General features: G+C 41.7%; 3 protein-coding genes across 3 annotated transcripts; all 3 read left to right on the top strand.

Moving 5' to 3' along the window:
• Positions 1–2,480: 2,480 nt before the first annotated feature.
• Positions 2,481–21,804, top strand: LOC116964545 (BPI fold-containing family C protein-like). Its single transcript, XM_033004444.2, is given in 15 exon segments — positions 2,481–2,640; positions 4,928–5,039; positions 7,157–7,285; positions 10,136–10,291; positions 11,017–11,080; positions 11,164–11,224; positions 12,755–12,846; positions 14,421–14,594; positions 15,574–15,627; positions 16,565–16,735; positions 17,371–17,438; positions 18,883–18,925; positions 19,986–20,052; positions 21,097–21,173; positions 21,727–21,804. Coding segments are annotated over 15 exon segments (1,506 nt in total).
• An 8,174-nt stretch (positions 21,805–29,978) lies between these two features.
• On the top strand, positions 29,979–44,959 carry BPIFC (BPI fold containing family C). The gene is made up of 15 exons (XM_042792878.1): positions 29,979–30,099; positions 30,500–30,611; positions 30,738–30,866; positions 32,320–32,475; positions 33,262–33,325; positions 34,120–34,180; positions 35,102–35,193; positions 37,081–37,254; positions 37,948–38,001; positions 39,314–39,484; positions 40,027–40,094; positions 41,397–41,439; positions 42,289–42,352; positions 43,114–43,190; positions 44,789–44,959. The coding sequence occupies exons 1-15, from the start codon at positions 29,994–29,996 to the stop codon at positions 44,828–44,830; spliced, it is 1,413 nt and encodes a 470-aa protein (XP_042648812.1). The 5' UTR covers positions 29,979–29,993; the 3' UTR covers positions 44,831–44,959.
• Positions 44,960–46,363: 1,404 nt separating this feature from the next.
• RTCB (RNA 2',3'-cyclic phosphate and 5'-OH ligase) lies at positions 46,364–58,252 on the top strand. Its single transcript, XM_042792933.1, has 12 exons — positions 46,364–46,510; positions 46,671–46,749; positions 47,411–47,478; positions 49,247–49,346; positions 50,587–50,743; positions 51,350–51,506; positions 52,625–52,784; positions 53,788–53,963; positions 54,556–54,744; positions 55,172–55,282; positions 55,974–56,093; positions 57,146–58,252. Exons 1-12 carry the CDS (start codon positions 46,418–46,420, stop codon positions 57,251–57,253), a joined length of 1,518 nt encoding a protein of 505 aa, XP_042648867.1. The 5' UTR covers positions 46,364–46,417; the 3' UTR covers positions 57,254–58,252.
• Positions 58,253–58,470: the final 218 nt, after the last annotated feature.

Raw genomic sequence — 58,470 nt, 5'->3', positions numbered from 1 at the left:
TAATCTTTATTGCAAGTTTTATTTAATGTTTTTGCAAACTGTTCACAAAGGAGAAACCAAATGTGGTATCTACAGACTGGTAAGCAGAGTACTTCATTAGGCTGAGACAGGTACACAGACTGAAACAAAGGAGTTTTTCATCTTTTTCTTCTACTTAACTTATTTGAATACACTATCTCTGAGAAGACAAAAGAACTGGGAGAATGATTTACATCAAGGAATTGTTTGGTGCATGGTCAGTTACTGAAGATAAAAATCAGAGCAATTTGTCTGCCATCTATTGTCACCGACAATGCAATTGGCAACTCTGATTTAGACTATCAGGCAGCTGACAGTTTCCATCTCTTTAGCTCTCTCTGTCTCAGTCATCTGACTAATGTTGTACAATCAATCCTAGCATCTGCCAGAGCCTTGGGTCTTTGACGAAACCAGGAATATGAGCCTTGGAGTGCAAAAGAAACCCAGAATATCAGCCTTGTTGGTTTGAGAAAGCAGTATGAAATGATACCGTCTTTTACTGACATGGCAGTTCAGTTGTTTGTTCTTTCAGCTTCTCACCTGGCATACGTTTAATATCCAAACAAAAACTTATTAGCTACAAAGCACAGTGCTGTCGAAGATTGCTGTTTTCTGTTCCTCAGTGGGAAGGAAATTCAATGAGAATGAGGTACCTCAGCTGCATCAATGCTTCTAGCAATCCTGCTAGATAAATATCTAGTACATATCAATGTACATTAATGATAGAAAAATCTGTCTTTCTGGTTTTATATTTTTTTTTTATTGACCCTTAATAATTAGGATAGAAAGGGGCATGTTTGCAGGAAAAGCTAGGACACTTTTTGGAAAAAGTTTAAGATTCATGACTCCAACTGGCTGTTCCGCATAACGTAACATTGCTACCTTAAACTAATTATTTAGAGTTGCTTAAAATAGAGAAAACCAAAAAGGCGTAAGAACTAGAGATGGAATGACCAATTAAAAGGGGGATTTTCAAAATTTATCACAATGTGGATTATGTTTTCAGAATGTTTTTTCCCTGAAACCACTTTTTCTTCCATAGTATCTTGGGGTAACTTTGCAAGGATTCCTCAGAGAACTCAGGGCAATATTGATAGTGCATTTTGTCTGTCTTAAAGTTCAAAAATCCACCAAAGAGCAGTATGTTAAGAGGTACTGGGTAGATCTTGGATTTGCAACTGTTTAGAGTCTGACTGGATGATATTTATTCCAACACAGAAGTAAAACTACTAAAAGGTGGCAAGGTTGTGTTTTTTTGCAGGAGGAAAGGGTTTGTGTTTTTTTTTAAATATGTTTTTATGTTTTCTGGATGATCATGGAGTAAATTGTCCAAGACAATATGGTACTTATAAGAAATCTAGGGATGACCTTATAGGCTGGAATACCTGGGAAACTAGCAAGACCTTTTTGCTACTTATTAATTAGCATGATTTTGTACATAGGCAAGTACCATGATCACAGTCAGATATGTTAGAAATGGATGTCCCACTCCCCTCAGTGGTAAATCGAGAGTAAAGTTACCATAGGACCCTAATAAACAATTTCCTAATGTAGCACTGAGAAGAGTTGAAGTTGTTTTGAGAAACAGTATTGTTATTTCTAGGAAATTGAGCAGTGGCTGTAACTGGTAGCGAAAATCAGCATGGGTGCAAGAATTTTGAACAAAGAAACCTTACTTTTGTTCTACGAAAGTGTAACAGAAATAAATAATCTGTCACAGCTTTTGTGAATCTGTGTTTTGTGGTTGTGTCCCACCGCACAGTGGCTCACAGTCTCGCTTTGTGCTCAAAGGCACTGTGTGGCAGGCTCTTGCCAGGACACCCTTCTCTATTCCTGTGTGATCACCGTGTAATTCTCATGTCCACTTTGAATTTAGCCTTGCATTCCCTTCTCATGTGGCCTGATTAAATCAGTCTCATGTATTAGTGTTTGGATTAAGTCAGAGGTTTGTGTGTAACAGGGAGGCAAGGACAGTAGGGACACCTACTGTATTTTATTAGCTAATCTAGTTGAAATACCTACTGTATTTTATTAAAATACCTAGTTGAAATACCTACTGTATTTTATTAGCTAATCTAGTTGAAAAACTTGTGTACTCGTATATCCTAGGGGGTATGTATATAAAAAGGGTGTTGTTCTACAGGACAGACCTGCTCCTCCTTGGCTGGGATCGCTCTATCATGTTCACTGTGCAGGAGGTAGGGCAGATGGTAAAATAAACCATCCAAGACATGAGTGTGGGGAAAGCATAGAGTAGTGGAGCAGAACCACTCAGTCTCACCAACAGCTAATGCCTGCCAAAGTGCTATCCAAGCAATCAGAAATCGATGTCTGCTCCCACAGTGACTGCTTTGAGGAGTAAAGCCATTGGCTAAAACTCTCTTGAGTATCCACTCTTGTCCCAGTTTCAATCAGGGAGGTAATGGAAACATATTTTTTGCAACTCATGGTATGCATCATTTATGATCATATTTGCATCATAAATGTTGTTAACAGGTCCCTGTGACAAAGGTGAGAAGATGCTAAAGACATGGTATTCTTTCGTGTTGTGTTGGCTGTCCTTGCGGCTTGAGGCTAACCCTGGTCTTAAAGTGAGGATTACTCAGAAGGGGCTGGACTACGGTATGTCTAACATTGCCAGAAGTTAATTTATGATAGATACTCTATGCACAGAATATAGTTCCTTAATAAAGGTGCAACGTAGAAGCAATCTCCTTAAAAATTGAAATAAACATATATTTATGTATATTATTCCTTCTGTCACCTCACACCAGGAACACCCTTTCTCTCTTCTCTCATTTATTTCCTTCCTTGTTGTGCACCCCAGGTGTGAAATTATCCTTGCATTGGTGATTGCATTCTCCAACGCTCCAACATTATTTCTACTACAGTCCTCATATCATCTACTTTCTTAGAACCAGAATGAGATGGTCATCTAATTGTTCCTTTTTTAAAAGTGTCAAAAACCTGACATAAAGTGCAATATTCAATTTAAGATAATAAGATATAATTGGAAAAAAACCTTACCATTTTGGAACAGCCCCATAGCTGCACGCCTTTACTCTCATCCATCCATTTGGCGTGGGGTAGCATCTGCATGTGCCATTCTTTCAAAAAAATCTAGTAACTATCTGTCATAATTCTGCCCCTTAACAGAGTATCAGCAATTTCCACAATATATTTTCCTCGCCCTTTCTATTCATGCTAACTTTCATTGTCTCTTACCTAAGATTTACTCCATGGGTGTGGAGGGCACGCAGTAAAATTTCAATTGTTTACAGAATTCATATTAATAATAAAGGTTGACTAGGCACAAATTCAACAAAGGCTGGGTCATACTAAGGATTAATCGTCATTTATGTACTGAACGTGCTGACAGGTAAACAATGGATTTGTGAGATGAAAAGTAGAAGCTTGGGGGTTTTGCCTTAGAGATGAAAGCAAGGATCAGGTCCACTTATTTCTCTGTATAAGCATTGTTTTAAAGTCGTTGAGGAGTTGTGAAGTGCAGGGCAAACATCAGTCACCCAAAGGAGAGCTGATCTCCGTATCTTTTTATGACATGGGAGAAATTGCTCCCTAGGGTTCTCTCATGCCTTTAGAAATAAGAATTCAGCCTGGTGTTTCTTAGCATGAGCCCAGCAGTTTTTGTGACATTCAGCATGGCCTTTAGGTGCCGAATGAACAGACTTAAGTTTGTACACCCCTGCATTAGTAGTAAGAACAGATATTAACAGTGCACGTCCCAAAGGCTTTTCTCATATTTGAAGAGCATGGTGCCTGGCGTGTCTTTTCCTTTAATATGAAATTTGAAGGCTGAGGCAATAGATCCTGCCTGCATGTTCCTTGTCTGCTGCAAGAACCTTGAGAGAAATTCCGCCTGGGATCACTGGCTGCCTTCAATGACAGTTACAGGGGAGCTTGAAGTTATTTCAGTCAGAGACCATGTTTTGCTTTGGAGGCAGGAATTCCCAGGGAATCATAACTTGTCTCTCCTTCATAAAAGATGCATTTTATAAAAAGGTGTTCCTGTGCTGAGTTATTAATTTTACTTATTTGCTTCTTTAATACACTCAAGTCCAGGGGAGAAAAAAATAGATCCTTTGTATTCAGCAACTGTGAGGCCAAAAGCCAAAGAAACTCGTCCTAAAAATATCTGAAAGCAGGACATCATTCACTATTAAAATTTTAGCAGTATCGTCATCAAAGGTGAGCAGAAAGAAGGAAGACACAAGGAATTTTGGATTTAAAGATGTTCTGTTTGTTGATGATAGGGTCTGAGTGTATTATCAATGCACAAGTAGCATTGAAGAATTCAAGAAAGTAAGGATTCTTGAAGCAAGGAGAGAAAGTAAGGACATAAGTCCGAGATCTGCAGCATGCTGTAATGGATAAGGTCCTGTGGCAAAATGTATGTGCTCTGAAAGAAACGGGAAGAAAATGTTTAAAAGGATTGTCTTTAAACCTCAAACAATGTCCTGTAAGTAAATACTACATACAGAAATCATCTTGCTACTTTTTAATTGGCTTTTTCATTCAACAGGTATGAGACAATCTGAGGTAAAGGTGGTACCAAGTGTTTCCCAAGGTTATCCACATTGTGAGTGAAGTGAAGGAAGTATAACAATTCCAGAAACCTGGCAGGAGTTCTAGAATATAAAATACAACTCAGGGACAACATGATCCTAACAGATGATCTTGATCTTGGGTTAAATGGTTTCTGTGAGACTAGTAGAAGTTATAAATGGGTATATAGGTAGTTGGAAGGAGATCTAGGTAAGGATCATAGAATCAAGGTGTTTCAAGAACCATGTTAAAAATGATGATTAAATTATTTGGCATTGTATCTGGACCTTTGAGTGCCGGAATCCAATCTGCAGGGCATATGCTTTCCTCTGTCCCCTTGTAGGCAGGAGGATTGGGATGGAGCTCCTGAAACAAGCAGTATCGAAAGAGACCTTCCCAAGCTGGAGTGGTCAGGAGAGTTTCTCGGTTGTTAAGGTCAACTATGTCATTTCAAGGTAAGTAAAGGAAACACATTTCAAAGTTTTAGGATGAAACGGCTTATTTTTAGCACATAGTAATAATTATGCAGCCACTTCTTTTGTTCAGTGTAAAATTTTAATGATTCACCTAACTCTGCTCCCACTGCCCAAACCCTGATTTGTTTTATAAATGCTTCTTTCTACCACATTCAGAGAGGAGATTTAGAAAGCTTCTGAAGGAGCATCTTGGCTGTTTTTTTAGTTGCCTTGTATTAGAGTTTGGGGCAAGGCAGGTGTAATCATGACTATGATACAGCAGGGGAAATGGGTGGAAAAGAGGGCAGAATTGGTGTTACTAAGGTACTGTGAAGAAATGTACTATGTGAAAACAATGTGCTTGTGTTTGATGAGAAAAAGCCAGCAAAGGGGTAAGATGAAAATGTGTGCAGGGGGATGGTATATCTGGACTGATGTGGCAGGAAGATGACTTTTACAGAATCTTTTTGGATTATTATCCAATAAACATTTTTATTGGATAGGGCTCAACACCTATTTCCTGCTGAGGAAAATCATTGTACCAGGAGCAGCCAGTAGAAAAACAATTTTATAGAGTTTTCTACAATTTCTCCAAATAAGGAGACTAGTACAAAAGCAGGTTTTTCTACAACCTTAAATCTCATCTTCCAGTAGGCTATAAACAGAAAAACAGAAACTTCTGGACTTTAAATATTACTATTAAGCCAAGCTCTGCTGCTCAGTAGCATTTTACTTCCTTCTCTTTACAAATTACCCAGAGCAAAAAATACCAGTTTGGGAGACTTCATGTACTTTCTGCTGGATAGGGCCTGCATCCTTATCTATACATAATATTTTCCTAATAGCCTGCTTTCTGGCAGGCTTCATTGTATTATACCATCCTTGCAACCTTAATCCCTGCACATCTGAGAGAGCTGTGTTTGGACAGGCTGGAGAAGAAGTGACTATGGGGGTGGAGGTGTGTGTGTCTTATTGCATGTCTTCAGCTGTCTGCCATGTGGTGATTATGAAGAATATGGAGTCAGATTCTTCCTGGAGGTACACAGTGAAAGGATCATGGGCAACAGATATTAAGTTACATCAAGAAAAGTTCCATTTAGAAGTTAGGAAAAAATGCTAGGGAGCACCAGAACAAGAGCCTGGAGAGGTTGGGGAATGTCCATCGTTGGAGGTGTTCAAGACTCAAGTGGGCACGGCCCCTGAGTTGGCCCATCGTTGAGTAGGGAGTTGAGCCAGAAAATCTCCACAGGTCCCATTCCAACTTAAATTGTTATATGATCTTCAAAACCCCAATTCATTCTCCCAACTATAGTTTTTGAAATCAACCATCTTCCCCGTGGATAATCAGGATTTAGCTCACTGCAAACAAAGTTACTAAAGGCAGCCTTACTGCTGCCCAAGATGATCCTGGAAAATTATGGTCATTTTAACTAAAAGTAGCTGGTGCCTTCTGCCCCAGGGAAAGTAGATTAAAAGCAGTTGTTTCAGAGATCTCTGCCAGATATCGGGAAACAATCAGGAATGTATACTACATGATAAGATTACAGCTTATATCTTTACAATGTTCAGCTCAGTTCAACACACCCGTTTACAAGACAATATCCTGGAGTATCAGAAATATTTGTTTTGGCAGGGAGATTTTCAAGTAAGATTTTGTTTAGAAAAATTGATCCTCTCCAGAGCCCTTTGCTGAGGCAAGGGAAAGGATGCAGAATAGGGAAAGAGAAACTTTGATGTTCTTCAGCAAATGCTAGCATTCAGACAATCTGGATTTATTTATAAATGTAGCATCTGGGTTTAACACACAGACTTATTTTTCCCCAGCAAGCACATTTCACTCTAAGGAGTTTGGGTTTCTCCCAAGGGGAGGTTTTTGTTTTGACCAAGCATCCTTTATTCCCTGGGCAGATAGCAAGGATTCTTTCTCCAAGGATGCTACTAAGTGTAATGATACAGGTATCTTTCTTTCCTAAAATATACAAGGGTCAGTCATTTCTAAGAAATTCTTTTACCAAAGCATAGTCTTTGCCTTTTATAGTAGAAGTGTTTTCAGTAATCAGAAGTTCTTTTTACTCTTTTGATATGCAGTCTATTATCCCCCTTTCTGTATTCTGTAGGCTCAGAATTAACGCTGTAGATTTCCCAGAAACTTCTGCTTCCTTTATTCCTGGCACTGGCATTAGTCTGTCAGTGGCACATGCTTCTGCTACGATCAGTGCAGACTGGAGAATGGATGCATGGCTGCTGTAAGTATTGTACAGAGAAATGCAGGTGGGAGGGGACGGTTCTGGGAAAAGGACTGCAAACAAAATTTAGAAATCTAGTTGGTAATTCTTATTTTTCAAGTCAGATATGCTTTATCATTTACCAACAATCTATTTGAATAAACTTCTTAAGAAGGAAACAGCCCCTGCCAACTAATGCTTTTTATTTTTTTTTAATTATTCTACCCCACAGGTTGTCTCTTTGGGAAAGATCACACCAGACATCTGTTAGCATGCTCAATTTGTCCAGATTGTATATTACATGATATTACATGAATATTCAGGGTCACAGAGTTTGCAGTGGACACATTTGTTACTTTCTTTGTACAGTATAACTGGAAGGTTGATTCTGTAGCTAAATATCTATTTGCTGGTACAGTGTCTGTTGTCTTCCAGAGTATTCCTATTAAAGAAAGGGCACTGTCACAATGCCAAACATTCAGAACTTTGGAAACTCAGGAAGTAGGGTTGCTATGGAAAACTGACTTAGCTTCCTGATCCTGTACAGTATGAGATTGTCTTTAATGACATAACTGCATAGTGATTTTTCCACTTTTTTATCACAGCATTTTTGCTGTAGAATCTTAATGCAATATTCTAAATTTTCTTGGGGTTAGGGAGAGGGCTAAAACATCTGGAATACCAGAAAAGTTTGCAAGGTGCTAATCTCTACAATTTGTGTTAATGGAGTAGGTGGTAGCAGCAGTAGGCATTGCTCTATTTGCAAGCCAGATAGTACAGCAAGATGGATCACCAGCCTACAAGTTTCACAGCATGTCCAGATTTCAACGTAGCACAGACACGCAGCTCTGCATTCAGTCACATTACTGCTGCCTGGAAACTGCTGTAACCTGTCCGTTGCTCCTTCTGTCATACCAGTATTGTGAGGGAAGGGATACTGTGCTCAGCAGGGCAAATCAGCTGTTCCCAAACACAAATCCACCTCTCCCTCTTGCTGAAGGATAAGGACCTGGGTATAATCTGGGAAGACCCCAGATGTGTAAAACAGCAAAGACTTCACAGACAGCAAGGGGGGCAGGGAACTGGTATGCAGGATTTGGCAGAGTAGATCATAATGGAAGTGATCAAGGCCAGCTTTGATGGAGTTTAGGGAGTGAAGGATTGTTCTTGCTTTTGTGAGGGGCAGAAGGAACAATCTGTGCTGCTCTGCTCAGTGTGATGTTTTGTGAACAGCTGTAGGTTTCGACAGATCTAGAATATGCCTTACTCTTCATCCCCTCCATTCCCTAGTCCTACATGTTGCTTTCAGCACAGCAGACTAAGAGGGGCCAGCTGAAAACGAGCTTTCCATGGACAACCCACTCCTCCCAGGCTGTCAGTAAAAGGGGTCTTACCACAGCTTTTTAGTTGTGATAGTGTTATGCCTGCATTCCCAGCTCTCACTGTAGCCCTCCTCCCTACTGTGTCCCAGAACACTCTGCCAGTCACAAAATCTCCTGTCAGGCCCTTTGCTCCTGGAGGCTGATAGCTGAAACCATGCCTCAGTGAATCATGATTCCTCCCGAAGAGCAGATAGAAGGATATAGGAACAGAGGACCTACGTAGCTGGGCTTTTCCCCATCTCCCAAGCAGCCCAAAAAGGGAGGAGGAGGGCTGAGATTCTTTTGCAGAGGTCCTTGTCACTGAAGGATGAGTAAACCTAATGATCTCTGGAAGTCATTTTGTCCAGCCTCCTGCTCAAAACAGAGCAGTCACCAGACTAGATCATGTCAACTGTCTAGTGGTGGTATTTAGCTGAGGATGGTGATGCCACAACCTCTCCAAGTAAACTGTCCCTATGCTGCACAACCCTCCTTGGGAAAATGTTTTTCCTAATGGCTTATGGGATGGGGGGTTTGGTTAGGGACTGGAAAATTAGGGTCTGAAGGGTGGTGCTTCCTCCAAGAGCCACTTAATGCACATGCACGGGCAGGGTTGAAAATGGTAGTGGTGGTAGAAGGGACTATGTGACTGGCAACACTACTCGCTGGTTTGGGGCTGGGTTAAGATTAATTTTTTGGGATTACAACCTCTTTCCCCAGGTTTTTTGCATAGCCTGAAAAATAGAGAGGAAAGCTGAGAGACTCATGGTTTGAGCTTCATATTTGGCTGGGGTCTTTCTCCATGGTATGGTGCAGCCACTGTAGTAATCCCTGGAAAAAGAAAACCTGAGTAATCAGGATGAAGGGGTGAAAAGTGATGCTGTTATGGTAAATAAGGTTTTTATAAGGCTATTCTAACATCCATTCAGTTCTCTGTGTCCTGCTTGGTTGGTCTACAAGCTTTTACAACTCCTAACCATAGTCCTAATACCTAAATTTTCTGGAATTCAGGTATAAGGATATTAGAAGGGATTTTTACAGAAAGGAGACGGAATGAATGAGTTTGTGCAGGCAAAGAATGGAGGAATGTATAAATCTTAAAGAGTTATTGAAAACAGTTACAGGAAAGAGAAAAGTGGAACACTTACAAAGTTGAAAACCACTGGGTTATATATTTATTAGCTAACTGGCTTCTGCTGCTTCAGTCACTTCAAGGTGATATGTCATGAAGGACTGGACTGTTTTGTGTTGCTGTGAAATTGCAAACGCATTTTTACAAACTTGTCAAATCCTGCACAACACTGGTAAATTCATATCCTGGAAACTCATGCATATAATCTAGTTTTGAATGCCATACATGTCCCTAATCTACTTTAATCCCTAGAAAAACCATTCTTCACTCTAGAAGCAAAAAGACCCTTCAAACTTGATTTATGCGTAGTTCCTTAAATAGTTTCTTTAGAGCAGATGTTTCCTTGACTGAGTTATTTTTTTTTTTTTCTCCAAGCAGCAAAGACCAAGGAGAAATTACTGTGTCCATCTCAGGACTGTTTATTGCAATTATCTTCAAAGTATCAAGAGATAGCAAAGGCCGCTTGTCTATGTTGCTACACAATTGCCAGCTGAGTATTAATAGTGTAAAAGTCAAGTTAAATGGAGGATCTAGGTATGTACAGCAGATTTTCTGATTACTCTGTGGGAAGTATCAGGGTTTGTAGCATAAGGGCCTCTTTTCAAATTTTGACTTTAAGGGATCCAATTACAGGATACAACTAACTATTGAAGGGTATGAAAATAGATTCTTAAAGGTCTGTTTTCAAAACATGGCTCCTTTGCTGCCTGTGTGAAGTGCAGTTAATCTACACTTCTTTGTGCACATGCCAACAAATGAGCTGACTATAAACATACTGCATATGAAAAAAATGCCATTTGGGCATATTAAAGAATACAAAATTGCAAATAGAGTTTTGCAGGTATGAAGGTAGTCTAGACTGATTATGCCTTTTGACAAGCTGACCTGCAATTTCAGAATAAAACTTTAAAGAGAATATGAAACAATGCTTGTAGTTCTCATTTTGATTTTCTATTCTTTTTTTTTGTCTTACTCAAAGGCAAAATGTGGCTAATTGAGTATTGTTTGACAACACATTAACATGAGCATTCACTACTTTGCAGATTGCCTTCTAAATAGCTCTTATGAGACTGAGAACCCCTATCATTTGTTTAAGACTCACAAACTAATAAAAACAGTCAACTGCACAGTCTAATAATATCACTGTAATAACGTCTCAGTAAGATAAATGACATTGACATCCCAGTCTGACAGATTCTATATTTCAAAGATTTCAGTCCATGGTAAAAAGCATATTGTGTTCATTTCCTTTCCTCCAGCTGGATCTACAGCTTTCTATCTGGTTACCTTGAGAAGCCCATTCACACCAAATTGGATAAAAATGTAAGTTTGTAAAGATGGTTTCAGCTAGTGAAGGGAGGAATTGAAATACAGCCTTTACATTACTGACTTGCCTTTTCATATAGCTATGCCCAAATATCAAGTACAAAATCCAAATGATGGATGCACAGCTAAGAAAGCATAATGGTGAGTTGCTCATAACAGCTTTTTGTTAAGTAATTTTCGTAGTCCTGAAATTGTAGCCTTTTTTATTAGATGCCAAACCATTCGTGTGTTCACAGTACAAAAACACAGTGAAGGAAGAAAAATACAGCCATTGTTCTGTACCTTAACCTATTCCAGAGTCCACTCTGGAATCTCATGTATGCATTTTATACACAATATTCAGATTTCTTCTGTGTCCATAGGTCACCTGGAATCTCTCAGTCTGTTGTAGCTGACCTGTGTTATTTCCTTAGATTTTTGAGATTAATATTTTCATGTTCTTGGTACTGTGGACATAAAAAAGCCTGAGTTAGCAGTAATCCACTAAAGAGCTAGAAAACATCCCTGTAAGATCTCATATACTTAGCACATCTTGTTTTGAACTTGAGTTCAGTGAGATAACAAGATGCTGCAGGAAGACAGTGCCACACTAAACATGTTTCTCTTCACACCAGTAACAATATGTCACTCTTGCAGAGACATGAAGACAATATATATGTGTCCAAAAAGCATATATATATAAGATTTTCACTTCTATAATGAATCCCCCAGCTTTGCTTTTCTTTTTTTTGTCTTCTTTTTGTTGTTGTGTTTTTTTCCCAAGACTAAGGGTATTTGTAATTTTTGCCGATTCAAGTTAATTTAATTCACCTAAATCATGTAATTCAGACCAGAGAGTTTGCTCCCACTCTTCACTTTGCACTGTGAATATTCCTATTATCTGCTTATTCAGAAGCAGAGTAAGTAGACACTTATTTTTCATAAAATGGCCTATACCTGACATGTGCCAAATATTACTGAAAATGTGTCAAATATTACTGAAAATCATGGTCATCCAGAATATTTTCTCATGCAGCACATACCTAAACACTTCAGGCTCAAGGCCACTCCAAACTGTGCTGTTATATTGACGAATTCATAATCTCTGTGTGAGTTCACCATTCCTCTGTAAACCCATCTGATTTTCATACAGTATGAACAGACCTTACAGTCCAAACAAAAATAACAATCAGACTGACATTGCATTGTGAGTGCATTTCAGAAAAAGTCTTCCATCATTTTGTCTGATAAAGTGCCCTCTATTGTTGTAAATAAACATCCCTTGCCTTTAACACTGATATGTATAAAAATGTGCTAATGTCATCTTCCAAAGTATTTAGTAGTATTTCACCAAGCATATAGGAGACTTTAGTTCTCTTGTGCAAAAACATAACAAAAAAGGGGACTCTGCCCCATATAGTCCTCTTCACTGCATGGGAGAGATTTCTGAGGAGTGTATTCAGTTGTAAACAGCAGGAGAACAAGGCCTAAACCAGGAGGAATGGGTGACTTTTCCAGAGAGAATACTCCCACTTTTTCCCTTATAACAAGTTTTTTTATTTTCTTCTTCCTTCTCTCACCCTTCTTCTGATTCGTAATTTCTGTAATGCCTTTGCCTTTAACTAAACAATAATGGTTTGTCATGTGTTTTTGTAATAACAGCTGTTTTGTTTTTGTCCATCATTCTTCTAGTATTAAACCAGATTGACGCCTTTGCACAAATAGACTATTCCCTAGTTAGTTCTCCAGTAGTCTTCAAATCACACATTAACTTGGATTTGAAGGTAATTTGTCTTTAATATCACTGTGCTTTCTAAGACTTTCCTAATTTGTGTTGATTCATTTTCTTTCTCTACAGTCTTACTCAACCTCTCCAATATTTAATCAGAAAAGCAGCAAGACATTTGGACATTTTGGTCAAGAGCTATTTTGGAAAACAGATACAATTGTTTATTTAATCAATTAACTGCATTTGTTAATTATCCAAAGCTATTATTTAGAATTAAATTATTTCAGAGTTTAAAACCTTCAGAGGTGCTTTATAAACAGCATAAAAATGTTATTTAGATACACAGCTTTTCCACTGCTGCTTGGTCTTCACCTGTTACCAGTGATTTGTGATTGCAATCCAAAGCATTTGTTTTGAGATGACTCAGCATCTTGTATATGTACAGGTCACACCCCAAAAAAAAGACTTCTCTCAGATAGTCCTTGAGCAGCACACAGCAGTTCCATTTTTATCTTTCACCTTTGTTGGCAAGAGATATCTCAGCAATTCCCAGCTTTTCCAGCAGCCTCAACAGTCCTTGTAATTCAGAGCATCCCCATGGCTCTCAGAACTGACTTCAGTTAAGAAAGATGTCCTAGAGCTGTGGCTGAATGTCTCCCTCTTGGTTATTTTGTTTAAGAAGCTCTTACCACCTACAAAAAACACTCTGCAAGCAGGATATACGTAGCTTCAAAGTACTAAAAAATTATTTACCAGCTAGTATATCTAATTAGAACTTACAGGCTAAGCTTTAACGTGCTGACACCCCAATGGGATACTGATACTGGATGAGTCTTTGTAAGTCAGATGCTAATCAGTTAAGGAAGTTACTGGTCTTCAGTGCTCCTTGGAACAGGCTGATTCTTGATGGCTATGAGTTGCCACCTTCCAACTCTCAACTTTTTTCTTAGGGTTTTGTATCTTTCCCTGTCAGTATTTTTCCTGTTGAATCTTTCAGCTACTAACCATTACAGTGTCAGTAATCACACTACTTACTGTCTGTTCTTACTTTTCTTGGTTTACATGGCTCACGTACTTTCTCACATTTTAAGAATTATTTTCTTAGTGTAACTGAACCAAGGTCCCACACCTGTGCAGCACCCAAACTAGGTCCTGCAGGACTGGCAGCTGGACCAGGGCTAAGAGTTACACGGTATAAAAGGCTCCTTGTGTCCCCATCCTAAGCAACTTCCAGTGCTTTTGGGGTGTGCCTGAAGATGTTCTTGAAATGTCACCCTTATAATTAAATTAACAAATGTGTCTTTGCCACAAGAGAAAAAAAAAACTGTGGTCCAGATGACTTGTATGTGTGTGTCTCATAGCTGCAGTTCAGAATACTCACTTGAATGCTCAAATTCAAACTTTGAAAGGATGGAGACCAGATTTTCTCTGTGATTCCTGTAATTTTCCAAAAGAGCCTGAATGTGCTGATCTTTAGGTCATATCACAAATTTATTTGCTTACTGCAGGGTTTTTAACATCAAGCTTTTCTTCAGATTAGGAAGAATTATTTCTGTTCAACCACTGCTAATGCATTCTGATGGATACAAATGTTTACAACTAGAAATACTTGATAATGACTCTTTGCAGGGTACAGTCTATCCAGTAGGAAATCACATAGACCCTCCCTTTGTGCCAGCTCCGTTTGATCTCCCAAATCAGGGTGATTCCATGCTATACCTGGGAGTCTCCAGTTATTTTCTTAAATCTGCTTCATTGGCTTACTACAGAGCAGGGGCCTTTAACATCACCATCTCGGAAGAGGTGAGTATAATTTCCATGTAAGAGAATTACAAATATCAGGGGTTTGGGTAGTCAGCAAAGGAGGCTAGCACATTGTATTTGCCATTCCACACAGATTTGGGTCCCATTTCTACCACTTGTAGGAGGGATTTTCATTCTGTATGTCATAATTTAAAATAGTCAACGTCTCCCTCAGACATAAGTCCGAACTTCTTGGCAGCTCTAGGCAAGGAATGACAAATATGAACATCACAGAGTTGGTATGCAAGGACTGGCGGGGAAAAAAAAAAAAAAAAAGTTTTTCTCTACGTGGATTCCACATAGGAAAGAAAAGGGCAAGACAAGAAAAAGTGTACTGAAGCCACAGTCTGCTGCATAGAGGCCCACAACAAATGTATTGGCTATGTCAAGAGCTAGAATAAACCCTCAGATTTAACAGAGCAGCAGAATGAGGCAAGAAGCAGATACAAAGAAACTAAGCTTTCAGCTGAGTATGAAAACCATACAAAACTTCTCTCAGAAATGCTGTTTCCACACTGGCATTAGTAGTCAAGAGTTTCCAAGAAGTTTTACTAACTGAAACGGTGTGAAGAGGGTCTTTATAAAAGCTGGTGACACAAATAGTGCTGACAAACACCATCACAGTGTTCAGCAGCAAAAGACCAAATGAGATTTCTGAGTCCTGCCTCTGACAGATTCAGTATATTTGATCTTACAAAGTCCCAAAGGCAGGAAGTAATCAGGATGCCACCTCTATTCTTTCAAATAATAACGCTTGTTCACTGGTATGTGCTTCTTAAACATGTCCATGAGAAATCTGTCTCTCTTCTGTCCCACAGAGCACTGTGGGTTCCTTAGGAATCATTCTGGGGCAAGGAAATACTGAATCAAAACATGGATTACCTTAAACTAAAGTGAACAGGATATATTTTTTTTTTTCCCAAGGAAAACCTCATTTTCAAGCTGATATAATGATCTAATTTATTTTATTTGTTTACAGCTTGCTACTACTTATAAGCTAAATACCACCTTATTTGAAGATTTTGTTCCTAAGGTGGGTACTTTTACTTGCACAGACCTTTTAAAAAAGAGCAGTAGCTAATGTTTCTTATGGATATCACCTGTGTACTAGCTCATTTGGAAAAGTTTGGAGACGAGAAAACTGAGCTGGTTTATGATTAGTGCAAGGTTCAAACATACATGTCTACCCCATCATAACTCTATGTTCTTCCTAACTATATCACACCATTCTTTAGTCGTTCTCTCTCCTTCTAAGTGATGGATTTGCTCGCAGTCTCTGAAACAGTTATACAAAGTGATCTGTAAGATCAGTCTCCTTTTATTCCTGTTCAGGATAATGGTATCTCTGCTATTGGTAGCCTGACCTCTCTCTGCAAAGATACCTGATTAATGACTACTGGAGATTATATACAATGGGAAGTTATAGTCATGAGTAGCTAAGTTTATAAATGTGATACAAGAAATCAAGATACTATGAGATGCTTTAAAAATCCCTAATATGGCAACATTTACTATAAAATTATGAAATTTGAAATCTGTGGCATTGCAAACTGAAGTTTTGTCCTCTAGGAGTTTCTCTACTTTTCAAAAGATTGGCTCTTTTGGAAGGCTGCCTCTTTTCCAAATTCAGGGTCATTAATTTTTTTTTTACTGAAATCACTCATTTCCCTAATTTCTTCAACATGTAGTGCTAATCCCCTCCTCCTGAAATACATTTTTCAGGAATAACCTTTAAATTATTTCTCTATGTATGTTCAATTTCCATGGGCCTAAAGCTTCATAATTTTATGGTCTCTAAAACTCAGAGTATATGCAATGCTAATTTTGTCATTTCAGTTGGTGTAATTAAAAAGAAGTATTTTTAATATAGGTTAATTAAGATTGGTCTATAGCACCTGATTATGATGCAGCCACAGAAACTGTAGCTTAACTCTGCATTCAACAGTTTTTTCCTCTTTGAAATTCCACAGATTGCTTTGAGCTACCTAACAGCATACCCAGTGCTGCTGAAGCTGCTGGCTACATCACCACCTGCAGTCAGTTTAAATGCAGGCAGATGCATCCTACAGATCACTGGCTGGGTAGAAGTCTTTGCTGTTCTGCCAGATTCAACCACTCAGTACATCTTTGCAGGGAATCTAGTAAGTAACACGAGCTAGAAGATAACGTTCAGTGCTGGGGCTGAACAAATCACACAGTAATCTTAGAGATCCTTTGAAAATCATAGAGATAAGCATAAAATAGTCTATACTGGTCTGCCACAAATATGCATACTGTTTTGTTGCATTTCATAGGGAGGAAACATGCACCACATATTGTAGAATTTAGTAGGGAGGTGCAGAGAGCTACTCATGAAAGCCCTTTTTTCCATGTGGGAGGTTGAGTGACTATTCAAGAATAAATTGTAATATATAAAAATGTGATTAGCTGACGCTCAGTTTTCCTAACTTGTTTGTTATAAAATAGTTCAGTGTGTCCCCAGACATCTTTTCATTAGGTTGAAAGTAAACCAATTATGTCAGCCATGCAAGGACTTAAATGATCCTAATGATAAGGAGGCAATCAGGGCAGTATTATCACTTCGCTCATGCAATCTCAGTTGCTGGCAGAAAGCTGCAAATTCACAAATGATTTCACTATCTACATGTATTGACCAAATAAAAAGTTTAGACATTGTGTTTCGAATCACAAAAGCAATTGCATTTATGCCTGTATCTAAGACAGTATCTATCTGTGTAAACAGTCACAGAAGACTGTTTTGTTTTTTTCCCTGCAGACAGCCAGTACCAGAGCCAATTTGACAATAACCAAACAGAAGTTGATTATCTCATTACTTCTGAAGAGGTAAGCAAGGAAAATTTAGAAAGCAACATTAATGATTCCAACATTAGGACACAACAGAACTTCATTATGTCAGCCTGACAGCGCTTGTTTCACCATGAGAGAAAGAAAATCAGTTACCTTCTTTCTCACAGGGGCTCTAAGATACTTTTGATTGGTTGGTCTAGATCTTGCAGATGAAATATAATAATATTATGGAACAACCATGTCTTGTGCGACATGATACTAGCCCTTTCTGTAGGTTAAATATCTTTCCAGATGATAATGTTCAATTTATTGGTTATCTTAAAGGCATCTGTTTCAGTCTGTGCTGATGTTGGAGAATTAAGCTGAGTAATTTATTCGAAACCCTCTAAACGTTGCGGCCATGCCATGTCTGAGCATCATAAACAGAACTGCCAGAGTGCAGACACTGCCCCGGACCACTGTAACCACCTTTCTGTATGCCTTCACATGAGGGGAGGGGAAAAGTGAAACTGCACAGCACATACTGCAACAGCAGACACCATGCCATCAAAGAAATGAGAGCAGAAAGGTGTCTGTAGTTTGAAGCAAAGCTCAGAGCTCTTTAGATTTTTTTTGAGATCTTGCTGGTTTTGTGGTTACCTACAATTATCAGTGTTTTCAGCTGTCTTACAACAAATTCTATTCACACTTCACGCTGGGCTGGTATAGCCCCTTTCTCCCTAAATGCACCAGGTGGGTAGAAGCACAGACTTTCAGACAAGTAGCCCACATCGGTGTTTCTTCTTGTTAGCTCTATACTCAAAGTTGGGACAGAATTCCAGAATATATTATATATTTTTACCTATGCATTTTCATTAAAGAAAAATGTGAGCAGCCTTTTCTTAGTTTTGATGACTGGACGTTTTTAACAGGAAATGATGACTTAGTGTGATCAGAGCCTGTCGGTATAAGTTTAAGAAGTAATGGTGGCACTCACTGAGAGCTTTTGACACAATAATGTGTTCTTTTGTTCTTCAAAATGTTGTTTTTGTTTGTTTGGGGTTTTTTTTTCCCCAGGATTATATTTACAGTGATCTGAGGATGTATTACAGGCATCAGTGGAAAAAGTTAGGAAATCGTAATGGTTAGCAATGGATATGAGTTTATTCAAATCGTAATGAAGATTTGAGGAATGTATAGTTCTGCCATTGCATGAAATGGCAATTCCAGAAAAATTTTATTTCCCAAGTCTTACAGTCACAGCCCATGTGACTGTAGGAGGAGATTAGTATCAGAAAGATCCCAGTGATTCTAGAACTCATTTGTAGTCACGGCAGTTGTGATTAAAAGCTGTTGGGAATCAAAGAGTCTTTGGCAAAGTTAAATGCATGAATCAGCATGAAATCAGCATGAAATTCTACAAATTAATCTTCAAGCAATGTGCATAACTTGTACCTTCATCCTTTCTAGTGAATCCTCTTCTTTTACTTATTTTCCTTAGACTCCAGTTCTCCCTGGTGCACTCCGCTCTTGGCTTCTCTGAGGTAAGCTGATGGTTTCAGTGCCTAGGAAAGGTAGCTGAACCCTTCAGAGATAAAAGAAATTCATCTGAACTTGTTGCTGGACAATTCTTGGTCTGTTTGGCTTGGAGATATCATCTGCCACTGCTCTTTCTGCTTTGAAATGGTATATTCTCTGCTTTTCTCTTCTTTCCAGTAAGAGGAAATACCTCTTGGACTGTAGTGTTGTTTTGTTTTGTTTTTTTTTTTCTCATCAGAGGCTCCAAATGTTATGGAGTTATTAGTGTATAACATTAATTGAAACAAAGAGAAATGATTGCCTGGGTCTGCATGACCTAGCAACCTGTCATAGTTGATTCTGCTCACTTCTGTATCTAGCAGCACAAAAGCAGGCATGGGGCTACTCTTCTAGCTATTTCTGGCAGCCAGACTGAATTCACAGCTGGATGGAGTAGCCGTAGCAGTTGAATACAAAATCAGGCTTAAGCTCAGTTTCAGGAATTATCTTGAATCACTTCAACCAAATATCATAAAAAGGGGAGTCAAAAATATGGAATAAAAGAAACACCATGCCACTGCTTAGGTCATTCACTGTAGACTGAGAAATGGTCAGTGGGACTCTTCAGCAGCTCAGCCCAGCCTACATCTTTAAGTGGAGGGAGGAGGACACTAACCACAGTGGCATAAGGCAGAGCCCCAGGACAGGGCAATTCTTGCCACCCAGAGATCAGTTCATTTCTGAGAACTGAGTCCTGGCAGCTGAAATGGGGTTGAACAGATTTCACTCCTAAAGTTAAGGTTCAACTCAGATACTTAACACACAGGTTAAAAAAAAAAAAAAAAAAAAAAAAAAAAAGACTTAACTTATTGTGAGAAAAATGGACACCGCTTTGTCATGTATATTTTACATTGTTCAGCTGCAACTTAAAACAAAACAAGATCTTTTTTGCCTGAGATTTTCTCTGCCAAACTCTGTTTTGATCTTCTTGCATGTCATTTCAGTTCTAACCCTCCGTCTCTCCTGTCAAGCTGCAGTCCCATAGACATGAGGCAATAATCACCAAATGTGTTTTCCCCCTCGCAGCAGATGTCACCAGTGGAGAATTTTATGTCTTATGCTTTACGGAGTGTGGTGATCCCAGTAATCAATGGTAAGGATTGTGGCCAGTTCCTGAGCACAGTTGGTGGGAAAGCAAGACTGAAACCATAAGAGGGAGTGTCCAGCTTTAAAGACTGTGTTATGGGAGGTTTTCTGTCTATTTGGCTACACCTGGACAGGTCTACTCTGTGCTGGACTTCAGTCCTGGTCCCTCAGTCACCTGAATCAGGGGCTGGGACAGACCAAGTTTTGGATCCCTTCCAAACACTGGGCTTGGGTTTCCTTTTCACTGGATGCAGCGTGGCAGCAGAGCTGAGACACACTTGAGTCTTGTCCTGATACAGAGTCAAGCCATGACCAGAGAATGGCCCAGACTGGAGAAGTGCAGAAGCACGCTTGCATCTTGGGGCTTTTGCACAGCATCTCTTAACTTTATCACCTCCCTCTGCTTTTGTGCTTCACCTGCTGCCACAGGCAGGACAAAGTAGAAAATCAGCTCAGTGGGATGCAGAGAGTGGGGGATGATGAAGAAGGAGGTGATGGTGGAAAGAAGCAGGTGGAAGAGTTCAGAAGGTGCCTATGAGGTAAACAAAGGTGAGGAGACTGCTGAGGAAGCAAGCGAGCTACTGATGAGGAGAAAGGAAAGAGAATGAAAGGGAGGGATGCAAAAGTCAGATCTTTGGAAAAGCAAATATGAATAGAACTGGGGCTTGATCCAGGAAAGTAGGCATAGATGAGAATAAGAGGGATCAACAGGATCAGAAGATCAGGTAGAGAAGAAAATGAAAGGAAGATGAAGAATATGTCAGAGTGGGAAACAGCAGAAACCAGATCTTGTGGGGCAGATATATGGAGAGGAACAAAGGCAATCAGATCCCAGTGTCAAGACAGCTGAGATTGTTAGAGGTTTGTATGGAACTTCTTCACAGGATTTTTTGCTTTTTAGCACATACGAATAATAGCTCCCTTGAGAGGTGCAAGGATGGCTGATGAAAGGGAAATTGCAAATTAAGTTGAGTTCCTTGAGAAAGATGAATTCACTTCTGAAGTGGATTTTATTATTATTCAAATATATTTATATTTCTTCTTTCCAAAGATAAATTAGGAAAAGGATTTCCTCTTCCTAACTTGGCCCACACTACCCTGACTGGACCTGTAATAAAAATTAATCAGGTGAGAAGCCCAATTTCTTCTTAAAAAATACTGCTTCTTGTTCAGGCTTGCACACTTGTGTGTTCCTAAGTTGCGTAGATCTAAATGTTGCTAATAGTAAAGCTTTAACTATACACTTGATATAAAATCCAAACTCTGGATCAAAAATGAGTCCTTCGCCCTCCCCCACCACCACACCAGCAGTTTTAGGTTATAAAGGGCCCACTAGCCCTTTGGGGTATGCCAGCATGGGGATGCCACAAGGACAGCTCTGCTATCCCCAGCAGGGCTTAGGAGTACTGAGTGCGCGAGTCCTCACTACTATGACTGTTCTCTAGGAAAGCTCACAGGCAACCTGAGTGTCTCTGTGGTGTTACTCAGCCTTTGAGAGGGTTGTATTAACTTAGATTAGAGCCCATTCCCACCCTAAAGGTAACTAAAGTTCAGGGGTCATAAAGCCGCTCCAGTCTCTTGCCCTACTGAGTGTCTTATCATGGGATTTTGTCCCAGGATACTGACCTCGAATATGTCTGTCTGGAATTTAAAGCAATTTTACATGTTTTTCTTTCCTCAGGGTCATCTGGTGATTTCCACTGATGTTTACTACAAACATGAGGAAGGGGGAGATGAGGACCTTCACAGTCACTCCTAATGTCCCTTTACTTTTAAAGAATAATAAAAGAAAAATACAGTTTTCCTTCTGTTGACTTGTAGGGAGTACATGCTATAACATTAGAAGCATAGCTTTTCATCACTTTTTAATGTTTTACTAAAACTTCTTAATTACTTTTCAGACTGAATCTGTTGGGTTTTAGTACAGTGAGTGTAGCTGACATTGTTATTGATGTATTAGAAAACATGTTGCAGCCTGATGAGAAGGAATGACTGGTTCTTCTCACTGGAGTTACAGACACCACATTTTATTAATTTTAGGAAGTAGTTCTTGCATTATTCTCTTTATCCCTATTAGTGTTAGCAAAACTTTGTGTATGGAGTGAGACTTCATTCTTCGTAAGAATTTCACAATTTGTCACTTTGTAACTGGATACCAAGAGTGGGAACAGATTTATAAAATCCAATAAATTATCATAGAATTATAGAATCATATAATCTAGTCCAGACCCTGACTCAAACCAGGATTAGTTAGATCAGGTTGCCAAGGGCTACATCCAGTCAAGTCTTGAACCCCTCCAAGGATGGAGGTTCCACAACCTCTCCAGGCAACCTGTTCCACCATGTAACTACCTCCAGAGTAAAATTTTTTTCCTAAAATCTGATCAGTATTTTCCATGTTCCAACTTGTTCTGTTGCATTTTATCCTATGACCACACACTTTCAAGAAGAGTTCAGCTCCTTTTTCTCTGTATTCTCTGATCAAAAAGTTGTAGACAACAAAAAGGTATTTCAGGCCGTCTATTCTCCAAGCTGAACAGGCCTGATCTCTCACACTCTCCTTGTAGGTCATGTTCTCCAGCCCCCTTGGTGGACTTGCTGGACTTGATCCAGGATGTCAATATCCTTCTTGTACTGGGCAACCCAAACTGGACATAGTACTCCAAATATAACAGTGAAATAGAGGGGAGGATCACTTACCTGGACCTACAGACATGTTCAACTTGTCCACTACGACTCCCAGATCCTTTTCTGCAAAGCTGCTTTCTAAACTGCCAACATCCTGCACTGCTGCAGGGAGTTCCTACCCTTCCAGATGCAAGACTTCACACTTGCTCTTGTTAACTTTATGTGGTTCCTGTCAGCTCACTTCTCTGGCTTTTTCACATTTCTCTGAATAGAATCCCTGCCCTCCAGTATGTTGACTGCTCTCTCCAGTTTGGTGTCATTCACAAATTTGCTGAGGGTGCACCCTGTCCCATCATCCAGGTGGCATTAAACAGTATTGGTCACAGTACTGATTCCTGTGGGACCTCCACTAGTTACTGGTCAACAGCTGGACTTTGCTGATCGCAGCTCTTTGATTCTGGCAGTCCAGCCAATTTTCTGCCTACCTTCTCCAGACTATATGTCACCAACTTGGTGATGAGGCTAAGGGAGACTGTGCCAAAGGCCTTGCTGAAACCAAGGTACAGAACACCCACTGCCCTCCCCTTGTCCACAGTACCAGTCAGCTCATCACAGAAATCAGTGAGGTTGGTCAGGAATGGTCTGCCCTTGGAAAACCCACGCTGGTTGCTCCCAGTCACCTTCTTATCCTTCATGGGCTTTAGAAATGGCTTCTAAGACATTTTGCTCCATAACCTTCCCAGAGACTGAGGTGAGAATGACCACTCTGGACCATCCTCCTTGACTTTCTTGAAGACAAGTGTGATGTCTGCCTTTTTCCAGTCATAAGGAACCTCTCTCAAGTGCCATAACTTTTTGAATGTGATAGACAGCAGTTTCACAATGAGATCAGCCAGGCAGAACCTTCAGCACCTCCAGACGCATCCTGTCTGGTCCCATGGATTTGAGTATGTCCAAGTGGATGAAGTGATTCAGAACTCTGTTTTTCTCTGCCATGGGTGCTGCCTCACTCCCACAGACTCTGCTAGGAGCATAGCAACCTGGGAGGCCAGAGGACAAGTCCTGCTAGTAAAAATGGCCTTTTCTATGCCTCTTGTCACTAGTCCCCTGGTCCACTGAGCAATAAGCCCACATTCATCTTAGCCTTCCTTTTGCTATCGATGTACTTACAGAAACCTTTCCTGTTGTTCTTTACCTCCCAAACTAATTTCAGCCCCAACTGAACTTTGGCTTTCCTTTATTCCTACATGTGCAAGCAATATCTCTGTGTTCCTTCCAAGTAGCTGGTCTCGGTTCCCATTGTCTGTGTGCTCCCCTTTCATGTCTGAGTTCACTCAGGAAATCCATGTCCACTCATGCTGGCCTTCTGCTAATTGCTCAATTGTCTGAACATTGTAATTGATCATTCTTATGCTCTGTTGCAACTGCCCTTGAAGATTAAGCAGCTTTTCTAGACCTCTGCTCTCCAGGACGATTTCCCACAGATCCTGCCAAGCAGGTCCCTGAAATTAGCTCATCTGAAGTCTATGGATGTACTTCTGTTCTTTGTCTTGTTTGTACCTCTCAGGATATGAAACTCCACAGTCTCACTCTCGCTGCAGCCAGGGCTGCCCTTGGCCTTTACATCACCCAGCAGTTCTTCCTTGTTTGTAGCTGCAGCTCTTCAAGGGTATCGATCTCCAAATAATCCTGTACCTCTCATACTTGAAAAATGGAGTTGGAAGATTTCTTTTGTCTCATGCCAGTGTCACCAGAGACATTCAATTAGGAGATATTAAAATTGTATGGAAAGGAAAACTAGACTAGAAATGTCACACTACATAAAGTTCAAACTTGGGACAGAACTGTGGCTTCCGTTTGATTTTAAACGGAATCAGTTTATTTATCTAGTTGGCTGCTACAGTTTTTTACTGAAAAAAAAAATCCTGAATCCAAACAGCAATAATTCAGTAAACCACAGCAGGGCTTCCAATTCATTGTATTCTGTGGTAGGTGAAGAGTGGCCAGAAAAACAATGGAAGCAGAAGAACACAGAAGACAGGGAAATTTTTAAATAGTTCGGTATGCCTCACTGATGCCTTCAGGCACATTCTTCTGCCTATTTGGGGGAGAATTCATGAGGTGGGGAAAAGCAGAACTAAAGCCTTGGTGCCCGCCGCTTCTCTCTTCCAATGGGACACACGCTCCAGGACTGACTCACTGAGTACCATGGCTAGATGGGCCTTTTCAAACCAGAACCATGGCTTAGCACGACTCTGCCCCTTCAGCTCTAGTCCTCTGGCTGTTGCTCACAAACAAATAAATTGTTTTTCCTAGGACTAAAGAGGATGCTGTAGACACAAACAGGTCCCCTGTATCATCCTATACTTACCTACCGATCAGTATACCGTTCATTTTTTATCTGGTATTGTTTCCCAATTGACAGAACAATGGAAATGATACATGTCCCTCGAAATGATGCATGTCCCTCAGTGTGCAGCAGACTAGAGCATATGGAGAAGGGGTAGAATTGGGGAGGCAGAAAATTGGGAAGGTGAGGAAAGGGGAGTTCTAGAGCACCAAGCCAGAGGCAACAACTGGAATCATGCAAAGCCAAAATGATCTGCAGAGATGCAGCAACAAGTCTCCACTGATTGCCATACTGATAAGCTTATAGGGTTTCTTGTATATTGGGTAAAAAAGATCACAATCTATATCCCCCCTTTAGCATATAAATTGAAGCACTGCTTGCTGGCTCAACAGATAAATTGAAATTTAAAAATTCCTTTTAGAGGCTCTTTGTAACACCTTGAAAGGTGAAAAGTTTGGGTGTAGAAAGTATTTATAGCATATTTGAATGTGCTATCTGAATGTGTCTGCAGGCAGATATTTGGCTTTTACTGCTATATTTGTAGAAAGAAATACTGAAACTGTTCTGGAAGCCTTAGTGTGTCTTTGTAAACTTTTGCTGAAAGTTTTATCTAAAGTGGGTAGTACTCCATTAGAAGAACCATAAAATGTTAAAAGAATATGATAAGGATAAGTTCAGATAGTTTTCAGACAATTCAGTTGTTTGTATATCTTGGATATCTACATGGGTGGAAATTGTGGAGCTTTTCCCTTGCCTTGAAGAAACTACAGAACTTGCGCAAAAAATTTGAAGGAGAGGTTTATGTAACTGAGGGTGTGATTTTTATTCATCCTCAATTGCCAGAGATACAAATAATGAAATTATTATGCATGTGACTCCCTGTGGTGAATGTTAGATCTGTAAAGTATGAGTATTTGTTGACTGACTGACAAATGTCTCTACCCTTTTCTATTCATGGATTGCACAATGAAGTGACTCAGATTGTCCATCAAAGCTCCATGCCTGAGGGAATCTCCTTGGTTTACATGCAGGCTAATTGATTGAATTACCTCTTTGACAAACCAAGTAGTACTGGTTAGCTAAAGTACTGGTTAACTGGATAAGCAAGCAGAAGAAATAGGAAATATTGATGACAAGGACTTCATACTATATATTTGCACCATATATACAGTGTAGTGTATATATACTATAAATAATATATAATTTATGGGGGTTTGTATCCTGAAAAATTTCAAAACAGAAAGGCCTAAACAGTTGGTTTCCATCTGTTCTTCCTAGCAATGGCACATCCATTTCTTTCTTTCACAATACAGACAGGGCTATGAGTATCAGTCCTGTGGAGCTACTGGAATAGAGTCTCCACTGGGGTTTCCTCTCAGGTCCATCTGAAAAGTCACAAAGGCAGCATGTCACCCCAAGCTCGGCATCCCAGCGCAGGAGCACCCCCACCCAACAGTTTACATTGCCCTCTGTTTAGTCCCTAGATGAAATTAGAGTGGTAGCTATAACCCAAGACACCCAAAATAGTTTGGGACGTGATTACTGGAGAGGCCACTCCCTGCGTGATACTGCTGAAGATGGCAGCAATTGGCTCTCTTCAAACTCACAGCTCTTCCCTTTAAAAGACAGGGTCGTGGCTGCAGAGGATTTTCCCTGCAGCATCCTCAGCCCTGTGGTTTGGTACAGCGAGGATCTTCTCTTTGGCCTTCGGAGGAGAGGTACAGTAACAAACATGTGATTACTCTTTGTTGTGGAGTGGCTTTGCTGGGGATAGATATAGCTAAATCTGACGAAATTTTGAGATTTTAAGTTATGAAAACTATGCCTGTGTCAATGGCACTTTTCCTTCCAGTACTTTGTTTTCGTTCTACACATGAAGTGTTTCTTTCACTGCTTGATTTCTGTCAGTTAAAATAAAAAAAAAAGCTATTAGTCTTACTAAAAGGCAAAAGTGTTCTGTGGGATTACTTGAAACTGTTACACAAAAACTAAGTCAATGTTATCTCATAATTTTGAAGTTTGCTTAAGTTGTGATCATGACTGAAAATACTTCAGAGATTTGAGGTATATTATTGTCTCTGATAATGAAACAGCTAATGAAAGATGCAGCAACATCAAAACAATTTTTCAGGTGTTAGAAAAGAGGCAATTGTCTGTTTCTAGATGGTTTCATCTCAGCTGTCCAACAGCCCTGTGGTAACTAAAGACATTTTTTACATAAACATAATGGTAGGAAAGACACTTTCATGTATTTTCAGGTGTCCATAATGCAGTGTAGTAGCTGGCACTAAGGAAAACCATAATATTGTGACCTGTTTGCCATTCATACTCTCAACCTCAGATGACAGATGACTCCACAGAGGGCTGCTTCCAGCTCGGGGTGGGGGGGAAACCAAAACCGTTTCTATGATTTTGTTCAGTTTGGTTTTAAATTTTTCCATCAAGATGGCTTCTCCCACTCTCCCTGGGAGGCCTTGCTGGCAGCAACAGCTTCTGACTTTCACACTACATGCAGCCCCTGATTTATACAGCATAGCTCCACCTCAATTCAAATCATCACGGAAGCCCCTGGGATGGAAATTTGCTTCACTCTTTCACTGCCGCTATGGTGAATCCTGAAGAGCCCCTAAGGACCGCTGTGTGACATTGAAACAAAAAGCGGCCCAAACAATAGGCCTCAAACCCAAGTTGACTTCTGAGTGAATTCCCTGACCAGCAATCAGCATCTTATCAGCAGATTGAAGCAACCAGTATCTTAGCAGCATGAAAATGTAACCCTGGGGACAATCCCTGGGAACTATAAGTAAACAATAGGAAGTAAGTATAAATCCCAAATGGAAAGAAAAAAGAAACTCCTCAGACATGCCCGGATGCTGGCCACATCCGGACACGCCCAAGCGAGGCACGTCAATTTACCAGCTATCTCCTGTGCATTTTGGTTAGACTTGTTTGTTAAACTGTATAAGAGCCGGGCCCTCTCCCAGCACAGACGCAGACCTCCCCTACGAGCGGGCGCCCTGCGTGGGACTTCCCAGCTGCCGGGACAGGCTCTGCGACCCTTCGCTGGGACGGGGCTCCCCGGCTGGTGCACGGGGCGGGGGGACGGTAAAGTAGGAGGGCAACTCGTGATGGATCTTTCTTAATCACTATAGCTAGCTTTAAATAGTAATGTCTAGGTGCATTACCTTGCTTATTCTTTCTGCTATTTCTACTATAGTAAAATTTCTATTTCTACTAAAGTAAGATAAGCCTATTTCTTTAGCTTGGTGCCTGTGTCCTTTGTGTTAACCCCGTCAATTGGCAAAACAGACATGCATGAGAAGGCAGGGAGAGCCGGGTGATCATCCACTGCATAGCTGGTCGGTGGTGCCACCCATACCTTTTCTTTATTGTGAGTTTCTGCTTGTTTGGTTGGTTTTGGTGTTTGTTTTCCTTTGGGGGGGGGGGGATGCTGGTGGGTTTTTTTTTCATGCCATCAAAGGGAGTGACAGGTCTTGCTTACAGTATTATAGAAAAGCTGCCATTAGCCGAACTTACTGTCAGAAAGCAAATTGTCTCTGGCTATTGACAAGTTGCTTGTCGGCATGGTCCAGAAGATGGGTGTTTTTCAGAAGGCATCTGTGTCATTAAGAGCAAGTTTTCTATATGAAGAATGACCAGGCAGTGTGTGTGGGGGCTGACCCATTAGTCGAAGGATCACCCCACAAACACACAGTGATTGATCACCACTGGCACATAATATATATATAACTGGTACAGGTTCAGCTTCCCTGCCTCGACCCACCTCAGAGGTAGATATTGAATCCTGTAGTTACAGAAGGAAGATGAGCACTCCCTACAGGGCAATTTGTTTTAAGATAGGTGGGATGTATCCCTCTGCGCGATAAAGGTGACTGTCTTAGATGAGAGACCTAACTTTTGGATGGCTCAAATGAAATAAAAACAGTCCCACCCAAGTATATTGGGGAAAGGCAACCTTCTGTGAATGATAAATGATTTTATTTTTTTTCTGTCCTGGACATTAAGTCACTGTTCCAGGCTATGAGTACCCCCTTAAAATTTTCTGAGAGTAGATGATAAAAAAGCAGAGTTCGTTGCTGATGAGTCCAAACAAGTTAAGAGAAAAAAGAGACTAGCAATAATACGTAAATTATTAGTAAATGCATTTATGTTGCGTTAATTTGTTCTTATAAAATAGTTTGAACACTGAAGTCCCTATCTGTGAATGGAGAACCAGGCTATGATTCTCCATGGGCAAAAAAGTGGTTTAATGGGAATGAAAAAAGCCAAAATAAACATCCATTTGACCATGAAGTTTGCAAGGAGTTTTTGGATAAAATTTAATGTATTTATTAACATGCAGACTAGGGGATAAGAAAACATTGTCTGCTGGCACAAAATTATTTTCTTTTGTTCACTGCTGGAAGGGAACATAAAGGGCTTCTCAGTGTTGTGGCTAAGATAAGTGGTTTCTAAAGTGGGAGTATCTATGTCTATAAATAAATTAGCTGATCAAGTTTCCCGAAGTGCTACAACCCAGTGACAACTTGAATCACTAGGAGGCACTAAGAGCTCGATACATTTTGGGGAAACTAAGCTACTTATTTCACTAACTAGAGGGAAAAAAAAAAAAAAAAAAAAAAAAAAAAATCACAGCCTAAAAATTCAGTGCCACTTCCCTTCCAAAGGGGCTCGTGCACGAGGATGTATCCCACGTGCTTTCTCCACTCCCTATGACAGTAAATAGGCTCACTTTTCTCCTCTACCCTAAGGAGCTCTATTTCTCAGCAGAACAAGTCCTCTCTTCCACGGTTGCTGGGCTTTCCACTTTATCCATTCTGGAGGGAAAGCTGGTTTCAGAACAGCTCACTCCAGGGAGGAAAAAGGGAGTACAACCACCATGCGACATAGCATGAACTTCTACTATCATTGTAAATATTTATTAACAGGTCCTGTAAATAACAAGGAAGATGGTGAAGATTTGCTATTCTCTCCTCCTCTTAAGTTTGCTCAGCTGGCAACTCAACGCCAACCCTGGACTCAAAGTGAGGATCACCCAGAAGGGGTTGGAATATGGTATGTGTGATGTTTTCAGGATCTGGTGGTGGTATTGCATTGAATCCTGGTATGACAGACATCTTGGGAAGCAACAGCAGTGGAAGGAAATTACCCCATCACAAGCTATTAAAGAAAGGGAAAGTTTAAGAGCACAATATAGAAGAGACAGTAAGCTTCTTGACAACATTGTATATCGTATCGAGGTCCACTTGATTTCCTATATTGAATCAGTAAGTTCAACTCTCGCCATGACTAGGAGTGAGATCTGAAATAGCACTGCCGGGTCTCAGATGAGACACCCTCTTCCTTCTGACTCTGTGTCCATCCTATCTCCTAAACCAGAAGCACATAACTCTAAACTCCCAGGCAGTATCAAAGGCAACTGAATTGATCTGTTTTGAACACTGTTTTCCTGTAGCCAAGGAGGTTGGGCTGGAAATCCTGAAGCAGAATATGGAGAAGCAGCATCTCCCTAATTTGAGTGGCTATGAGAAATTTGGTCTTGGTAATGTGAAATACAATATCTCAAGGTAGGTATTATCTCCAGGGGCAATTTGTGTTTGACTGAAATTTGAATCTTGTTTTGTGTTCACTCGGACTTGTGAAATGCAAACTTTTCGTTTTCTTTTCTCCCCCTTATCTCCTTCATGCTCTAGAATACATGTCACTGCTGTTGAATTCCCCAGTGCTTCCATCTCCCTCATACCTGGGACTGGGATAAAACTGGTGATTGGAAATGCTTCTCTAACCATCGATGTGAACTGGAACATACGGACCTGGATGTTGTACGTACAGCCTTATGTGTCCTGGGATTTTTCTTGATGGAGAATATAAGGATAAAAACGCAAACTTTAGTTTTTCTTGTGACCTCTTCATGGCAAAGGTGCTCTTCAACAGCTAGTAGCTGTAACCCAAGAGTACAGACTGGTCTTTCTCAGCAGGTCTGCTGGTGGGTGACAGCCCCTGCCGCCTCAGCCATGAGCACTGATAAAGAGCCCATGGCTGAGAAGCCCATCTGTGAATAATAAAAGACTGGTGCTCTAGCTGAATGCTGTCCTTGTCCAGCCTGCCAGCTAATGACACCTTAGAAAAAATGTAGTATGGTGTATCACAGTCCAGTATAATAAACCCACCCAGTGCAGCTGCACTTTTAGAAACCTTGTGCTATGCCTCCAAGAGATACAGTTCAAAAGCTGATGGAAAATGGACAAGCAAATGGAAATATCCTTAGAGCAGGCTCCAAACCTTCATAGTCCCAGGCTGCTTCAGAGGAAAGAAATCCCTCCTCCTCTTCCCCACAACTCACATTACCTATATTGCTAAACTGATTGAATTACAGCAGTCTCTGATGTGCGCTTCTGGGCTTCTGCTGTCAGGGACAGCAGGGCTGGCTGCTTGCAAGGGGAGGGGACGCAGGAGCCGAGGGTGATGGCACGACATGGGGGGCAGTGCCCTCACCAGCAAGTACCCAGGACAGGCAAGCAGGGCAGGTCAGCGGCAGCGACAAGGAGCAGCCACCAGTCCAGACTGCCAGGCAAGTCCGTCCATAGCGAAGGGGCAGGTCTGAGGCAAAGCCAGGGAGTCAAGCCAGCAGAGCACCATCAGGATCAACAGAGTAAAAGGTCACACACAGGTGTACCTACAACATGGCTCCAGCAAAGACCTGAGCCCCGATGCAGCTCATAAGCTAAGGGTAGAGACCCCAGTGAGGCTTTTCACAGCTTGTGCTGACAACCAAGTTATGAACAACTTGATCCAAAATAACACAGCTTCACCATACTGGAGCTGGTCTTGAGCACAGGCTGCCAAGCCCCTGGGAGGGGTGGGGAACAGGGCACTCTGTCCGTTGGGGCACGCCAAGTCCTGACATGGGTTTGTATGGACCCTCCTCAGACACCAGTAGATTAGATCCCAGTACAGGTGGGATCTAATATCAGGTGTAGCCCAGTTCCCTCTGCTGTGGGTGCAGGTCTGGTACCTGGAACAAACCACTTTGCAATAGTGAATTATCTGCTTTCCCAAATCTATAATTTTGCAAAACTCCTAGATGGAAATCTGTGTAGAATACTTGATTCTTTGCAGAATCTATTTTCATTATAAGCAATGCAATAAAAAGTATTCAGATAAACAGCTTCATCTTCAGGGATCAGAAAAGAGTCCATTTATGAATGAATTGAGCCTTGAACATTCATGAAAAATAGTTTTTTTCTGCTATTCCTTTATTTTTACTTTATGCAGCAAAGACGGCGGAAGAAGCACAGTGTATATTTCAAAAGTGTTTGTTACTGCAATCTTTTCAACACCCCTGGATAATGCAGGTCATACATCAATCTCACTTACCAGCTGCCGGACCACTTCTGGTGACATAGACATTAAGTTGAATGGAAAAAGTGGGTAAGTGGAAAAGATCTGTACATACTCTGGGAGAAAATAACTGTCAACGAATGCTACAAAGACAACTTCAGAAAACAGGGCACCTATTTTGGTATCTACAGGCACCACAAGTGAGAATCAGAGCCCTAATCCAGTGTTATAATGGCCATATTTGATCATTGTCCTTGTATTTGTGCATGCTCTCCCTTGAGTAGAGGATAAATACAGCAGTTCTGATCTGATTGAACAATCCCTTGTGCTTCTTTAGCACTCATTTCTTTCCAAATACTGCTCTATTCTTCAACTCTAGGTAGAAGTTACATGCTTGTACTGTGCTTTAAGTACTTCTAGTCACAGTGCTATCAAAGCTGAACAGAACCAGACTGCTATCTGTTGTGTCTCTGGCTACAACCTGGTGCAACATTATTTCCTTGTTTTCTTGTACTTCTCTCACTGTCTGAATACAACTCCTGTGACTTGGTTTTAGGTTTGTTTTGTTTGCTTACTTGTTTTTACTTGTATTGGAAGTTCCATGGGCAGAGACTACATATTTATTCTCCGTTTGTACACACATAACATGGTAATATGAAGAATTCCTTATAAAGATTAATCTACCCAGGCTAATTGCTGAGATGCCTAGTGGTGAAATTGCCTCCTTTTAGATGGTGGCTCACATGTCAGAAAGCTCCCTTCTGTACTAGAATATCACACTCAGAGGCCATTAAATTAATGTTCTGCAGACATATCTGATTTCCTGCTAATGATTGTAGTACTTGACTCTTGAATTGCTTCCTTCCTTTCCTCTAGCTTCCTGCGTAACTTCTTTATCAAGTATCTGAAGAAACCCATTCACAGGACCTTGATCACTAATGTAAGCCTTTCAAATTGTGTAGGGGAGAGGTTTAAGGAATATGACTTTCACAAGTTGGTACTGTGGACTTGGCAAAGGGAGAAGTAGAAAAATAATATAGTCCTCTTCTGGTCTGATCAGCATAGTCAACCTTCGTCAGCCAGAAATGTTTCCGGATAAAGTGCCAAGTTCACGGCCAATATATTGACTAGTCCACAGCTAAATTCAACCAAGCTGGAAAATGTAACTTCCCCATTCCAGTGCAGAATAAGTCTCTGCTTGTGTACCTACAGGCATTCTGAGTTCTGGGTCATTTTTATACTCAGCAGCCAGAGCATATATTGGGTGATGCATAGAGATGTTGTGGTACATCACCTGATAGTGTGACATATTTAAACTTCATCATATCAAAGAGGTTCGTAGTTCTGATGGCAACCTGCCTAGGGCCTCTGAGAGGAGACAGAGCTTGAGACGGCTGTGATTCTGCCCCAGGACAGGGATCTCTCCTGTCAGGCCCACGGGAGACCTGTCTCCTCCTTGCGCTATTAAGGCTGTGGTTTTGTCACCCCCATCAGGCTGCCTTTGACAACTTCTCACTTTGCTGCCTAAAGGCAGCTCTGACATAGGACACGCTTCTATTGCACCAAGTAGAAAACCTGAGGAACCAGTTGGCTGAAGAAAAGTTACTTTAGGCATTTTGATGAACAAATGCTGCAATGTGTGCCACGTAAGCAGAAAGATGTGCTAGCACACAGGTGAGAGGTGCTTACAGGTCCGTGCTAATCAGGTCATAACTTGAGTGTGCTTTTATACAGTCATGTCCCAATATCAGATCAGGGATCCAGCTGATAGATGAAGACCTCCAATTATTGAATGGTGAGTCACTAGTCATACCTTTTCCTTCCGCCTTCTCTCTCTTTTTCAGTGAAATTCTGCAACTTCCTTAATAGCAGGTGGTCAGTGACGCCTCCACGAGCAGTATCAGACTCTCTGATCTATCTGCTTCCTTGCTACAGGACCACAGTTAAATAAAGGGAGTGGTACCTGGACGGAAAATTATATTTCTGAGAAGCCAAGGACTTGGGAGCGATTCACAACTTGCAAATGTGCCAGTGTGCACTTCAGAAATGCCACTTAGAGGCCAGGCAGCACTGATGCTAAGGCAGTTTTCCCTTCCCTCCCATGCTCTGGGTCCTCCTGCACACACAGCACTTCACAAGCTGAAGCCTGCTCTCCTAGCCTGCCTGGAAATTTAAGTTTTACTTGCCTATTTATCAGACTTGCCAAAAACAAAATGAAAAAGCTCCTTTGTAAAACACTTCTCACTTTAGCCATTTTGGGTTAGATTTGCAGGTATTTAAGACACCCGAGGTGTTGGGCAGATACCATATGCAAAACACAAGCACCTAAGCAGATCAGGCACCCACCTTTCTGGGAAAGTATTTGCAAGTTAGAGGCACTCTGGATGCTTTCAGAACTGCTTGACAAGAAATCCCAACACCTCCCTAAGCCCCGAAGCACTGGTATGACCATTTCCTTTTTTTTTGTTAGACCAAATTTACTTTTCCACAATGAGAAAACATTAGACAAACTAAAGAAGGTGCTTTAAAGAAGGTGCCAGTAGAAACATCGGGCCTTAGGTCAGAATGATGCTAAGAGGTCCCTGGTTGTGTTTTCCCCTAGTCTTTAGAACAACTTGGGTCATTCTCCTTCAGGAACTGACTCAGTTTTAAGTATACATACCTCTCAGTGCTTTTTGTAATATTGGGTATTTTGCCTTATCTACCACACTTACAGTCCTAATGCCGATTGATGATTTGGCCGAAGTAGACTACTCCTTAAATGGCTTGCCAGCAGTATTCCGACCATTTATTGACCTGGACTTAAAGGTAATTGCCTGTAGTGCTATTTGCCAAGATTGCGGTGGGTTTTATTATTGTATGATCTACTTTCTAAGATGAACATGATTGCTGTTCTGAACATTGAGACTCAGTATCTGAGAAGACAGACATTTCAAAGCACTATTGCATTTGTTATTGTAATGATTTTTAACAATCCTGTTGTAACATGAATTATTTAAAAGCCACATCCTGTTTTTTAATTGCCATTGAGTTGGCTATAGCAAATAGAGAGCGGTAAAAGTTGACTCAGCAAGTTAGAAAAAAAAAGAGAAGTGGAAAGGAGACAAGAATAATATTCAACTTCATCCTTCTCTCACTGTTGGTTAATATTCATTGTTCAGTCAGTCAGGGGAAGATTTCCACACATTGCACTAACTAGATGCATCTGCTGTCATATGAGAGAGGAAAAGAAAGAGCAAGACTGTAGGAACAAAAATTAAGCCTCTGGCACTCTGAATAGGAAGAAAAGCGTGGGAGCCCAAGGAGTGCTGCTGAATTTGAAGGCCTGAAAGTTTCTTTCAAATAAAGGAAAAAATATCCTTATGTATTGAAACTAAAATCAGACTAGTTCCTAATTCTAGAACGACTTCATTGTCGTTCTGTGTAAGGTTATTTGGTTGAGGGTAGTTATCATCATCATAGTATCTAATATCCTTAATTAAGTTTAAGATGCCTTGTGCTAGGTGCTCTACAAAGGGAGAATGAAAAGACAGTCTTGTCAAAAGATCTTATAAATTAACTATTAACAAGAAACAACAGGGAAATAAGAGAGGTGGAAACAAAAAGGAACAAAAAGTTAGTATCTGTCAGTATGGCAGACATTGGTCTTATCACACCAGCTCTGCAGCTGCTGTCAAGCTCTTCTGGGTATTGTAGCAACTAGATTTTAAGCAGGGATTACAGATAGACTAAAGAGGTAATGTCATAGCTGTTTACAAGAGCTACTTTGCCACATAAGATGCAACATGGGGGAAAAATACAAACCAAGTGACTGTTAAATCCATCAAATGAGGATTGAATGGGGAGGTCACGGGCAAAGTCACTCAGCACTTTGTAAGCATTTTGATAGTCCTTAAAATGCAACACAAAAGTTAGAGATAGATGGAGGGGATCTGAGAAAATAAAGACACACAGGATACATTTCAGATGAAACAGAAAAGGGGGAACTAATAAGAGGGATATAAAAAATCTTAGCCTCTGAGTACCTTCAGCACTTTAAATCAGTTTTACCTTTTTGTTTAATCTGGAGGCATTTGGGAGTATTAGATCTGCAAGTCTTGGCTAATATCATGGGTAGTGCAAAAGCCAACATAGGTATTTTTAGGATTGTTTGACACAACTTTCCTTTCTCTCATAGACATTCTTTTGTCTGCACAAGTTATCAGCTTGCTTCTGGGTAGAATAAGGTGCTGATCTTGACCTAGAAAGACCTCTGGGTTGAGAGATCAATTTTATGAGACCATTGGATAGCTCTAGGCAGAAGTTCTCAGATTCAAATTCCTGGAGATGGGGAAAGAAGAAAGTAAGGCTTTTCAGTAAGGAGACTTCTAAATTAAGGGTCTACATTTTGCATGAAGAGCATAACTTAATTTAGAAGCGTTGTTTTCTGGGGTGGTAGACTGACTTCACTAGGTGATCAGCACCTCAAAAGACAGATCTCAAGTGTCAGCTGTGAAGGTGTCCAATCTCTGGAACTTGTCTTCACCACCTGCTTGAAAGCACCAACTCTTCAGTCTACACATCCACAAAGCCTATTTATTTATACACCAAATGTATACACCTGAGCAAGGGAAGGGAAAGTAGCCTTAATTGTCTGCAGTCACTTTAAAGTCGTATTTTGACTCTGTTTTTTTTATCTCTGACAAAACCTTTCAGGGGACAGTGTATCCAGCTGGAAAGCATACTGGCCTTCCCTACGTGGCAGCTCCCTTCACTATCCCAGACCAAAGCAACTCCATGCTCTACCTCGCCTTCTCTGAGTATTTCTTTCAGACTTCCTCACTGGCTTACTACACTGCAGGGGCCTTCAACATCACCATTGCAGAGGAGGTGAGTAGGACACAGAGGAATAGGGTCAGAATGGTTCAGGTCATTCACGATGGGGCTTTGACCTGCGAATTGTATGTGGCCATATAAAGCTGCTAATTGGCCTGCAAAGTCTTGAGACAGTGGGTCATAAGTCCTAGGGTACTGTTACGCTCTTTTATTTATGCTATACATAGGTGCTTCAGGCCACAGCCTGGGGTACCAAATACTGGCAACTCTGCTACAAAAAAGGTTTTAGTAGACCTGAGACACAGACTTTTCTGACATGGACAAAGGATCTACTCTGGGGAACTTAGCAGCCCCGGTGGCTGTTTTCTGAGGGATCTTCACAGACTGAAAGTACTACAGGGGCCACGGAAGCAAAGCATATGTCTAAGTGCAGTAGTTGTGGCTTGGGCGCTGGTAGACTTGGCTAGCCTGTCACCAGGAGGTTCGGTATGTCCCAAAACCTATAAATTTCAGCCCAAACTATAACGATATGAAGCATTTGCTTCCCCAGGAAGTATTTTGGCATATATTATTAGAAGCCAGCTTTAAGTATACTTAGTCCCTTCAGAATATTTCTGAGAACAAAAGGTGCAGAATCAAAAATTAATTGAAATTACAGTAATAATGCATTTAAACAAAAGCCAACCATGAGGTCCAAATCAGGTAAACTCTTTTATCTTTTTTTTTTTTTTCTTCTTTTTTCTCCAGACTTGCAGCTATTTTAATATAAGCACAGAGATGTTTGGCAGTATCATCCCTGAGGTGAGTATCATTACTTCCACAAACTCTTAGGAAACCACCCAGTGTGGGTGTCAGAATCCTCACTACTGGTGTATCCCAAAGGCTCGCAGGGCCAACAGGGCTCCTGCACTGGAGAAGCGGGCACAGTTATGCCTCGTAGCAGCAGAGCAGATGGGCCCTGGCACCTCCCACCCCCACAATGAGTCGAATGACTTTCACTGTTACCAAACTTGGCCCATAATCTTGCACATCAATCTTTACTCCGGGCACTGTGCCCAAGCAACAGCTGCTCCCACCTAAAAGCAGCTCTAGGCAGGAAAAAGCTTCCAGTCATGAGTCCTGCTTTGAGAGGCTTCTGAGGGGGCCTCAGCTCAGCATCTTCCTTTTGCCCAAACCTGTATAATTGTCTTTCCTTCACTGCTAGCCTGTGACTGACTAGCAGGAAGGAATCCAGTAAAGACCCGGGAAGGTACTATAGTGGCCACATGCAGGAAACTGAGCTAACAGATGGACAGGAAACATTACATCTATGGAACAGACAAGGCAGACGCATAGAATTTCCATTTATTTTAGTGGTGGAGGCGAATATAACAGGACAGAGAATATGAGCATGCATGGCTTCCACCAGCCTTCTCAGACAGAACGAGAAACCAAAAATGAGCGTAAGAGACCCTAGGCCATGAATGCCAAGGTTGGATGAAATCGAACTCATGGTTCAAAGAACTTCACATCCTTGTTTGCTTCCCAGATTATATTAAGTTCCTCCCTCAGAAATCTAAGAATGCTCCAAGGGCAGTAATCATATGATCTTCTCTGCAAAATGCCATGAGCATTATGCTAATATTGCAGCCCCTCTGCTCTAAGTAATGACCTTGGTGAGCCTGCTCGCTCTTCAGGCAACGGACAGGATGAGGGTCCTCCAAGGACAGTCCAGAGCAGGAACCTGTCCCATGAGATGGATGAATCTCAAAGTGAATTACTCCTGAGCTCTTTTATTGTGTGACTTAAATGTCACATTCACACTCTATTCATTTCCTATGTTCACAAACGACTATTTAATTTCTCTCAAAGTGATACGGAATAAATCGTATTCCTAGAGTGGAAGGAACTTTCCACCACATTCCTGATGTTGCCAAGACTGTTAATTTATCACCACAGAAAAATTCTACTTCCTGCTTGCCTGAAAGAATCTTATGTTAGCAGCTATCCTTAACCTCATCTTAAGGAATTACTTCAAAATGGTTGCTTCAAGAATGAGAAAATGCAGTATTCTGATCTGTTCTGCAAGAAAAACATTTTTCTGTCTTTTTATTTTTGTCTTGGAACCTTACAGGTAGCCAAATATTCAGTCACACCCCATCCAGTGATGTTGAAGGTAATGGCTACTGAAATACCTATCATCAGCTTAGAGCAGGATTCCTTCACAGCAGAGATTCAGGGCTCCATGGAGGTGTTGGCTGTTCTTCCAGACTCAACCACCCAGTCATTGTTCACAATGAACATAGTAAGTACAACGAACAAAGTGACGTTTAACTTAGGGTTAAAAATGTTTGTTCATTCCTTCTGTTAAAACTCTGTACAAACAAAGTGCCAGATTTCTAGTAGTTACCCATGCAATTTCCCTTAGTTGCAGGTGGTGCCTGTGGGCCCTCCCTTAACCTACAGGTCATAACTATGGCAAAGAGCATTCTCCTATAGATGGACAAAACCCCATATAGCAGCTCTGATTAACCAGAGTTTTGTTCTCTGGAATGACAGTTCTGCAGGCATGAGTCGTGCCTCTTGGCAACTTGTTCATTTAACTGAAGATGTCCTTGATCAGTGAAATCTCATTACCCACATTTCAGCTCTTGTCAGTGTCATTCAGATAAGCAGGAATTTACTGTGTGCGGCCTTGCACCAGCCATGGGCTAGGTAGAAAGCTGTATCTACATGAAACAGCTTCCATACATAACTGGGAAGAAGGTATTTCTGTATCTGTGCCTAATTCACATCAAGGATGCTATTTTCTTGTGCCTGATAACCCATGGTTTCTTTCTTCTGCAGACAGCCAACACCAGCATTGCTCTGAATGTATTTGACCAGAAACTGATGGGCTCACTATGTTTGAACAGGTAATTCAACCTGGGACGGAAAGGATTTCCAGCCATTTGGAAGTGTTGGCAATCCAAACATTAGCAGTTCAGGCACATGATCAGATAAACATAATTTAATGAATGTGTTTCCCTGGTGAGTCCATGTGCATTAGATTCTCTAATTCTCTGTGTGGCTGTACTTGTATAGCTTAGAGGAGTCAGGAAGGTTCTCTGTGACAACAGACCCCGGGGGAGTGCCCACCAGCTGTGGATTGCTGCAGGGCAGTCGTCTAATTGGACTTCTCTGCTCCCCTCTGAGCTAAATGAAGTAAGTGTGCGGGGCAGTTATGGTGACCATGATTCATCTGAGAGCTTTCCTCATCCCCTTCCAGATAACAACACACAACCTGTTTCTAGCCCTCCTGTGACACTAGGAAAGTGCAGAGGGGTCCAGGACACGGTAAAGAATCTGGACCTCTGAAGTTCCCCTACGCTAATATTCTTATAGCAGTGATTCTCCAGCTGAGGCACTGCAACTCTCAAGGGTCAGAAAGCTGGAGACCAGAGGCCTGGGCATTTAGACATCTAACATGTCACATTTTATAGAGAGAAGCTCTGTATACCAGGACCTCACACTTGAGAACTGGGACCCTGATTTCACAAAAGTCCCTTGGGAAGACAGTCATAGGGTTCAGAATATGCAGAGTTCGTCAGGGCACAGAGGTGTTAGGAATTTAAGGAGGATACTGCTGTCAGCATTTTGTGCAGCAGCATTCAGAGACAAAAATCTAGAGTGTGCTGGAATGCTGGTTCTGTAGAAACTCAGAAGTCATGTTTTGAATACATGCTTGGGTACTTGAATATGTACGGAATAAGTATTTGAATTTGGAAACAGAGATATGAGCAACACAGCCATCGGCAGCCGTATCACACAACGAACAGAATTTTTCTTCCCACCCTGGTAAGGCTCACATCAAAGCACTATGTAGGTGTACCAAAACCCTTGCAAAATATCTGAGAGCCTGCAAATCATTGATGCTAGCTCTGGTAGAGTCAGTTGTCAGTAGGATTTTCAAAATACAGCGCAGGGGGAGAAGTGCACTCACATTGCTGGCTACAGCCCTTCTAGAATACTCTTTTGCATGTATGCACAGCAAAGCCCTAAGAAAACCGCCTCTTTCTCTATGAGGCAGTATGCATTGTGTAAAATATATCAGTTCCAAAGTCTCTTTACAGATGTTTCTTAAGGCCTGAAGCTCTACAGCAGTGCCCGCACATGACTAGAATAAGGTGTGTTTATCCTTTCTAGTGACTCATCTTGTTTCACTTCTTTCCCTTCAGGCTGCAGTTCTCCTTAGCCCACTCCAATGTTGGCTTTTTCGAGGTAAGTGGACAGTTCAAGTACATAGAAAATGCAAACCAGGAATATCGGTGATATCAAGGCTAAAGAGTAAGCAGCTAAATTTTATTTGTGTTTCTAAATCATTTGGCTTCATGCCTGGGTGGCTTTTTCTGCCTTTTGGCAGCCACCTCTCTGCTGTGGACTTAGAAGTATATTCTTTGGGGAAAGTTAGCATGCTGAAAATGAGATATTCTGTAGCTTCCCTGACAGGTGCATCATATTTCATGAGTAAGCAGAGAGACCTCTTGAATCAGAACAGTGAAACTCAGAGCAGTAATCTGAACTTTAGCAGCAGACAGAGCAGCATGCTGTCTAAGCGATCGCATGCATGACTGCGGCAGAGGCACTCTATGTTGTGCACTGGTGCTCATCACAGATGCGCGGAATTACAGCAGGGAATGGGCGCCAAAATACTGGTCTCTGGTGCCTGAAATAGTGCAGTTGTAGGCTTACAGGGGAAAGCCCTGCCTCCGTAGAGAGTCATTTAATTCTGAATGCAATCAATCAGTTCTGAGTAGCTGAGGAGAAAGAATTAAAACTGTTCTGGACCTGCTTTGGTATTGGTGATAAATTATCTCACAAATAAAAGAAATAGACTGTTTTAAATTAAAATGTTCAAGCATGATCAGAACCATTTACATTTTGCATCTCACTTCCTTTGCATCATTCCAAAGATTTAAGATCCAAAGGTCACTTCAGCCTATGTCTCTTTTGGGTCAAATGAGACCTGAAAGTTGAACATGAGCCTACTAACTCCATCCAGGCTTAGGGCATGACAGTTCTACCGCTATCAGGAAGTGATGGCTAACTCAGTTTTCTTGTCTGTGACAGATATCACTTCTGGAGAACGTCCTGTCTTACATTTTACAGACTGAAGTCATTCCATCAGCTAATGGTAAGGCTGTTATTTCTGAGCTAAAAACTAAAAGCATCCAGCAGAGTGGCTGATTCTAGGAACTTCTGCTGCTTAAGTTTCCAGTTCCTATTAACTTGAGTGAAAAATTACCATCAGCCAGTAAGCAGTGGAAGGGGCAGATTGATTTGCAGTACGCCCTCTCACCGGCACTGTTCTGCAAAAATAGCAAAAAGGGCTTGGAAACTCACAACTGATCTGCCTTCTCCTCACTCAAGGTGGCCCTGATGCATCAGTGAGAAGCATGTCTCTCTAGTCTGCACACCTGCCTGAGGCCACTGTGTGTGAAATGTATTCCTTTTTATTACACAGCACAGGGCTTTTGCCTCTCATAAATCTTATTTAAGGCCCTGGAGGGAGACAAGGCTTTGTGCCAGCCCTCTGGACCAGGATGAACTTCACCTTCCTTAATTAATGGAGACAAATGGAACCGGTTCTAATGATGTCAGAGCTGTATTAACAATCCCCCAGGTCACTAGGGAGAAATCACTGAGTATGTAATGTGTTGAACATGAAATGCCTTGGTTTGGCTGCAACACTCTGCTAGGAGAAAAGCATCTGTAATTCTTTTTCCCCATTGGTAAATAAGCATTGTATCTACCTCTCAGGGTTGCCTCTGAAGACTAAGAAGTTAATTGTTGTAAATGACCTAAAAATCTCTGGATAAACAGGATTGTTGAAGGGCAGGTATTTATTATCTTTCCAGCACATATCTAAACCATTGTGTTTGTCTTTTTTTTAAGCTAAACTGTCAAAAGGAATCCCTCTTCCCAATCTGGCCAATGTTACCTTGATGAGACCTCACATTACAATTGTACAGGTGAGATGTTGACACTCTCATGAAAAGGTTATTCCCTTTTTTTTTTTTTTTTGGCATTTATTCACCTTCTGTCTGTACAAGAAACTTACTGAATTGGAGCTAGTTAAGCAGGAAAAAAGCTCTGTGTTTAAAATGAGATCTGTAATAATGGAAAAATCCTTTTAGAAACAAATTTATATTTCTTTGAGAAGAAAAGCTATAAGCGCATGAGATACATAACCACAGAGTAATCAAATGCACAGCTTGCTCAGCTTTTCAAGTTGCAATTGAGTGTGAAAACAGGTTCACCTTTAACAGTTAATTCAAGTTTGGCCAATCAAATCAAACTAGAGTTATTGCTATCCATGCAGTCCTGCTGAATTTAACAGGAACGGTTGAAATGTGAGAGGGAGGTCAATTCAATTTTGTGCACCTAGGATGACTGGATTTTGTTGATAACTGGTAATAATGGCTGAGGTTATTAGTCAAATGTGGTTAGTGAGCTGTCAGAAAATATTCTTTGCCTTCCGGTTATTCTTCTCCAAATCACGCCCATGTTCGGTGCCTCTCACAGCATGCTCTAGCCCTTAGTTTGAACATACAGAATTTTGCCAGATAATCAGTCAGTACAAGGGCACTGCTGACAAATTAACTCCCAGAAAATGGGTAAGCCAGTTACATTGCTCTACTCGTTTACCAACTTCTCAGTGATTTTCAGCTTTGCAGGGACAGTCTCAAACCCCTGTTTGTGGCTAAGCGCAAAGCACAACCCAGGAAAGAAACACAAAGGGGTTTTTTTAATCTTTCTTCGCATTCCACATACCTGTCAGCAGCCAGCTATGCAGTCCCTACAAAATATAATTGCTTGGAGACTGCTTTCAGTGGCACTAGTTGCCAACCACCTTATAGGCTAATCATGAATGAAGGACTTTAGTGGTTCTGTGGGCCCCATTCCCCGCCTCACTTTCTCTAATCAGTCTCCTCATCAGTAAATAGGAATGAGAACACAGGAGAACTTCTACACCTTACCAACATGAATGGGATTCCTATTTAAAGGAGAGTTTTATAGTCTCTACTTTCAGTCCCAGCCTATTGGCTGCGGTCAATAGGAGGAAAGACAATTCTTCCCACTTTTCATAGATAACCATATTAGACTGTGATGGGCTGTTCTCTGCAGGTTCCTTGCTCTCTATGCACTCACAGTGGGGGAAGCCTTAAGGATAAATTTAGATTAGAAGGCTAATTCTTAAGTGGTTCAAGTTAGGTAAAAAATAATCCCGCCTCATGATGATTGCCTAGTTGCTTCAAGGCTCAGATGAACTTTCCTGTGTGGGCTGTATGATCTTTAGGTGTCCTTTCTGTTGCTAGCATGGTGCACATGGTGCAAAGGGATAGTACCTGGGAAAAGATGGGGCTCTTTTGCAAAGTACAAAGGACAGAGTTTAATAAAACTTGTTACTTACAAGGCTTAGCTGTTTTCAGTAGATTTTCTGACTTTTAACACCAAGATCAAGATGAAATAAAATAAAAAAAAAAAAAAAACAACAAAATCAACCAAACAAAATAACACCTTCATTTTGTAAGTCATAGTACTTCAGTGACTGTTCTTCTCCTCACAGGGGTACATGTTGATTTCTACTGATGTCCACTACAAACACTAAAGGAGAAGAGAGACCATTTGTAAAGCATGACCTTCAAACCAATAACATGACTCTGAAGGCTAAACACTGTCCAGTTCTGCAGAAATGTGTAACCTGAGCTCTGACAAGGGCGATGTCATCATGGTTGGGGACGAGGGGTGATGTGGGGAAGCAAAGAAAGCTGATGGAATAATAGGCTGTACAGTGGTGGTAACAAGCAGACCCAGAGAAGAACATATGACACATGCGTGGGATTATTTATTCTGGAGTTCAACTGATGCAAAAATGTTTTTAAGATTAATGCCTCTCTTGAAATACAGTCTCATCTATACACTTCCAGAAAGGTGTTGCAGTCTATCAAAAGAAGGAAAAGTACACTGTCAAAATGCTGTTAGGGCAGACATGCCTGCTAATCTGTTTCATCTGATCATTAAACTGTAATGATTCTAAATAACTTCCCTCTGAACACTAAGTATGAAATAAATCCCATTCAGAACCACTTCAAACAGGGAACCGTCCCAAATACAGTAGGAACTCAAATCTTCGTGTAGGAACTCAAATCTTAGTGTCTTAACTAAACTCTTAATGTAAACCTTAACAGAGATGCAGAGGTAGTTCAGGAAGAGAGACAAAGTGGCACTAGTACTGCCTTGGACAGTCCTGTTTCCTTGACTCTTCAAATCCTTTTGTCTGTCAGGTCTCCTGATTAGTATTGCTTAACCAGGTTAGTTTCCTTTAACTCCTTGAATGTTTTTGTGTAAGTCTTGTAAGACTAATCCTCCAACATATTTGTTAATGTTTCTCTGAACTGAAATAGTTACAGATACTTTACTTTTTACTTTATTTTCGTATGTTGTCTTACCCTCTTTCTTTCTCTCCCTTCTTTTTCAATACTTTATTAGCGTGCAAATCTGAACACAGTTCTGCAGAGGGATATGCCCGCCCTGCAATACTTAGACACTTGTTCTTTGGCCAAGCCTGAACAGGAGGCTGGCTCAGGCCTCCTGAACTAGCACCAACAGAGCAGAAACAAAGGCAGGGACACCACATCCCACTGTGTTCTGCTGCTTTTGTGAGCCCCAAACCCCCCACCCCTGCGCAAAGCCCCATCCACCTCGCGTGGCGCCCAGACCCTAGCCAACCCCACACCGCTCACTCCTCAACAGGAGCCCCTTCCAAGCCAAGACTACACTGCAAAAAGCCTTTCTCCTCATGCTGAGGAAACACAGTTGATGGTGGGGTGCAGGCAGCTTTTGCCTGACTGTAGCTGGGCAAACTCCACCCAAATCGGAGCGGTACCGAAATACCCCCCAGGGCGAAAACCGCCCTACCCCGGGGGGACAGCACACAGAGACACTGAGCTTTCAGTAGCCACAGGCACACGAAGAAACACCTGTCCCTTCCGCAAAGCCACGCCAAAAGCTGCACGCAGCGCGGTGGCGGAGGCGGCCAGGCCCAAACCCGAGCTCCCTCAGCCCGGCGCGCCCCAGGCCCGCCCTCCCCGCGCCGCGGCGGGCCGCCAGGGGGCGCCCCAGGAAGTTTGACCCTCGGCGGCCGCCGTCGGTTCCTGCCGTTGGCCGGGTGCCGCCGCCCGGGAGCGCCGCCGCCATGAGCCGCAGCTACAACGATGAGCTCCAGTACCTGGACAAGATCGACAAGAACTGCTGGCGGATCAAGAAGGGCTTCGTGCCGAACATGCACGTGCGTGGGGAGTGGGCTCAACTAGGGAACTCTTGGGTGCCCGGGGCGGGGGGGGGGGGGGGGGGGGGGGGTGGGAATGTGAGGGGCGGCCCGGCCCCGGCCCCGGCCCCGGCCCCGGCCCCGGCCCCGGCCCCGGCCGCCCTGACAGCTCTCCCCGCAGGTGGAAGGCGTTTTCTACGTGAACGACCCCCTGGAGAAGCTGATGTTCGAGGAGCTGCGCAACGCCTGCCGCGGCGGAGGTGCGTCCGGCCGCGGGGAGCGGGGCCGGGGCCCTCTGACCCCGCGGGTGCGGTGGCCCCACGCCACCCGTGCCGCCGCCTCGAAGGGCTGAGCGAGCCCCGGGGCTCAGGCCGAGCTGTCCGTGGGCTCCGCAGGGAGTGGGGTGGCGCAGCGGCGGCCGGGCCTGGCGAGGCAGCCAGCAGGAGTGGGTTCTGTCGCCTTGCCTCGCCAGCCCCTGCGGCCGGGCTGTCGCCTGCGCGACCTGTGCCCGGGTCAGAAGGGTGGGCACAGCCCTTCTGGCTGCCCTCCGCTCACTGGGTCCCTGCTCCCAGAGCTCGCTTTGGCGGGGGGCTGTAGCCCAGGCCCGTTCGTTCCGTGCGGGGCTGGATCCAGATCTGAAGGCTGGGCTGGTGGTAACGCGCTTCTGTTGTTGGCACACGTGGGTCTGCGTTGGCACTAGCACAGCAGAGGGAGGATTTTAGAGTAATGCCTCATTTGATGAAACTGCAGATTGTGCGTGATGCTAGGTGCTTCTCACCAGATTAGATACTTGCTGCTGGTTGACTTCTGATTTGCTAGTGTTTTGAGCAAGCTCTTTAGAAAGTGCTTCATTGTGATTTCTATGGTGAATTTTCTGATTATTTACATTTTTTTTCCCTTTTTTTTTTTTTTTTTTTTCAGGTGCAGGTGGCTTTTTGCCTGCAATGAAACAGATTGGGAATGTGGCTGCATTACCTGGCATTGTTCATGTGAGTAACACCTGTGGAGAGCTGCTCTTTCTCTTCCTCTTTGCCAGGGAATATTGCTTTCCAACTGGGAACTCTGCTGTGAGAAGAGGTGTGGACCAAAGTTCTTTTCGGGACAGTCTGTATGCAGGAACCTTCCTCAGAGTGAGGAGTGCTTGCAAGGGCAGGCTGTAAAACCAAGTTGTTAGAAAGGGAGGTATCCACTTACTTCATTGACTGCCTTTTGACATTAAGTTTTCTTAGCATTGCTTTGTGTTGTTTCAGCATGCTTAAGCTGCCTTACCCCATTGCTCATATTGTCTGTTTATTGTTTCTGAGTTGCCTCTGCTGACCTGGAATTCATGGAGAAGTTGGGAGAGGCAATATTGTTGTCTGTATTATTGTTGCAGCCCTGAAGGTTGGTAGTGAGCCTTCCCATGCATTCAACACTCTTTTCCCTTACCCCATGCATGCTTGGAAGCGAAGCATGAGATATGATGATGCAGGGGGAAAATACTAGGCTGGGTCACTCTTCAAGAAGTGCTAAGCGCAGTGTGGAAGATATCTTTTTCATGTTCAGTATTGCATATTTTAACAGAAAGTAACAGAATTCTCTTTTTTTAAGTGTTTCTCTTGGTGACTTGGCAGAAGTTTTTAATTTCTGTCTGTAGTAAAAGGCAGCCCATCACACTGTTATAAAATGCCTTAGTGGTCAACTAAAAAGAGGGTATGGTAGAATCATAGCAGTCAGTTAAAATGGAAATTTGGGCTGGTGTTTCATGGGAGAGATGTTATGATCATCTGTCTGTTCAAACCTTCACTTTTTATTTCCAAACCAAGAGATTTCTTGGTGCTGAAAAGGGGAGGCCCACTGAAAAGTACTGTTGTTTTTAAGGTATGGTGACAGTTTAACACACATTGAAAAGTTCCAATTTCTGACAGTTTTCTGGATGTTTAGTTTGGTGGGGGTTTTGCTTAAATAGATCGTGGAGTGCTATTTGTGGTGTCCTAATCTAAACGTGCCAGGCGAGATACTCTTTGGACTTGTGGAGCTGTGTAGAAGCATGGTCTTACTTTCTCTTATTAGTAGTAATATGAAAAGGTTCCACAAAAATAATTATTTTATAAATTAAAATGACACAGCTCCTGTCCTATCAGGATATCATCCTTAAAGGATGATTTTTTCCTGCCTACAGGGTGCAGCCTTTGGTCAGTGTTCGATGACACAGCTAAGAAGAGAAAATGCTGACTGGTTTATGAGTCCATTCCATAGCCCTGAACTCTTCCCTTGTTATATTTACAGTATTTAAATACTGCAGATGTCTCTAGGTGGAACTTGGTAAAGATGAACTCATCTTCACTCTTATGTCTCTGCTTTAGGCTACTCATAAGCTGTTGTGTGCATAAGTTTTGGATTCAAGGACACTTGAGTCCAAGAAAAAGCTAGGTTAGAATTCCATTTGAGATCACAATTCCTACATTTAGGTGTTTCAGCTTCTCTTAAATTTTCTTGAGATCTGGTCAACGAAGCCAAGGGGGCTTCTCACCTGACTAACCACTGGGTGTTTACTTCAGACTGAGATCTGATCTCTGCATATTTTTTTTTTTTGACAGTCTGTCCTGTAACTGCAGAAGTTGATGTGTTTACTCCATCTACATCTGAACATCTATTCTCTTTTTGGTCTATTTGTTTGCAAAGGTGACAACTACTTCAACAGGGCAAAGCATAACCAATGTGACTGTGCAGCATAGGGTTTCATAAAACTTTAACATTTCTTTCATTCTCTTTCAGAGATCAATAGGCCTTCCAGATGTCCATTCGGGCTATGGGTTTGCCATTGGCAACATGGCTGCCTTTGATATGAATGATCCTGAAGCAGTGGTTTCACCAGGTGAGGATGACTGGCTTAACGTGTACTGAAAAATATCTGGGATGGCATAAAAATACTTTTTGAAATGGCAGGTCTTTACAGTACTTTATGTACACAACCGGAGCAAAAAATAAATTAATTATAGGGATTTAAAAGGTGCTTAATTCTTGAACTCAGAATCTTTATTCGTTATGGAGCAGGTGGTTACACTGATAACATCTAAACAGTACAAAGAGAATTGCCGTTCTGTTTTTTGGCTTGGGCTCATGATATCCCTCAGGTTTGAAGGGAGAGACCAAGACTTGGGTTTCATCAGATTGGTAAATTCAGCAACATTTGGAAAACATCTTTTGAGAATATTTCTACACTTTATTAAAAATGTGACCTTAAAATATGTTTGTCTTTTTAATAAACACCTGAGTCTTTAATTATTGATGGTCTGGAGATGCTTTTGTGGTTGTCACGAAACACGATAGTCATGTTTCAGGTTTGCTTTGGGCAGTTCCAGTGTTCCTGTGACTCAAACCCAAGATCTCTTAGTCTGGCATCCCCCCTCTGACACTAGTGAATACTGGAACCTTCATACTGAAGGTGGCATGACTGATCTTTCACACTAGGACTTGCCCTGCAGTATTTATTTTTATTAAATAGTAAGAGTTAAGCAGAACACTAAGCACTGAAGTTTAATATTCCTTGTAAGTATTTATCACTAACTATAGCTAGTTACTATTTATTCCAGTGAAGATTCAAAAAGGACTTTCTTTCAGGGACTAGGTTTTGAGAACATCTTGAATCAGGGAGCCATGCTAACATCTGTCTCTTCTGACCTTAGGCAGAAGAACAGGAACATCTTCTCTGTTTTCTGTGAGCAGTATATTTAATAGTTGTGTCTACTCCTTTCTGTCTACTACCTGGAGCAACTGTGTGAACGCAGAGCTCTATAGGCAGTTGTGCAGCTACGTCTGTGAAACATATGCTGGAGACTGAAAAACTGGATTTTCTGAAAAATTTTCAAGTTTTTCTCTGCAAGACTACATTCTTGCCTGTCTTGAAATCTGAGACCTCATGTAAATCTATTACAGCGAAGTTTAATGCAGTTCTGCTCTGCTTTTTTCCCAGTATCGTGTCAGAAAGAAGGTGTAAGATCACAGCGTTCAGTACGTACTCCCTGTCAGCAGGGAGAGATTTAAGATGAATGTTCAGGAATTGCTCACCATCAGCACACTCTTGATTAACTCCGTGGCTTTCTCCGCACTTCCAGGTGGTGTCGGATTTGACATCAACTGTGGTGTCCGCTTACTGCGTACAAATTTGGATGAGAGTGATGTGCAGCCTGTGAAGGAGCAGCTCGCCCAGGCTATGTTTGACCATATTCCTGTTGGTGTTGGCTCCAAAGGTGTCATCCCCATGAATGCCAAGTAAGAGAATGACTTTGTGCGCACATCATTAGAGAGGACACCTCTGGTGTTTGTTTGGATGAAAGATTCATCAGTGGGGGACTTCTGAGAAGTCAAAACTAATTCTAAACCTCTTCCCATTCTTTCTGCATATGTGCTTCACCAGAAGGACTGGCATAATCATCAGTGCACTAAGTCAGCTGTTCCTTCTCCCATTTAAAACCCTGAGATAACTCAAAGTTCTTGAAAGATTGTCATTTCTTTTGACAGAAAACCTCCATGAACATAAAGGTATTTTTTTGAAAGGGATGAGAGGGAAAATAGGATATTCCCCACACAACAAAGAGGAAAAAGTAATGACCGATGACCTGTCTAAAGTTCATATATTTGTAGAGCTTGATTTTGTGAGGTAGTAAGAAGTTGTTATGGGAGTTGGGGGCTGATCATCAAATCATAGAATAACTGAGGTTGGATGGCATCTCTTGAGGTTATCTCGTCCAACTCCTTGCACAAAGGAGGGCTACCTAAAGGTAGGTCTAACCACAAAATTATATCAGGTTGCTCAGAGCCATATCCGGTGAGTATTTCCAAGGATAATCACCTTATGTAGGTGTTTGATAATTGCAGGGATTTGGAAGAGGCGCTAGAGATGGGTGTGGACTGGTCTCTCCGGGAAGGCTATGCCTGGGCAGAGGACAAGGAGCACTGTGAGGAATATGGAAGAATGCTGCAGGCTGACCCCAACAAGGTCTCCTCAAGAGCAAAGAAGAGGGGCCTGCCTCAGGTAATGTTGTGTTTCAGGAGGACCATGAGTGCTCCCAGGGTTCGAATGTAAAAGTTAGTGGGTAGTTCTCTGATTTTGTGTCTCTTCTTGAAACCCTGCGTAGCATTTCTGGGTAGGGGGAAAGGTGAGATCGTGGGGCTGTTTCTGAATAATTCTTGACAGAATGGTAACAGAGAGGAAAAAATACCAGGCATATCCGAGGTCTCTGGGACCATCAGTTTTTCATCAGTTAAGACCTGGTACTGGAATTCATGTTTGGTGGCATTTCCCCATCGGGACGTATTTTGTTTTTAAGACACAAGCAAGTTATTCTGCAACTTTTCTTCTTGTTTGCTCAGCAAGTAAATAGCAGGGCAATGAAAGATAACATAATAAATGGAAATAGCTGGTAACTCTGAATTGCAATTCAAGGGTTGGATTTAATTTCTATACCTAGTATCTCATTGCTCTGGGTAGAATACTTTTGAGATGGCTATACTAATGCTACCATTTGTAAAGCTTTCTTTTATATGACTTCTTGAGTTTCATAAATTGTGATGCTGCAAGATTATAGCATTTTAACCTCAAAATAAGCATGTCCTCAATTTTCACATCGGCCTTGCAAATAAGTGATCATCTGTTATGGAGTTGAAAAAATCCGAGCTTGGAAGTGGGATATCTTGCTTTAATCTACCTAAAGGCTGTAAGTACCTAATTAACAGGATGTTGTAACTTCCTTGTGGAGTTATAACCAAATGTAAGACAGTATGTCTGCCTTGCCTATACATATTGAAGATTAATTCTCAATACTCTGTACTCTTCCCATCTTTCAACAAGGACTAAGTAAGTTGGAAAAAAGTAGCAGCATGGTCTGTAGATCCTGGTCCTTTTGTTCAGTTGCAGTCTTCTTCCAGCAGTAAAAGCAGTTACAAATCTCAACAGAGAGGACAGTGATGATGCTACTGTGTTCTGCTTCCTTTCAGCTCATATGGGGATTATTTTATTTTTTTTTTTTCCTGAAAGAACTTCTCTAAAACCAAAACCTTGCTGTAGCAGTTTCCCCTGTTGCCCATGTTCCTGTAGCTCTCCCCTGTGCTCCCAGAGTCTGCTTTGTCTGATCAGTGTGTTGTGATCGGCAGCTGGGCACCCTGGGAGCAGGAAATCATTACGCCGAGATCCAGGTTGTGGATGACATTTACAACGAATACGCTGCCAGGAAGATGGGCATCGACCACAAAGGGCAGGTGTGCGTGATGATCCACAGTGGCAGCAGAGGTCTGGGCCACCAGGTTGCCACAGGTACGATCTGACTGGCATAGGTACCTGGAGGGAAGCAAACTCCTCAGTATAGTAAACTGCAGCACCAAATAACATTTCTTGCAGTGTAATTGCCAGGTCTGTTCTGAGCTGCCTTGACCGGGATTGCCTTCAGTTTTGTCTGCTTGATCTCACATGTGTTTTCGAGCCTCTTAGCAATGATAAGTTTAAAACCAATGCGTTAATTTGTCTTTGGTCATGCAGAGTATTGATCTTGCTATCCACATGACAGTAGGATAAGAGATGGCAGGCTCATGCTGGAACATGGGAAATTCCAATTAAATACTAGAATTTTCATTTATTTTTTTAACCATTAGAGTGGTCACATGCTGGAACAGGTTGCTCAGAGAGGTTGTAGAACCAGCATCCTTGGAGATACTCAGAACTTGACTGAATAAGACCCTGAGCAACCTGATCTAGCTGGAGCTGCTTTGAGCAAGTGATAGGAGTACACAGCTTCCAGAAGTCCCTTCCGAACTAAATTATTCTATGATCAAGAGGGTATGGAGATTTTCACTGAATCCTCTGTCTGGTCGAGGGGCTGTCTTTTTACCTATTTGCTTAGGACAGTGAGTCCGTAATCTCTGGTGTAACAGAGGCAGGCATTCATGCAGCAGAAAAAGAAAAGACTAAATTCTTGGGTCACAAAAAAGTGTTACATCTGTGTTCATTGTTTTGAACCCAAGCGAAGTGCTCGCATTATTAGAATTTATCACTAGATTGAACCGCTTTTGTCTGAGTGGAGAATTCTGTCTGCTACACCCAAGCCTCTTAATTTTTCTTTCTAAAAATGGGCTTGGGGAATGCTGGTTGCAAACAGTTGATGATGTTCTGCCACAGATTCTTTTTTGCATTTTGAGAAGCCACCATAGGTTTGACCATCAGACAGATGTGTTCAGTTTTAGAATATAAATTATAGACGGCCGTGTAAATCTCACGCACTGAAACAAAATTAAGAAGTCAGACCACTGTGTTTATTTCCCAGATGCATTGGTGGCTATGGAAAAAGCTATGAAACGGGACAAAATCATAGTGAATGATCGCCAACTGGCATGTGCCAGGATTGCCTCCACAGAGGGACAGGATTACTTGAAGGGAATGGCAGCTGCTGGAAATTATGCGTGGGTCAACCGCTCTTCTATGACTTTTCTAACGAGACAGGTAGGAGCAGTGTTGTCTCTGATGCAAATGTGGTGGTACCAATCTTCTGCTTTAGTTCAGATGTACAGAAAACTCCGTAGTTGCAGTATTTAAAGTAATTTTCATTTCTGTGCTTCTTTAACTGTTTTTTCTGGAGAGACCTACACAAAGTTGCAATCATAGCAATCCATCTAAAACCTCTCAACATTACTGGATTGTACTTGCAGAAGCTGGCAATATTTTTGAAAATGCCTCCAACTGGAAGAGGGTACAAGAAAATTTTTTTTATACTGCTGAAGCTATTTTTTCAGAGTTGCAAGAACTTGTATAGCTGATACCTGATTGAATTCCAGCATTAAAACTGCCAGTGGGCAGATAAACAATCTCCATGATCCGGTTCTGTCACACTCAGCACTGTTGTATTCAATTCTATTGTGGCTGAATTTGACTGAAATTTCTTACCTGTCATACCAAGTGTTTAGGTCACTGACTTACCAGTAAGAAACACTTTAGGAATCAAAAGCAGCAGATTTGCTTTAAAGACTGTACATCTTCCACAAGTACACAGCAGTTATCTTCCTGTATTTCAAGTCATGGTTTGCTTTCTTTTCAGGCCTTTGCCAAAGTCTTCAACACAACCCCGGATGACCTTGATATGCACGTTATCTATGATGTGTCTCACAACATTGCCAAAGTGGAGCAACATGTCGTGGATGGAAAGGAGCGAACTCTGCTGGTGCACAGAAAGGGATCAACCAGGGCCTTTCCTCCTCACCATCCTCTTATCGCTGTTGATTATCAAGTAAGTGTAGCTCTGGGAGAAGGAAATCAGAAGAGAATTCTGTCTGAACCAGATAGTTTTAGGGTAGCTAACAGAGATAAAAATGCTGTGTGTTAGATCTTTGGGACACTGGGCTCCCTCTTCAGTTCTACTCACAGTGGTTGAAAGATCACAAAGGGAAGGAAGTGTTTCATAACTAGAACAAGCTTCAGTGATTCGCCTTGCCTGCCTGTTAGACAAGAGTCTTTTGATCTGCTGGTCTGCATCTTTCAGTGCAAGTCAGTTCTCCAGAGTCCTTGATGTCAGGCACCTGAGGCAAGCAGGGATGCTCTGAAGGAATGCGAACCTGACCTCCTTTTCTAGAGATGTGTTTCCTCTCAGACTTTTATTAAGAATGAGGTTTTTGTCAGCTTTTTCTTGGTGAATTAATACCTGTTTGCATCCACAGCTGACCGGACAGCCTGTGTTGATTGGCGGGACCATGGGCACCTGTAGTTATGTTCTTACTGGCACAGAGCAAGGCATGACTGAGACCTTCGGAACTACTTGTCATGGAGCTGTAAGTCAAAAAGTCATTTCAGGAAGGGATTGGAATGGGGCTCATCCAGAGAACAAGGTTGTTCAAGGGTCGTCCAGCCTGTGCTTCGTTTGTTGGTCATACAAGTAGAGAGTAGCCTTGCCACAGTAATCCCAGCCCAGGAGGACTGCAGGCTAGAAGTCCTCTGTCCCTTACTGAGTAGTTTTGACTACTTCTGCAGAAAATTTAAGCGGTGTTGCTTAATACAAAGCAAACATTAGGATGGAGATGTGGAGAATGAGCTCCTTTTACCAAATTCTGATATCTGTGAGCTAACAAGGATTAACTGTGCTGAGGCTGTCCTTATAAAACTCCTCAGTAGTTAGAAGGAATTTCCTCCCGTTACTGACGGTGTGAGAGAAGATGATTGAAGAATCATCCAGAAAAGTCCTACTCCTGAATGCTGCCTAACAAGTGGTTTGGGTAAAAAGACACTTGCAGACTAGTATGTTATACACATGGAACTTTCCTAGCCATCATACCAGATGTGTGATTTTTGCAGCAGCCCACCACGTAAAGTCTAAATTAATTTCCTGTTTTGTGGCTTACCGTGCTCTGTGCTTTCAGCCATTCTGTGTTTACTTATAATGTAATAATGTTTTTCTTTAATAAGAAAGTTCTGTTTTTCTAAACCGCTACAAAAAAATAGAACTAACAAAACTGCTGTCTCTAGGGTCGTGCACTGTCTCGAGCCAAATCTCGACGAAACTTGGACTTCCAGGATGTATTGGACAAGCTGGCTGACATGGGCATTGCTATCCGTGTTGCTTCTCCCAAACTGGTCATGGAAGAAGTAAGTTTAATACTTCATTATCTGAGAGGGAAAAGGGGGTCTTGCTCCTTGGCTGAATGACCCTTGCTGATTTGATTCTTTGCAGTGTGAAGTGATCACTAATACTCTAAATCTACAGCTTGGGTGATTCCCAATAGAGCTATGCAGTTTTCTGGAAAATAATGTGAAGTCTTCCCCGTCCCAAAAATCCTGCTGAAAGGAGAGATGCCTGTTTGACAGGTTTTGGCAGGTGTGTCTTTTCCCTCTTCTGCCTGACGATAGGGACCAACCCTGAGAAGTCTTTCTGTAAGCACCACAAAAGTAGTTACGTTTTACAGATTCTCTTCTTGACTGATGTTTTCCCAACTTTAAACTTACTTTACAGTGCAGCTGTCACATAGGTTACTAGCAGTGCATGAAAGATCTGCCTCTTTTAAGATGAATTCCTGTATTTGCTCAAGAAGAAAAACTCTGAATGGCTAAAAAACTTTGAATATTATGTCTTCCAGTTCCTCTGCATTAAGATGATAGAATGTCTTTTCTCTTCACAACCTCACTCATAGGAGCTTGTTAGCTGTTTGGAACTATGCTGTTATGGGTGTTGGTGTTGTACAAACATGTTGATCACATTAAAACCTGTTCAAGAGCAGCTTCCTTCTCAGAACGCTGGAGGGAGAAGCTCTAGAGTTCAACCCTCATTCTTGTCTCTAAGGGGCAGTGAAGATAAAGGCCAACTGTGAGGAGGAAGTTGGAGTGACTTCCTGCCAGATAATGAGGCTTGATATTCTCACATGCTACTGGACTGGATTATCTGAAAATACAAGGAAAACTGAACCAAAATAGCTAGTATTTTATCTGAATCATGGTAAAAGCTTATTTAGAAAGCTCAGTATCTCATAAATTTGTTAGATAGGTGCCCAGATTCTCAGTATGTTCACCTACTTTACACACTCAATTCATATGATTGTTTTTATGAAGAGGGGATATCAAAACCCTACATCTCACTTCCTGTGACTTTGCGTTGTTTATAGGTTGTTTTTTGTTTTTTTTTTTTTTCTCTCTTCCCCCTCCAGGCACCAGAGTCTTACAAGAATGTGACAGATGTGGTTAACACCTGCCACGCAGCTGGCATCAGCAAGAAAGCCATTAAACTGAGACCTATTGCTGTTATAAAAGGCTAGGAACTGACAAGGCAGCAGAAATGCACTGGCATCTCCAAGCCTTACACAAAACTGACTAGAATCATCATCTTCCCACACCTCTTGGACTCTGTAGGATGCTCAGATATCACATCCCTGTTCTGGAAACACAACAGTTGAGGATACCCCTATTTTTAACCACTCCTAGGCATAATTAATGAGTACCCACCAGCTCCTCCTTGTTACGTGCTGGTTTTTTCTTGTAAGAAAAGGGCAAAGAAATAAGTAAGTCTTGGTTTTTTATATGCAGTCCCTCCCGCATTTGCCTGATGGTCGCACAGGCAGGCTTTCGGCCTTGCCTGAGCTGTCACTAATTGCTGTGCTGCAAGACCACCTCCATCAGGGAAGATGGTGTATGAGCCAGCACTGCTGTCTCCACACCAGAGAGCCCGGAGCTCTTTCTGTATATGGAAGTACTCCGACAGGCAGCGTGTGGTGCTCCTGGTCAGGGAGAGGCTGCTCTCTTTGCAGATACCTTTACGCATACGCTATAATTGTTGCATGTTTTGTGGCAATTGGGTAAGAAATCTGAAGTTGGGAGTGCTCTCCCACTTGCATCGAGAGCGTCTGGCTGGGCTTGAGGCACAGCCCTCCCCTCTTCCCCTGCCCTCTCCCGTTTAACCCAGCACCTGGTGTACTTGGCTCAGTACCAGTAGGTGCTCCACAGTCTTGTGGAAACGCTCATGGGATTGAGTATGTTGATTTGAAAGGTTTTGTTTGCCTGGTAAAAGTTGTGACTTAACGATTTAGAGATGTCCTAATCCAAAGTTTTGCAAAGTCCTAAGCACGTAAAAGTTGGATTGGATAATACTGCTCACTGTGTCCTGCAGCTCTGATTTAAGTGAGTCCAATTCCAAAGTCAGGGCCAGTACAGTGTGACTTCTGATGTTTCTTTTACATTCATTAACCAAGACTGGAGGGGAAGGTGACTGTCCTCACTGGATTATTTGGGGGATTACAAATAAAATGGGAAGATGGACACTGGGGTGTGTCTGTGTGACGTTTATTCTCTGGCTGAAATGTCTGTTGGCCACTTTTAAGTACATAGACAAGCTTGAAACTACCACGTTTTGTGACTTCAGCTGATGGATCTTGTGAAGAAACGTGCAGGTGACAGAGTTTCTTTCAGGATACAGGAGAAGGGCAATGCAGTGCTGTTTTCTCAACTTGGTTATGACAAGAGTGTGATAGCTACTCTG

This window comes from Tyto alba, unplaced genomic scaffold (assembly GCF_018691265.1).
Source record: "Tyto alba isolate M040663 unplaced genomic scaffold, T.alba_DEE_v4.0 Super-Scaffold_2, whole genome shotgun sequence".
Taxonomy (NCBI): domain Eukaryota; kingdom Metazoa; phylum Chordata; class Aves; order Strigiformes; family Tytonidae; genus Tyto; species Tyto alba.
This window is presented reverse-complemented; position numbering and strand designations above follow the sequence as displayed.

Coding starts and splice junctions, on each gene's coding strand:
- BPIFC (XM_042792878.1), top strand. CDS start 29,994: ATGGTGAAGATTTGCTATTCTCTCCTCCTCTTAAGTTTGCTCAGCTGG. Junction 30,100..30,499: donor CCAGAAGGGGTTGGAATATG/GTATGTGTGATG, acceptor GTTTTCCTGTAG/CCAAGGAGGTTGGGCTGGAA. Junction 37,255..37,947: donor ACATCACCATTGCAGAGGAG/GTGAGTAGGACA, acceptor TTTTTTCTCCAG/ACTTGCAGCTATTTTAATAT.
- RTCB (XM_042792933.1), top strand. CDS start 46,418: ATGAGCCGCAGCTACAACGATGAGCTCCAGTACCTGGACAAGATCGAC. Junction 49,347..50,586: donor TGAAGCAGTGGTTTCACCAG/GTGAGGATGACT, acceptor CCGCACTTCCAG/GTGGTGTCGGATTTGACATC. Junction 51,507..52,624: donor AGAAGAGGGGCCTGCCTCAG/GTAATGTTGTGT, acceptor TGTGATCGGCAG/CTGGGCACCCTGGGAGCAGG.